The sequence below is a fragment of the Cornus florida genome, unplaced genomic scaffold (genome assembly GCF_030987335.1).
Source record: "Cornus florida cultivar Cherokee Brave unplaced genomic scaffold, ASM3098733v1 CherokeeBrave_3.0.0_Hap2_Chr06, whole genome shotgun sequence".
Taxonomy (NCBI): Eukaryota; Viridiplantae; Streptophyta; class Magnoliopsida; order Cornales; family Cornaceae; genus Cornus; species Cornus florida.
Window position 1 is genome coordinate 20,169,115 of NW_026775576.1, and position 72,089 is coordinate 20,241,203.

General features: G+C 39.0%; 2 protein-coding genes across 3 annotated transcripts; one reads left to right on the top strand and one right to left on the bottom strand.

Annotated features, from left to right (window-relative positions):
- Window positions 1–9,513: 9,513 nt before the first annotated feature.
- Window positions 9,514–40,543, top strand: LOC132311158 (protein NLP1). Of its 2 annotated transcripts, none has more exons than XM_059808921.1 (4): window positions 9,514–9,788; window positions 12,289–12,356; window positions 25,399–25,523; window positions 39,400–40,543. In XM_059808921.1, the coding sequence occupies exons 1-4, from the start codon at window positions 9,674–9,676 to the stop codon at window positions 39,920–39,922; spliced, it is 831 nt and encodes a 276-aa protein (XP_059664904.1). In that variant the 5' UTR covers window positions 9,514–9,673; the 3' UTR covers window positions 39,923–40,543. The 2 variants fall into 2 exon arrangements, with proteins under 2 accessions (XP_059664904.1, XP_059664905.1); XM_059808922.1 differs by having other exon boundaries at window positions 9,645–9,831.
- A 14,628-nt stretch (window positions 40,544–55,171) lies between these two features.
- On the bottom strand, window positions 55,172–55,777 carry LOC132313853 (uncharacterized). The gene has a single exon (XM_059812793.1). The coding sequence runs from the start codon at window positions 55,775–55,777 to the stop codon at window positions 55,172–55,174; it is 606 nt and encodes a 201-aa protein (XP_059668776.1).
- Between the last annotated feature and the right edge of the window lie 16,312 nt (window positions 55,778–72,089).

Genomic DNA, 72,089 nt, shown 5'->3' on the forward strand with positions numbered 1-72,089 from the left:
TTGGCAAAGAAGAAAAGGGAATTAATGTGGATATTAAAAAATATAGAGGTATGATTGGTAGTCTCTTATATTTAATCGCAAGTAGACCGGACATCATGTTTAGTGTATGCTTATGTGCTCGTTTTCAATCTTGCCCTAAAGAATCTCATCTATGTGCTATTAAACGCATCTTTCGCTATTTAGGTTAGACTACATTCTTAGGTCTTTGGTATCCTAGACATACATCATTTGAACTTGTTGGTTACTCGGATGCTAACTTTGAAGGATGCAAAGTTGATAGAAAAAGCACTAGCGGGACTTGCCACTTCATTGGACAATCACTGGTTTCTTGGTCCTGTAAGAAACAACACTCTGTCGCTCTATCCACGGCGGAAGCCGAGTATATTGCAGCCGGTAATTGTTACGCTCAAACGCTTTACATTAAGCAGCAACTTGAGGACTTTGGACTTCATTTTGATCATGTTCCTATAATGTGTGATAATACAAGTGCAATTTGTATTTTAAAAAATCCGATTCAGCATTCTAAGACAAAGTATATAGAAATTAGGTACCACTTTCTTAGGGATCATGTCTCTAAGGGCGACATTGAACTTATGTTTGTCAATACGGAGAAACAATTAGCTGATATTTACAAAACAATTAGCTGGTTTCTTGGTCCTGTAAGAAACAAAACTCTGTCGCTCTATCAACGGCGGAAGCAGAGTATATTGCAGCCGGTAGTTGTTGCACTCAAACGCTTTACATTAAGCAACAACTTGAGGACTTTGGACTTCATTTTGATCATGTTCCTATAATGTGTGATAATACAAGTGCAATTTTTATTTCAAAAAATCCGATTCAACATTCTAGGACAAAGCATATAGAAATTAGGTACCACTTTCTTAGGGATCATGTCTCTAAGGGCGACATTGAACTTATGTTTGTCAATACGGAGAAACAATTAGCTGATATTTTTACAAAACCACTCCAAGAAGATAGGTTTTGCTTGCTTAGAAGAGAAATTGGAATGTGCTCAGAAGAAGAAATACAGCAGTAAAATAAAGCAGCAGCAGAGCCTGCTCCATTCAGAAAAAGAGTCGTCCCTTTGAAAAAAAAGAGCCGTCTCTACACAAGGCAGAGCAGTCTCCAAAGATTTTATAATTTTGCTTGCTCTCGGGATCTCAAAAATTTTAAGAAAGAGCCTGCTCCATAAAAACAAGATCCGGCTCTCAAACCTGCATACAAATTGGAATAGGAAGAGCCGTCTCTAGAAAAAGGCAGAGCCGGCTCCTTCAGTGCTAAATTTTTTCCAACTCTCGGGATCTCCTCTGCAGATGATTGAGCCTGCTCAATAAAAAGGAAGAGCCAGCTCCTAAAATGCCTTAAACATCCATCTCTCGGCATCTCTGAAAAAGCCTAAAAGAGCCGGCTCTACAAATTTATTGAGTCGTCTCCAAAAATTGGGTTGAGCCGTCTCTACATTTCTTCTTGAGCCGGCTGTTCATTTTATTTTTTTTTGCTTGGCAAGGAGCCGGCTCTAAAATTTCTAAGAGCCGGCTCCATCTTTTTTTTTAGAGTCGGCTGCCAATGGCCAAAGAGCCGGCTCAATAATCTAAGAGCCGGCTCCATTAAATTCTAAGAGCCGGCTCCATTAAACTCCAAGAGCTGGCTCCATTTGCTGAATACAGACCTCACGAATTACTTCTGCCTGTTGGTTTTTTATTCTATTTACATCTATTCACTTTTGGGTATTATCTCATCCACTTCTAGAGAGCTTCTCGGCTAGGGCATTGTTCATTCTCCTCCAATTTCTTCACAAGTAAGTGAATTTCCATCTAATTCTTTCCACATTTCATTAATTCATTGGTTGTTAATTTAATTTTCAGTCATTAATTTTTATTTTCATCCTTTGAATCCATCATTCTATGAATCCCTTAACTATATCCATAACTTTTCTCTTCTATATGAAATTTGCTTGTTTATGATCTGTAATTTCAAAATTTATTCCACAAACTTCCATTTGTACTTTAATCAATTTGTTGATCCAACATACTTAGATCAAATCTTAAGTTCTTGCAGAAATTTTGTTATCAAACCCTTTTTTTTATTTTTTATTTATTTTTATTATTATCTGAATTTTTTTTTTTTTTTTTTTTTGAATAAATGTGATATCTTTGGTCCATTTGAGTAGTACATTTCAATATGATGACTTTGGTTCACAAATCTGTCGAATTCCTACTCTTAAGATGAAGTTATATATATCTAAATTCCTAGAGCATGTTATATAAATTTTTTTTTGGGTTTATCAAGCACACACTTTAGGATTGTTCCATGTACTGTCTTGTCAAAATTCCATATGCTTCCATTTAAGTTTAAATTTAAATCCTCCATTATGATTCCATTTTGATTCTTCATGTCTAGATAAATTATTTTTCACTCAAAATTCTAACTAATGTGCAACTTTAATTGGGCCTTTTCATTGGTTCAATATGTTGTATTATTTCTAATGTTAATCTTCTGTCTAAACTTATTTGAGATTTGAATTTTTCATTGTCTTTTAAATTGGATTTTTATTTAGAGAATTCGTCTGTAATTTCAGTTTAATTTCTAGAAATGTCCACGGCTTCATCCTCACGTAGAAAGAATCCTTCTCGTGGACAAAAACGGTCTACTCAACATAATGATGAATCAGGCCCAAGTGAACCAAATCCTCCTCCGCTTCAAATCTCTGCCACCATGCTATATAAAAACCCCACATACAAAAGCATATATGACAAATTCTTTCAGCATAGAAAAGTGGCCACAGCAATGGTGTTGTCAGACACAATTCGCAATAATCTTCATCTCAACACCTATAAATTGTTTGATGCAATTGGCCTTGGATCATTTGTTGGAATGAATGAAGGATACTATCCAAAATTAGTAAAGTTATTCTACACTCATCTTGAAGAAATGCCTGGAGAAGAAAAACTTAACTGCTATGTGGCTGGTATATATTTTCACCTTGATACAAACAGCATTGCTCGAATCCTTCATCTTCCCCCTGTGGATGGAATTCAATTCTATTCTCATTTCAACTGGTTTAAAAGACAAGGTTTTGATAAACTCGCGGCTATTCGACAAATGAGTTATGATTCAAATGTAACCAATACCAAAGAGGTCAACACAAAGCAATTAACTATGGAAGCTCGGTTGATTCACAAGATCATCATGTACTCTATTCTTCCCAAATCCGACAGTCGATCCAAAGTTTCCCACATGGACGTCTTTCTTATCTGGTATGTCTTAAATGGTAAGCACTTTGATCTTGCATACATAATATTTCATCACCTTCTTACATGCAAAAGAAAGAAAAAGGTCTCTCTATATTATCCCATGGTTCTCTCTCACATATTTATGGCTAAGAAGGTTCCGCTTGATAGTCGTGAAGCAGTCAAACCAGGGCCAAGACACATTCTCACTACCTCAAATCTTGCGTCAATGGGGCTAAAAAGGGATTCTAATGGAGTGTGGTTTTATCTTAGGCAACGAAGGTTCGAAGAGGCTCGAGCTAGAGGAGAAGAGATTGAGGATGTTGATGATGGGGATGAAGACGAACATGAAAATGATGACGATGATGAAAATGAGGAAGTTCTAGTTGAAAATCGTACCAATCGTGCTATCTTGTTGGAAATTCTCAAAGGCATTTGTCAAAACCAAGCCACTCTTGAAAAACAACAAACTCAACTTGATGAAATGCACATGGCAATCGCTCATCTTAAAGAGGATTTTGCAGAATTTCGAAACCAATATGGACCTTCTTCTCCTTAGAACAGTTTTTCTCCATTTCAAACCCTCTTTTGTGTGCACTTATTAGCTTTATTTGCTTTAAAGAAGCATTTTTCTGTGTTTTATAAACTATGCCTTTATCTGTCATATGGTACTCGTGTTCACAGTCTCTTTTTGTTATCTATAAAATGCCATATTTGCTCATCTTTTGCCCCTCTAATTCATTCTTCTCTGATATTTCCTGAAATGACAAGTTATTTTTCTTTATCTATTCATTTTGTCTCTCATTTTTTTTTTTAGATGACAATAGGGGAGAAAGAGGTGTTATCATATTGATGTGCTATTCTATTGCTTTTTAAGTATCTTGATAGATGCATATTGATAGGGGGAGTGTTCTAAAAATGTCTGTGAAATTTACATGCTTTCAAATTGTCTAAAATAATTGCTTTAGAATCAAGTTTGATATAATTTTCAAGATATGCTTATTGATAGGGGGAACATTCTTTCTAATACATCTCCATGTTGACTATAAACACATCAATGTTTTATCATCATCAAAAACGGGGAGATTGTTGGCCTAAGGATTTTCTTTAAAGGTCAATCTTATGTTTTGATGATTACAATCCATTAATGAGGTTTATGAACTAATATTTTCATTGAGTGAAGTATAGTTGATCAATCATTCAATCCTCAATGATGAGCTAGAAGTTCCATCTCAAGCATTCCAGACACTTAAGCAATGATTTCAAAGAAGCATCAAAGTGCAAGAAATTAAAGAAGAACTCGGACTTCAAAGATCATTCAAGCTTTTTAGCAAATCTTCATCAAGCCTAGACAATCATGGTCAAAAAATGAAGAAAAGGGTAGATAGGATGGTGAGAGCTTAAGGCTCAATGTCAAAGTTTAGTTGAATATATTTTAAAGCTCAGAATTACAATTCATGCATATCATTCTCATTTCATCTTTCAAAGAACATAAAATTAGCTCATTAGGTTTTTGAACACATTCATATGAGCCTTACATCATACTGGAATTCATTTTAAGTCTCCTACTGAAAGTAGAGAAGGCTCTACAAAATTAGTGAAGGCTCAGGGGAAAGTAGAGAAGGCTCTACGAAAGTAGAAAAGGCTTTAAAAATCTAGAGAAGGCTTAGAAAATTAGAGCAGGCTCCTTTTCAAATAGAGACGGCTCTAAAAGCTATTTTTCAACGAAAAATGAAGTTTCCATCCAAAAAGCAGGCTCCCAAAAAAGGAGAGCTGGCTCTCAAGGCTAGGGAACCGCCTCCTCTTGTTTACAAGAGCCGGCTCCTTCTAGGGTTTTGATTACAATGGAAACTTTTTCATTTATTGTTTTCCGACCACCTGCAACAGCTATATTGACCATTGTTTATATATAAATACAGAGGTTGGTCTGCATAAAAAAATATACTATTACAGAGAACATTTTACCATTCCTGAAAAACATTAAAGAAGCATTCGTTGAGCTTTCATTCCCTCTGCTTTCATTTCCTCTCTTACATTTCATTCTACTGTAGTAATTCTGGGCTTCAAATATATATTTATCTTTACTATAGTCGTGAGCAGAACTGTGTACTTTTATCTGTGAGAGATTTATTGTACAATTCATTTCTATTCCAAGTTATTGTAAAAGGGTTGGTGTGACCCAAAAGAAAGTTTAGGAGAAGGGTGTTCTCTTAGCAAGGAAGAGAAGCAAGGTCTTGCTTCAATTGAAGGTTTGCTCTCCACTATTAAGGAGATGCTCTAGTGATTTTGGGAAGTCTCAAGGGGGACCTTGAACCGAGGAGTAGGAGTTTCCGAACCTCGCTAAATCGCCGAGTCATAATTTGCAATCTCTCATCTCCATCTCTTTTATACTTGTGCCATACACTGCTTGAATATTTTAGTTTCTCTGTGCTTAATAGTTTGTTAGATTTAATATTTTTAAATTGCAAAAATTGGCCCTTGACTCTATTCACCCCCCTCTAGAGTCAATTAGTGACTAACATTTTGGGGGTGTGATGAGTGCTGAAAAATGCGCATTTAAACTCGTTAAGCTTAAGTATTCAAGGACTTTTATCTATCTTATTTTCCCGCTTTAGATTGATTTCATGTTATTTCCGTTTTCAGGCACTTATCCCCAAAATATGTTAATTCAGCCAAATAAAAGCATAATTGAAGCAATCTTGAGATGAATGAAAGAAAGGAGCAAAGTGGAAGCAAAATGAAGCAAGTGGTGGAAGTTCAGCAAAGTTCAATCGATCATAGAATTTCTTCAATCGATCTGATATAGATCGATCTCTGCACTCCAAGATGGATCCAAGCTCTTTTGTACTTATCCAAAAATCCCACAATGTTCGATCGATCCAACATTTATCAGATCGATCGAAAAGATTCCATCTTATCTTGTTGTACCACCCCACCTACCACTTTTGTCTCTTTCCTAAAATATCTCAAAAAATCTCAGATTTGTCTTTATCCAAAAAGGCGCCGCCATGGGAGGATCGATCCAGCCAAAGTTTGATAGATCTCAGCCAAGTTTGATCGATCTCAGCATAGGTTCGATCGATCGAACCTTCTCAAGTGTGAATTAAATCAATTTCCAGCTCATTAAAAGTTGTCTCATGGTGCAATCATTGGAGGAGCCCTTGTGTACGAGCCTAGACCATTGGGTGTGACATTTAAGTTACCTATATAAGGATTATGAGCCATTTTTACACATGTTTTTTAGATACAACATTTGATATCATTCTTAGAGAGGAAGAAAAGAGAAGAGGAGGCTAGAGACACATTCTTGGGAAGTCTTCCATCTACCTCAAGAAGAAGAACATTTCTACCATGGAGATAGCCCTTGAGGGTTGGAGGACACTATCCATGAGTGGCTAGACATCCTCTTTAGGGCTAGAGTTAGCCCTAAGCATGCCTTCTTTACCTTGATTTATGTATTTTTGAGGGGATTTGTGTTATAATACATGTTTTGACATTTTTATATACATAGATTTTTTTTTTATTTAATGATTTGTGTGGTTTAATTCTTCCAATTGATCATTTCATTCTATCCATATGTCTATGTATGCTAGAATAGATGTTCATGTATTTATCTCTAGCTTTTGTGTTGTTGATGCATGTCTATGTGTGTTGATACTACGGATCTAGAGATTGCCAAGATATAGTGCTTAATAGAATGCTCTTGTGGTTTATTTGATGGTTCATACTCATTTCTTGATGGATTGTGCCTCTCCCTTAGTTTAATTAGTTTAATTTTCATGTCATTAGCTTAGATGTAGTATAGTTACCTTAGTTGTTAAATGGGAGGATAATCCATGCTTGTTATTTGATGTTCCATACTTATGAATGCAAGTAGTATATTTCTCTAATCATGTGATGTGTTTGGATTGTGAGCTTAAAGGAAGGATTAATGGCTTAATTTGATATATTGTGCTATTCATTGTGTTGTTTAGACAATATATACTTAATTGGTCATCTATGCTTGTTGAAACAACCACACACACTCACTATTGTTGCAACATATGTTTTTCCCTTCATTAATTATGAATTGAGTGTATAGAAAGGTGATGCTTAGTGGTGACCTCTAAGTCCCGAGACCTCTCTTTCTTATTTTCTCTATCCTTTTATTACTTGTTTTACATTGAGCTTGTTTAGTCTTAATTGTAGTTTAATTAACCAAACCAACCACATTTTGATCACTCGACCTACTAACCCTAATCTTGTTTCCATAGTAACACGACCCACTAATCCCTTGGGACGATCCCTACTCACCCTAGCTATATTTTTAGTTAGAGGTAGTAGTGACATTTATAAATTTAAAACTTGGTCACATTACACACTCACACTCTTAGTTCATCTCTTTGCCAACTTTTGTGCAACGCGACGGCAACCACCAGATAACGTCATATGGGTTTGTTTTCCCAAACCGGTGAGCCGATGGTGGTAACACCAGGTTTTTGCGCCTTGGACAGTGTTGGATGCTCTTTCTTTTTGATCACGGTGTTGGTAATGTTTCCTTTGTATGTCTTTCTCTTCTTGCTCTCTTTGTTTTCATTTTTGTCTCTAATTTTTCTCTGTTTTCCTTACTTTTTTATTTCTTTAGCCATGGCTCTTGTCTTCTCGATGGGTTAAACGGTTATGAGTGAGGCGTTTCTTCCTGTTGGTTGTGCTTATGGCCTGTAGCTAGATGATGCCAAATTCTTTGGTCAGAGTGGTAATAATTTGGTGTGGGAGTTTTCAATTATTCAATGTGATCGGAGCTAGGTTTATGTTAATGATTGCAATTCCACTAGTCGGTTCACCGGTGCAATCTCTTTCCTTTCCGATGCAGAAAAAGTATGGGACATGGATTGTTGCTCCAAATTTGCTAGGGCAAGAGATTAGCCATCTCTTTGGGAATCGTTTTGGAGCTGTTCACTCTCGAAAGTGGATTTTGTTCATGAAGAAAAATCATATCTTGAAAGTTCACTGTCAAATTCGCATTCTTTATCCCCAAAATTACCGGCAATACTTTACCGTCCACGATGATGCCTTAGGATGCTGTAATGTCACGCCGTTAAATCAGCTGTCTTGTTTGCATTTGCGTATTGAGGAAGCTCCGTGGTTGGATCTGATACGGGGGAAAGCTTCTAGTGTGAATTTGTTGGGCCATTTGAAATTGGCCTAATAAGTTAATTTCTTAGCCCACTAATGTTTTATATTCCAATGCACCACGTGGGCTCAATTAAATTCTTGGCCCAAGTTGGAAAGACTAAACTACATGCTAAGTTAGTTAAAATACTAAGCCCAATCTTCTGATGGTTTCTTCAAATCTTGTGTTTGAGATTACCTTATGGGCTCCTCTAATGGTGGATTCGGTCGCATATATATGCCATTGGGAATTTCTATCTCCTCCAGTTCATTGTGAGTATTCTGTTGGAGGATCATGTTTGATCAGTCTCTATTATGGAAAATCCCTTGGGTGGAATTGGTGCAATGTAATGTGGATGCAGGGTTTCATAAGAAAGAGCTGGCTATTAGGGGAGGGGAATCTTTCGGAGCTCATGAAGGCATATATGTTCGTGTCCACAGAATGGCTACATGATGTTTTGTTTTTGTTTATCCGTTGTTAAGGAAATATTGTTGCTATGCTATTGTCATGCTTTCAGTTATTGACATTCTACTTGATCTGTTTGTTGAATATTCTCGTGGTCACATCCTTGGGATAGCCATTGATGCTTTTATGTAATATTATTGGTTAGTAGTGTTTTTGTTTGTCAGAAAAAAACAAAAAAAACTTGGTGGTGGTGGGTAGTGGATGGCAGCGATGGTGGTGGGTGGTTGGTGTCGGAGTTGTGAAGAAGAGATGGTAGTTATGCAGAGAGAAAGTGAATAGAAAGAGAAAGTTGAAATATAGACGAGGATGACAGAGAAGGGCATTTTGGACCAAAAGAGTATATTTATCGTATTGGTAGTTAATTTTATTTATTAACTCTTTCACTTACATACTATTTAAATATGAAAAATAATTCTTGCACTGAATAATCGAATTCATTAGACAATTCAGTAAGTATCACTACTCTTTAATAACTTGTCATTTATTAAATTATTTCTAAAAGTAATTTCCCATTTGGGTGAATTTGGATAAAAATAGCTCAAATACGGAGTCCGACGAAGAAATGTCCAATATATTGAGGGCAATATTGCTGTTCTCTCACGAATTTGATGCAAATGGTAAAAATGTAATTTTATAAGGATTAATTAGGTTATAAAGTCTTTTAAACAGATTTAACGATTGTGCGAGGACGGACACCTGGAGAAGGGGTCTCTGATATCTTCATAACGAAAGTGGCGTCTCTTTAGAATCGACAAATGTTATGGGGGAGGTGTAATTTTACACTTTGACCGATAATCGGAAAATTGTGGGAAGATTGGCGAGCACGATGAGTAGTACGCAGCTTCAGAATCCAAACTCAGTTTCGGACAAAAAATCTTTCTCATTTGATGATGTCTCCAAGTTATTCTATTTGCCACTTTTTGAAGCCGCTGAAAATCTCGGTAATCCTCAATAAATCTCTCCCCCTCTCTATATATATTTCAGGTTAGTTCTTTTCTAACCTATAATTTACTGCTCTGTATCCTTGTATATCGTTATGCTTTTCTTGTTTTGGAATCATAAAGTGTTTTCCTCAAAAGCTACAAAATTCTTTGAAATGTGAATTAAAATTAACCTTATAGCTGTCATTTAGGTTTAAGTTGGTAATTGTTCACGGCTTTCTGAAATATGTCCATTACTTGTTTCCTGAGAGTCTGAGACTATGCTTGTTCTAACTTATATGAACAGCCCTAATGTATCCAAGTCACTAGGTACTTGTTATATAAAAATATTTTTTTCTTTCTTGATACCTTTAATAGTGTGAATCCCATGGTACTTGCTGGTTTATTGATTTGCTGACAGTATTTTAACGTCTCAGTTTGATTTTCCACAATTTTAATGGGTTATAAAATTAAAAATATGGGTTGGAATAGATTGATGGAAAAAAAAAAAAAATGATTCTTTTTTTTTTTATTTTCATGTAATGGAACATAAGTATAGTCCATCACAAGGAAAAAGAAAACCAAGATATGATTTATCCAGTATCAAACACGAAGTACGAGAAACTAGAACACCAGAATGTGGATTTACTGTTGTTGATATGAATGATCGGAGTCGGAGGATAGTTTTTCTATGTAAGGAACATGATCTTTATAAATCTAATGTTACAATTGGCATAATTGTTCATAATAACTACTTATTAAAAATAATTGTTCATAATCCCTAGAATCTACTTATGTTTTAGGTCAATTAATGTGGTTTTGATGTAGAAGAAAAGGGGCTAACCCAATGCACCAGGCTCCTGCCATTGCGGGGTCTGGGGAGGGTTAGATGTACGCAACCTTACCTTCGCATGCAAGGGTGGAGCCAGAAAAATTCATTTGGGGGTGGGGGGCAAATTAGTAATATAAAATTATATTGTAAAAATAAAATAAAATAAAATTTTCAATGCATTTTCAATGTAATTTTTCAAAAGCCTATCTATAAATGATGTAGAAAAAAAAAATGAAGAAAAGAATAGTTGAGAGCCAATAAATGAGGTTGTCAAAGAGTCGAGCAATCCTCATTTTAATTCACAACAAATAATATACACACACGTGCGCGTGCGCGCACACACACACACACACACACATATAAGAAAATGATCTCATGCTCACCGTTGAGCAAGAGAATTTCTACACACTTTATATAATGGCCGTTAGATATAAGCTAATGGTCAGAGTGCAAACCCACTATTATGTGTTTTAAATTTCCAAATATAACAAACTACAAAGAGTCAATCATCACTGGGTCTCCTAACACAGAATATAAAATTAACAAAGATCCCTTCAAAGAAAGAACTACAAGAGAATTGATGATTACATTCTTGTCTCTGATCTAGTCCTAGTATTTTGGAATAAACATTGCTGCAAGAAACTCTTAAATCACTTGCCATGAGAACACCTAGAAGAAATGGCTCACCAAGAAAAAGTTCTTCTCAACTTCCAAGCGGACTAAATCACTGTCATTGAACAAGTGAATTTGGCATACTCCTCCAATTATTGTAGTTTAATTAACATGGTTTAGGAAGTCAACTATATAGCATTGTCTAGTAATCATCAAAACTACATGAAATTGTTGAACAAGTGAAAAACTGTGTTTGAAGAATTAATTATGCAAAAAGGTACAACCCTACAACATTTGAAGGTCATACTTGTAATCTTGTAGTTCTTTGTTTGAGAGAGACGTGAGAACGAAAGGTGAAATGAGCCGAGAGGTTTCTATTTATTTAATTTTGGTACTTACCTTTTATTGTTACAATTGGTGGTATTCATAATATTAAATTTGGAAACTAAAAATAGGGAGAGATTGGTTTGTGTTAACAGGAAAAGATATAGATAGGTTTGGAATGTGACCGTTAGAATCTAACGTTCACTATAGAAAGTGTGGATGAATGCTCTTGCTCCCCATTGAGCAAGAGATCAGGACTCATATATGAATAGATTTCTAATATATACTATGTATGTTGTAGCTAGCAAGAATTACAGTAATAACTAACAAGTTTTTTACTATATTTAAATTTTTAAATGCAAAACTAAAAAAAGTTCATTCAAACTACCTTTAATAACCATATATAGATAATAAAAAAACAACTTTTTAAAATTTTGGAGGGTCAACTTTAATTTTTTTACACAAAATCACCATTAATATCCATAAATATCTAATCTAGCATTAATAGAATTTTGAGAAACATTGGAGGGCTAACTTTAATTTTTCTACACAAAATCACCATTACTAGCTATAAAGAGGCTGCCCCCCTCCCTCCGCCCCTGTCTGCATGAAGATACTGTTTTTGTTTTCGAACCTGTGACCTCCAGCTCACAATGGAGGTCACGTTCTGTTTTTATTTTTTTTAGTCTAGTTTCCTGCTACTTATTTTCCTTTGAAGTAGCCTGCTGATTTTATGTGATTTTCAAATGGCAGGTGTTTGTACAAATGTTCTAAAGAAAATATGCCATGACAATGGTCTTGTTAGGTGGCCACACCGAAAGGTAGGCTTTAAAGTTACCGAATTAGGTTTCCTCTATGGAATTTGTATGTTTGTTGGGAGAGTAATTGCTCTCTCTCTCTCTCTCTCTCTCTCTCTCTCTATTTTTTTTTATTTGATAATTTGGTTTAGGTTCTACTTTATTATCTTTGTTGATATCTCGTTAGTTTTTGAAGTTGGGGACTTGTTCACCATTGCACGGATGCTATTCTCAGTGTCTAATTGGTTCATGTAATGGCTAGAGAGATTGTTGCGAATTTCTTCTGTGTTGATTTTAGGAATGTGCAATGATTTGTCATTTCCTTTTTTTGAATATTTTTTTCGGGTTAAATTTAGGGTTTTAGCCTTATTTGTAGTAGTTTTATGATTTTAAAAGTGATATTCAAGTCCATATACATTGGGTAGGATGATTATAAGAAAGTTATTACTTGTGTTTCAGATTTTGCAGAGCCTATTAATAGGTATTCTAGTTAGGAAACATTTATTGATTATTTAATAATATTTAGAAAGTCATTCTACAAATAGATAACATTGTACTTTCCTTATAACAAATAGATTAGGTATGGACTGAGTCCCGTGGTTTTTTCTATTTGAGTTCTCCATGTAAAAAAATTCTTTATCTCTTAGTATTTGTTTATGTAATTTTTTTACAATTGTTTGGTTGGATGGTTTATATTTCATATTTGTAAGTAATACTAGCAAACAAGTTTAATTTGAGCAAAAATAAAACCTATTCACCCATCTAAGTTTGTTTTGGGCATTCCATTGCACAAATTTTATGAATAGAGCACAAACACACCCCTAATAAGTGCCATATCTCCGTGGATTTACATTTATGAGGTTTCTGCATTTCTATGTTTTCCTTCTCTCCTCTAAATCTGGTTCTTTGTAGGCTTCTTTTGTCATTTCTTTGTCACTTTATTACAATGTGCAGTTTTTGAAATACATCAGTCTCGGAGCGATCTTGGTCTTGCACTACTAAATTTGGCATAGATGTCAGTTCATTGTCACCGTAGTTGGTGCCACCCTCTTTCAGTAGACAAAGGGTACTTGATTTTTGTCTTTGATTTACTCTTTTGAGATGGCCAATCTACCTAGCTCCCCTTTCCTATCTCTATGAAAACATATAAAGAAAGGAAAAATAAATTCAACTATACTAACAAGTAACAACAACTGTAGCTGTAGAAAGCATATGATTAGAATAAAATCAAACAAATACTTGATTTTGAAGTCATTCGCATGCTCCATGTGAAATTCCATTTAACTTTTTTGTTTTTGGCATGGTCATTAGATTTTGGATTCAGTTCTGGTTGCCAGTAAGGCTGCAAACGAGCCGAGCCGAGCCGAGCCGAGCTTTAGGCTACTCAGGCTCAGGCTTGGTTTGTTAGATGCTCAGCCTGGTCTTGGCTCGGGACCATGACGAGCTCAAAAAACTGAGCTCGAGCTCGTTATGGTTTTAGAAAGTTCGGGCTCATTTAAGAAAACAAAGTTAACTCATATTCAAAATTGGTCCAAGCTTGTTTTCAAGCTCACCACGCCCGTTTAGTAAACCATTGCATTTTTATCTTACACTTTCAAAGATTAAAGAATTCCAATAAAAATAGAAACAAATATAAATGAGCCCTATAACGAGCCTACGGTTCATGAACATATATGAACCCTATACGAGCTTATGTTCATGAACATAAATGAGCCTACATGAGCTCATGTTCACTAGCTGAGCCTAACACTAATTGGGATTGGATCTTTTACTATGAGCCTAGAAAATGAGCTCGAGCCGGCTCGTTTGCTCAACGAACAAGCCCGAGCTGTTCATGAACAACTCAGTTCATTTGTAGCCTAGTTGCTAGTGAGTGTGTGGCTAACAAGTACCACCAAATTTAGCTGTAGAAAGTGTATGATTGGAATAAAATCAAACAAATACTTGATTATGAAGTCATTGATATGCTCCATGTGAAATTCCATTTACCTTTTTCTTTTTTGCATGGTCATTAGATTTTGGATTCAGTTCTGATTGCCAGCAAGTGTGGATTCCAGAATCAGCAGTGACGTGTCGGGGTGATGTGTAAGCTTGATGTGGAGAAGATGTACGACCACGCGAGTTTGAATTTCTTGATGTATAAATTGGAGAGGTTGGGTTTTAGTGAGAGGTGGAGGGGATGGATTTGATTCTGCGTCTCCACAGTGAGATTTTCAATATTGGTGAATGGGGTTCCGACAAGCTTTATTGATAGCTCAAGTGGGTTAAGATGGGGCACACGCTCTCCATTCCTTTTCATTATTGTGATGGAGACTTTTTGTAGATTGATGAGAAGGGTTGAGGAGTTGTGTTGGGTTTTATTAGAGGCTCCAGGGTGTCAGGCATCACTCTAATCAGTTGGAAATTTCTCATCTGTTGTTTACTGACGATACTATTGTATATGTGATGTGGATGAGGCCTAAGTGAGATATTTGAGGTGTGTTTCCATGCTGTTTTAGGGTAAAAATTTAATCTTAGGAAGATTGAGATTGTGCTGGTGGATGAGGTTGGTGAGATTGCTTCCTTGGCCAACATATTGGCTTGTGGTGTTGGGGTTTTTCCAGTGGTTTATTTGGGTTTGCTGTTGGGTTTTCCTTTGAGGAGTATCTTTGTGGGATTACTTATAAAAAAGAAGAAGAGAGAGTATCTTCATAGGATCCAGTGGCAGAGTGGTTTGGAGGAGGCTTGCAGGTTAGAAGAAACAATATCTGTTGAAAGGAGGGCAACTGAGGAGAACCCTTTCTAGTCTTCCTACCTATTTTATATCTTTATTCCCAATTCTGTCCTTAGTGAAGAGGATTTGAAAGCTACAAAGGATTTTCTGTTGGGGGTGGTACGGGGGATGAGTTTAGGACTATCTTGTGGGTAGGGAGCAGATCCGCTGAACTCTTCAGACAGGAGGGTTGGGTGTCAGGAGACTGGACTTGTTCAACAAAGCTTTGTTGGACAAGTGGTTGTGGAGGCATAATTTATTGAGGAGGATCATAAGTTACAAGTTTCGGGAACCTGGAGGTGGCTAGTGCTCTTTAGAGGTGAGATCCCCAGCTGGGGTAGGCATATGGAAGTTCTTCCAGAAAGGCTGGGATGAATTCTCTAAGCACATTTGCTTTAGAGTGAAGATTTGGAGTCTTATTAACTTCTTGGTGGACTTGTGGTGAGGCGAAAGGCCATTAGAGGGGACTTTCCCAAGGCTATTTCATATTGCGGTAAATAGACAGGCGCTGGTTGCTTACTTCTATCCATCTTGATAGATGAGGATTGACTTGAAACATTCAGTTCGAGAGGTTTCTGCAGGATTGAGAGGTGGAGGATTTGGTGGAGTTTCTGGCACTGCTATATCGTTTGAGAGTGTTTGGGGAGGGCCTGGATGAGTGGTATTGGGCGGGTTCTAGTCATGGAAGATCCAAGGTGTGATCCTTCTACAAAAATTTGTTGGTAATTCAGGCGCCTTCCTGTCCATGGAAAGCAATCTGTTGTTCTAAAGCCCCTATATAGATTGCCTTTTTGGTTGGTTGGTTGACTATTCACAACTTGAGGAGGTGGCGCCGGATCATTGTCAATTGGTGTTTGATATGTAAGAGGGATGAAGAGTTGGTGAATCATCTCCTTTTCATTGCCCCATGGCTAGGGACAGATGGGCCATTTTTTGTGCTATTTTTTGGGGTTCAGTGGGTCATGTCGGAGTCCATGAAGTGCTTAATCTAAATTTGGAGAGAATGTTCAGTAAGGTCCCAAGCTAGGGATGCGTGGAGGGCTGCCTCCTTTTGCTTGTGGTGGGCTTTGTGGAGGGAGAAAATAGATCTTTTGATGGGGGTTGGAGTCTTCTATAGCGGTGGTCAGTTTTTTTATTATTATTATTTTTGTTTTTTTGTGTAGTTCCTTTATTCTTTGTGTTCATGGGAGGAATTGTGGATCTAGGAGATTCTTTTGTCTTTTTTGGATAGCTTGAGGATACGAGTTCTTGGCTTGTGCAGCTGTTTTGGGGTTGCTCCCCTTTTTGAGTGCTTTTAAATGAAATCTTACTTTGAAAAAAAAAAAAACACTTTTAACTGCTCGAGGTAATTTCGTGTCCCATATTGTCTTAGTTTCTTGGGGTGGAGCAAGGAGATGTTTGTAAAAATATTTACAAGAAAACATGCTAGATGGGTTGAGGCACCAAACCATGATTGGCCAGTGGATTTTGGCTGCTAGAGGAGTTGACATTCCATGATTGGCAAATGGAGAAGGAACTTGAGGAATAACCAGTGGATTCTAAATCCTACAAAGACAGAATAGTCTGGGGAAGACAATAGGAAATAAACTTCATCTAGCAAATGTCCTCCCAGAAATAATCTGGATATGTTAAAGAACAAACCCATTCCTGGGTTTTTGGGATAATGTCCTTAATTTAATCAGCTGATTTTGCATTAATGCTAATTGTTCTTCAGATCACAAACATGACTGTGGTTAAATTATAACTCTTATGTATGCTTAGATCTGGCATACAATACTACAATGCTTGGCTTGGTTATGACCAAACATTTTTTTATGAGCGTGATCTGTAAATCCTGTCTCTTGCTTGAAAGACTTCAGCCACATGGTCTCTCGAGCCATGTGGATTAGGGTCTTAAATCCGCTTTACATTAGACCTATCCATTTCTTTGTGCCTTGTATTTCTCCATATCACTGACTTATCTCCAAGGCACAAGATGACCATCCCCAGACCCACAATGGCTGGAGTCTCGTGCATATAGCTAGCCCTTTTTTATGGGAAACTAGAAATTGCAAGAACATACTGAATGATATATGTTGGCAAATATGATAGCCACGATTTATCGAATGACTTACCGTATTAGTAGAGATTTGATTATGCTATAGATTATGCCATAGAATATTCTGTGAATGAGTGATTTATCTCATTGAAGCCTTTATACAATTCTCTCCTTTTTCTACTTTTTATTTTTCTTCTTGGTATCAGAGCCAACACCTTTCCACACCTTTCAACAGCCTTGCTACTTGTGCGACAGCCAGCTTAGGTTGTTTGTGACATCGTGTGACGTTGCCTACACATGTTTTTCTATGTTGCTGTTTTGTGATCGAAAACAGGTATTTTTAAGTTTTACAATATTTTTTTTTACTCTTCTAGGGTTGGGTAAATTGGGATAGTTGGTCTCCAACACCTAGAAGGGCTTGGGTAAAAATATTTTGAGTGTACAAAGAGGTTCCAGATATTAAGAAGGAGGCTGTTTAGGTATATGTAAGCGGGCAACACTCCTTAAAAGAAGTATGTATTTGGAATTTTTGGGAATGGTCCAAGGAGACATTGTTATTGTTTATGGTCTGAGGAGACCCTTTGATTTATTAATAGAATTTGTGCTGTTTTTGGAGTTTTTTATTGTCGTGTGACAGATTATGGCAGATTCAGGGTCCTCGACTGTTAATTCTCTTGGCTCAAGTTCTGTGGGTGGTGGTGCCATTTTTCCCACCAACTCATCAGAAAATCCAGGACTTCAAATCACCACAGTGAAGTTGGATGGCTCCAACTATTTGATTTGGGCACAGTCTGCCAAGATGTTCATTGGTGGCAAAGGCAAGATTGACTATATTACTGGTTATTAGAAAGAGCCAGCTGAGTTAGAGAAGGCATATGCATTACATATCCACAGTGGTTTGCAGATAACGCTATGGTTCTGTCTTGGCTAGTCAATTCGATGCAACCAAACATAGCCGTTGGCTATATGTTTATGAAGACTGCTAAACAAATTTGGGATTCAGTTCAACGCACTTATTCTTAGAGGCAAAATAATGCACAGATTTTCCAGTTGGGGTGAGATATCACCAGGATTTCTCAGGGTGACTTGACAGTTTCAGGCTACATCGCCAAGCTTCATGCTATTTGGGAGGAGATATCATATTATGATTACTTTCACTCTTGGAAGGATCCAGATGATGCAGTTTTATATCCAGGGATTGTGGAGAAGAATTGAGTGTTTTAGTTTCTTGTCGGGTTGAACGATGAGTTTGTGTATGCTCATGTTCATTTATTGGGCTTATCTTCATTCCCTACTCTTGATGATGCATAATCTTATGTGTTGTCAGATGAGAGCCATCAGACTCATCCATTAGGTGTTGTTTCTGTTGATCGTTCCACTATGGCAGTTCGGTTCCCAATATTTCAGGAACTACACCATCCCAGTCAGTTCAGAGTTCTACCACCGGTCCTCTTTTAGGACGACAACGTGGGCTGTGTGGCCATTGCAGAAAAATTGGTCCCATCAAATCTCGTTGTTATGCTTTACATGGATGCCCACCGCAACAGAAACAACAACTTCGATCCTCTGTAAATTATGTTACACAACTAGTCTAGTTGTCAACTCCTGACAAATCTGCCTCTACATCTTCTGCCACTTTTACCTCGACTCAAGCTGATTTGGACAAGTTCAAACAATTCTTCAACTAAATGGAGGCACCATCTCAGCCAACCTCTACTTATGCCCACTCAGGTACTATTGCATCTGCACATAGCGTGTCTACATCTTCGACATCATGGATCATTAATTCTGGTGCTTCAGACAATATGATTGGTATGCCTTCATTCTTCCAATCTTATAATATCTGCTCTGGCCATCGCAAGGTACACCTTGCGGATGACTCTCCATCTTCCATTGCTGGGAAGGGTTACGTATCAGTTACTCCGTCATTAACTTTGTCAGATACACTTTATGCTCCACAGTAGACTACAAATCTCATTTTTGTTAGTCTCATTACTAAAAAATTAAATTGTAGTATAACGTTCTTTCCCTCTCATTGTATTTTTCAGGATCTGGTGTCAAAACGGACGATTAACAGTGGGCGTGAAGTGGACGGTTTATACCTGTTGGATACTCTTTTGTCACCTCAAGCAAATTCAGTTTCATTTTCTAATTATGTTTCATCTAATAAAGCCCAGCTTATGCATTGGCACATGCATTTAGGAAATATTTTTTTTGGTTATTTAAAACATTTATTTCCTTCCTTCCTTTGCAACGTGGCAGTCTCAGATTTATCCTGTGAGACGTGTTACTTGGCTAAACATGTTCGTTCCAATTATCCTGCTAGTAGTAATAAATTTGCTTTTAACACCTTTTGATTTTGTTCATTCAGATGTGTGGGGTCCTTGCCCAATTACTTCTAGTCTTGGATTTCGATATTTCGTGTTGTTCCTTGATGATCATAGTCGTGTTACATTGGTTTATCTTATGAAAACCAAAAATGAGGTGTACATCATTTTTAAAAATTTTATGACAATGGTTTAGACTCAATATGGTCATACCATTAAAAAATTCAGATTTGACCAGGGTACGGAGTACACTTAGGGGAGGTACAGCGGTTATGTACAAAATTTGGGATTGAACATCAGATGTTTAATGTTAAACCCCTCAACAGAATGGTTGTTCTGAGAGAAAGAATCGCTACATCCTTGACTTAGTCAGAGCAATTTGCATTGGCACGAATGTTCCCCAGTCATTTTGGGGAGATGCAGATACATCATTAATAGGACTCCTCCTAGGGTTCTTAACTTTGCAGCCCCACTCTCAAACTTACATCCCAATTCATCTCTTTTTTTGATTCCTCCACGAGTCTTCCGGTGTGTGTGCTTTGTTCAGCAGTTGGGGCAGACTCGTACAAAGCTTGACCCCAAGGCTTTGAAGTGTGTGTTTTTGGGCTATTCTCAATCTCAAAAAGGTTATAGGTGTTACCATCCTCCCAGCCGTCGGGCGGTTTATATTCATGGATGTTTCTTTCTTTGAGCATACACCATACTATAGTGGTCCAGTTGGTTCTCAAAGTGAATGGTTCCTATTGAATATAATTGATGATTACCTTTTTTCGTCTTCAACTCCTCTACCTTTACTTGTTTCGTCTTCTATGATTCCTCCTCGTGATACCCCTCCAGTAGGGGGAATTATTCCTTTTCTACAGGTTTATAGTCGGAGACAACAGGTACAAGCTTCTCCTCCTACGATCGACTACCTTATTCCTTCGGCACCAACTCCGCCTTCTCAAGCTATTGTTTCGCTTGATGATTGCCCCATTGCTCTTCGAAAGGGTTAACGTTCTTGTACTTACCCTATTTCTAATTTTGTTTCTGATTGTGCTCTCTCACCCTCCTATCGGAGTTTTCGTGTTTCTGTTGCCTCGGTTCCTCTTTCTTCTAGTGTTGTAGATGCACTAGCACAAGCTCAATAGCGTGATGCTATGACAGAAGAACTGTGGGCACTTAAGAAAAATCATGTTTAGGGCATGGTTTCGCTTCTTATTGGACGAAAGGCTGTGGGCTGTCGTTGGGTGTTTACAGTTTAGCATAATCATCTGGGTCTGTTGCTCGTTACAAGGCCCAGTTGGTTGCCAAGGGTTATTCTCAGACTATGGCATAGATTATCAGGAGACTTTTGCCCCTGTTGCCAAGATGAATACCATCCGTGTATTATTTTCCGTTGCGATTTGAACTTGGCCTCTATTTCAGTTAGATGTCAAGAATGCCTTTCTCAATGGTGATTTGCAGAAGGAGGTGTACATGGTTCCCCCTCCGGGCTTTCGTTCTCCTGCTCATTCTGGTATAGTCTGTCATCTTCGTCGTTCCCTGTATGGCCTCAAGCAATCTCCTCGAGCTTGGTCTGATCACTTTGGCACTGCCATGCTCAAGTTTGGTTTCCATTAGAGTGCAGCTGATTATACCTTGTTCTTAAGTCATTCAGGCGGTAAGACAGTTGCTCTCATTGTGTATGTTGATGATATTGTTTTTACCGGATATGATACTACCGGAATTGCTGAGGTTACGAGCTATCTTGGCTGTCAGTTTGAGATTAAGGATTTTGGTCCCCTTCGGTACTTCTAGGGCATTGAGGTGGCTCGCTCCAAGGCTGGCATTTTCATCTCTCAACGCAAGTATGTTCTTGCCTTACTTTCTACTTTTGGTCAGCTTGACGCTCGTCTTGCTGATACTCTGATTGAGCAGAATCATTGGTTGACTGATTATGAGGGAGAGTTGTCAGATGTTGGTCAGTATCAACAACTAGTGGGGAGGCTCATCTATTTATCCATGACTCGACCTGTCATTGCTTATGCCGTGAGCATCGTGAGTCAATTCACGCACTCACCTCGTACCCCTCACCTTGATATAGCTATTCGGATCTTTCGCTACTTAAAAGGGTGTCTGGGCCGTGGTATTTTGTCTGCCAATCATGGTCACTTACGTGTTGAGGCTTGGACAGATGCTGATTATTTCAGATAGGAGGTCAACTTCGGGCTATTGTACCATTATTGGTGGTAACTTGGTGCAGTAAGAAGCAGGAAGTTGTCTCTTGATCTGGTGCAGAGACAGAGTATAGGGCTATGGCTCTTGGGTTATGTGAATTGCTATGGTTGAAAACCTTGATGACAGACTTGTGCCTTCTAGTGTCGTTTCCATTCTCACTCTACTGCGACAACAAGTTTGCCATTAGCATAGCAACAAATCCCGTTCAACATGATAGGACTAAGCATATAGAGATGCTTTCGAGAGAAGATTGTCTCTGCTCAAATTTGCTATCATGGAAGAGATCTTGTGGAGACAAAAGTCTAGAGCCTTGTGGCTCCAGGAGGGCGACAAAAATACGAAGTTCTTTCATAGACTTGCCTATGCCCATAGAAGGGGCAATCATATTGGGAGGATTCGGGTGGAAGGAGAGTTGATGTGTAAGGAGGAGGTGTGAAGGGGAATTGCTGATTTCTATAAGATGTTTACAGAAACCTCAAGTTAGAGGCCATCGTGGCGGCGCCCGGGGGGAAGGGGGGGTGGGGGCGCTTCACTTTGACTCTATTTCTGCTGAGGAGTGCACCAGTTTGGAGGAGCCTTTTTCAAAAGAGGAGGTCTTGACTGCTTTTTCTATAAGATGTGGTTTACAGAAACCTCAAGTTGGAGACCATCACTGGGGGGCTTCACTTTGACTCTATTTTTGCTAAGGAGTGCACTAGTTTGGAGGAGCCTTTTTCAGAAGAGGAGATTTTGACTGCTTTTTCTATAAGATGTTGTTTATAGAAAATTGGAGGCCATCAGGGGGCCCCGGCCCGCCGGGGGGGGAGCTCTATTTCTGCTGAGGAGTGCACTAGTTTGGAGGAGCCTTTTTCGGAAAAGGAGGTATTGACTGCTTTAAAGAGTTGTAATGAGGATAAATCCCCAGGACCTGATGGCTTTTCCATTAGATTCCTTTTGGAAAGCTAGGAGGTGGTTAGGGAGGAGGTGATGGGTACTTTTCATGCTCAGGGTTGTTTTGAGAAAAGTCTGAATGCTACCTTTATTGCTCTTATTCCAAAGAAAAAAGGAGGGGGCCGGGGGGGGGGGGGGGGGGATTCGATGTTTGGGATTTTCGACCCATCAGTCTAGTGGGATGCATCTACAAGTTGATTGCCAAAGTTATTGCTTTTAGATTGAGGAGAGTCTTGGATGGGGTTATTTTCAAATCTTAAAATGCCTTTGTGGGAGGCTGTCAGATTTTGGATTCAGCCCTTATCACTAGCGAATGTGTGGATTCCAGATTGTGTAGTGGGGTTCCTGATGTCCTTTGTAAATTGGACATTGCGAAGGCTTGTGATGTGAGTTGGAGTTTTCTTCTCTATTTGTTGGAAAGGATGGGGTTTGGTGAGAGATGGAGGTGATGGATTCAGTTTTGCATTTCCAATCCTCGCCTCTATGTGCTTGTGAATGGATCTCCGACAGGAACTTTTTCCAGTTCGAGGGGCTTAAGGTAGGGGGATCCGCTCTCTCCTTTTCTTTTCCTTATTGTGATGGAGTTCCTTAGTAGATTGTTGAGGAGGGCTGTGTACTTAGGTTTTCTGGGAGGCTTTACGGTGGGGATGGATGCAGCTAGTTAGTTGGAGATTTCTCACTTGATGTTTGCTGACGACACTTTGGTGTTTTGTGATGCAGATGTGTCCCAGTTAAGATATTTGAGATGTGTTCTAATTTGGTTCCAAATTGTCTCCGGTCTGAAAGTGAACGCGGGAAAGAGTGTTTTGGTGGGGAAGTTCCTGAGATCACGATTTTAGTAGGGGCTCTTGGATGTAGCATTGGTTCGTTTCCTATCTTCTATTTGGGTTTACCCCTTGGTTCGTCCTCAAGGAGGGTGGGAAGCCGGATCCTGTGGTGGAGAGGTTCGAGAAGAGGTTGGCGGGATGGAAAAAACAATATCTTTCTAAGGGAGGAAAGGTCACCTTATTGAAGAGTACACTTTCAAGTCATCCTACTTACTTCCTTTCTTTGTTCCATATTCCTCATTCCGTGGCTAAGAGGATTGAGAGGTTGCAGCTGAATTTTCTTTGGGGGGATTGGGGGAGGAGTTCAAGTTCCATCTGGTTCGCTGGGAAAAGGTTTGTTGTCCGATTTGTGTCGGAGTCTTGGGTATCAGAAGATTGGTGCTTTAGAAATGGCTCTCCTCGGGAAGTGGCTTTGGAGATTTGGGGTGGAGAGACATAGGCTTTGGAGGAGGGTGATTGCAAGTAGATTTGGGGAGGGGAGAGGAGGTTGGAGTTCCCTTGAGGTGCGTACTCCAGGGGGAGTTGGTGTTTGGAAATTCATTCGGAAAGGATAATATGTTTTTTTTGAAACGCATCAAATTTCATCTTAGGGATGGTAAGAGGATTAGTTTCTGGGAGGACGTTTGGTGTGGTAACCGCTCGCTTGCTCTCTTTTTCCCTCGGCTTTTCAGGATTGCCACGGATAGGCAGACCATGGTGGTTGACTGTTATCGACTTGATAGCGGAAGATCATTTCACGAGGCACTTTCAGGATTGGGAGATCAAGGATGTCGTTGGTCTTTTGGAGTTACTTTATCGCCAAGAGATCATGAGTGGAGATTATGATGGATGGTTATGTGTCCCTGCTTCTCAGGGTCACTTTGATGTTCGGTCCTTCTATAGATGTTTCATGGAGGGACTCGGGGTTCCATTCTCGTGGAAGGTTGTTTGGCCCTCCAAAGCCCACTTAAAGGTGGCTTTCTTTGCTTGGACATCTGTTTTGGGGAAGATTTTGACTTAGGATAATTTGAGAAAAAGGAATCAGGTTGTGGTCAATTGTTGCTACATGTGTCGTAGAGATGAGGAGACGGTGGATCACCTTCTCTTGCATTGCACCATGGCTAGGGAGTGCTAGGATTTGATGCTTGGTTTGTTTGGTGTTCAGTGGGTTATGCCAAGGTCCTCTAGAGGGTTGATTGAGGCTTGGAGAGGTCGCATAGTGGGGGCCCAAGTCCATGATGTTTGGAGGGTTACGCCATTGTGTGTCTGTTGGTGTCTTTGGCTCGAAAGAAACAAGAGATCCTTTGAAGGAAAGGAGACTCCTATCTCCATGCTTAAGTTCTCTATTATTACTACTATTTTTTGTTGGGTTATAGGGAGAAATTATAGATATTTAGAGGAGATTGTAGATTTTATGGACTCCTTGAAAGTTTATAGGCCTTTTTGGCCTTGTGTAGTTCCCTTGGGACATGCTCCCCTTTTGAGTGCTTTTTATACATTTTACTTATAAAAATAAATTTGCACTCCATTTATCACAAGCTCTCAGCAACTTGCAAACATTCTTTCAAAGGGCGTCGATTGTGTTTGAGAATGCATTGTCCAAGTTAGGCGTTTCAGATATCCACGCACCAACTTGAGGGGGAGTGCTAGCAGATATGATAGCCACGATTTATGGAATGACTTAACATATTAGCGGCAATTTGATTATGCTATAGAATATGTCATAGAATATTCTATGATTTGATTTAGATTTGATTTAATTTCCTATCTTGTAATATGAGCATGTGTTTTTTTTTTTTTAATTTTTATTTTTTTTATCTATAAATACTAAAGCTGTGAATGAGTGATTTATCTCATTCAAGCCTTTATACAATTCTCTCATTTTTCTTCTTTTTATATTTCTTCTATATAGGATTACTTTTTTATTGTTTTAATATTGTAGGTGACACTTGGAACTGCTTATTTTGTTATTTATATTTATATCATTATTCAATCTCTTTGAAATGTATCCTAGTTTCTCTCTGGAAAGAGTGTTGAAGAAATTAAGAGGGATGCTGCTAGAGAAAGAAACATGGAACTTGCTGAGTTGTCAAAAGCTACTGGTGAAAGGAATGGAAGTTCAGAAGTATCATCATCTTTGTAAGTTGGTTTAATTTTCATATGCTGACTGGAATTTGTTATAAACATGATCTAACATGCCATTCTTTTCCTAGGCAATTGGCTAGGACCTGTTCTAGGTACCATCACGTGTCATGCATAATTTATAATATTATTTACTAATAAAAGATTCAAATCAAGGCATTCAGTTGGCTACTATCAGCGGAAGTTAGTTTACCATATAGAAAATCGATCGAAAAAAAGTACTAGATCTTGTGTGGAGTGGTAAAAATTTGACAATTTATATATTTTTCTTATTATGTAAAGCCTTATATACAGCACATCTATTAACTCTATGCATATGCCCCATCAATAATATGCCATTCCTCTCTTTTTCTGCATCTGATTCATTTTATGTTTGTACGTGAACCAACTAGATGTCACCTTTACTTCCTATGTTGATGATATTGTTATCACTGGGAATGATTCAGAAGAGATTCATCGAATGAAGTCATTCTTGGGGACAAATTTCGAGGTTAAAGACCTCAGATCATTGAAATACTTTCTTGGCATCGAGGTGTGCAGATCCAAGAAAATGGTGTTCATTTCTCAACTGAAGTACGTGTTAGATTTGTTGGCTGAAACTGGTTGGCTTGGAGCTAGACCTATTGATATTCCCATTGAGCATAACCATAGGCTTAATAATGTGGATGGCTACCCATTAGATGATCTGGGAATATTTCAACGATTGCTTGGGAGACTGATTTACTTATCTCTTACGCTCCCAGATATTGCCTACATTGTTTGTGTGATTAGTTAGTTTATGCGTGCTCCACGTACACCTCATCTTAAGGCAGCTTATCATGTTCTCCGCTACGTCAAGGGCCATTTGCGTGTTGAAGCCTATACGGATGTTGATTGGGCTGGGTGACAAATCGAGGATCTACTTTAGATATTGCACATTTGTTGGAGGTAATCTTGTTTCATAGCGAAGCAAGAAACAATCTGTAGTAGCTAGATCTATGTGTGGAGGGTTGAGTTCAGATCCATGGTACATGGAGTTTGTGAGTTATGGCTACGAACTATGCTGGATGAGTTGGGTTATCCTGTTCGCGAGTCAATGAAGTTGTATTGTGACAACAAGGCTGTTATTAGCATTGCCCATACCTGTTCAACATGACAGGATAAAGCACAGGATAACACTTGATCGGGTTGCTGATTTTTTGACCAAGGGTGTGAGCAAGACTTGCTTGCAAAATATGTTAGTCAAGGTGGGCATGATAGATATCTTTGCACCAGTTTGGGGGGAGTGTTGTTATGGGCTTATTTGTTACTACTTATATAAAGTAGGGTGCTTATGTGTAATTTCTGAAACTTCTTAGTATAAATAGAATGTGGTGGAAAGATGAATGGATTATTTCATTCTCCCTCTCTCTCTTTCCCCAACTGTCTCTATTTTTCTTTCATCCTCTTCCTTCTCTTCTTTTTCATCTTCTTCTACTTTAGTCTTGTTTTGATAATCTCTTAAAGTCAACGGGGGGTTGAATTGGGTCTATTACAAACAATAGATTCTTTTTTGAATAACTGTATCCTATGGTTCTTGTTATGTTACATTTGGTTAACTAATTGAGAATGCCTAATATTGGTCTCTAAGTTGATTTAAATGATTAACTTATTTGTAAATGGATTAATGATTAGGATTGCGATGATCAATTGTTGTATAATTACGATGATTAATTGTTGTATGTACGTTTATTACTTTACATGATACATGAACTTTTGGTGCCATGACTCGAAGATCAGTCTCCGTTAAAAGCATAATACCATTAAAATCTAAATAGGGTAGCAGCCACCTAGCAATTCCTTTCTGCATTGGATGTAAACATGTATACATGTCAATGTAAATTGCCATTTTATTATGGTAATTGGGTCTGCTGTTTTAAATTGGTTACTGGTGGCTTGAGTTCTGTGTTTAAAACCAAATGAGGGAAGCTGACTATCGATTGATTCAGTTTTATTTTATTTTATTATTATTATTATTATTATATATATATATATATATATATATATATATATATATATATATATATATATTGATAAGTAAAAAATCATAAAAGGTACACAAAAGGGTGTGCTCCCAAGAGAACAAAAAGCCGCCTACAACGACATTACGACTTTAAGCTATTCACAAAATCCAAAAGACTATCCTTAGATATACAATTTCGCCCATTAAACCCAAAAGAATAAAGAAGATAGTATATTGTATTTGAGAGACCAAATAGGAGACTCCTCCCCATCAAAGGATCTCCTATAACTCTCACGCCACGAGCCCCACCAAAGACAAAGGAGAGTGGTCCTCCAAGCATCTCTCATTCGGCTCTCCAGTGTACACCCTTTCCAAGCATCTCTGACAAATCAACCGTGGACTCAGGGAACACCCAAGCCGCACCAAAGGCAACCAGGAACATATCCCAAAGATCCCTCACCATAGGGTAGTGAAGCAGAAGGTGGTTCACAGATTCCCCCGACTTCTTGCACATGCAACACTAGTTCACCACAATCTGGAGTCTTCTTCTGAGGTTGTCGAGAGTGAGGATACTTCCAAGGGCAGCAAACAATGCAAAGAAAGCCACATTCAAGGGGGCTTTTGTCCTACAAATAGCTCTCCAAGGGAAAGGAGGGCCAGGGATCTCCATAAGACATTGGTGAAAGGAACTACTTCGAATTCCTTCCATCTGAATTCTAGACTGGGAATTAGGCTGTTGGAGAGATCGAGACCCAAAGGAATTTCGAGCAGTGTGGAATGATTCAATAGATGCATTAGAGAGGCGGGAAGAAGTCGAGGGTCTATTATTAGGAGTAAATTGAATTTCGACATTTCCTTCACCATTGTCAATAATGCTTCCAACCTGATTTTTCTGTGGCACATCCACAGGGGTGGCGTTGGATAAAACCCATGAGGCAGGTTGGGTTATATCAATCCATTTGAGTGTTTTGGGAGTGGCTTCAGGAGCTTTGTTAATGTTGGCTTGAAAAAGAACAGTAGCATTTTCAGGTTGGACAAGATTGATGAATTGAGGGTTCATGGTGGTCATGGCCTTAAAATATATTCGGTAACTCGGATTAATATTTTTGGCATTGGTTTTCATGCGATGTCTTTGAGTTTGGATATTAAGTGTGAAGACATCCAGAATATGAGGATCACCCAAGGAAACCAAAAAATTAGGATAACAATTAAAATAAACTTGTCCTTTTGATAGAGGCTTGTCTCGACCATGCCATGTAAGGATTCTTCAAATCCAAGATCACGACAGTCACGGAGATTAACTAAAAGAGATGTATCTAATCCTGTGTCTGTCATAGGTTTAAGCCCTACTTGCACTAATCCTAGATGAATGTATTTATATTTATCTTTCAATTTTTTTTTGATAAGTAATAATTCATTAAAAAAGCGTTCAAAAGGGGAACGCATCCCTGAAAAACAATACAAGGCCAAATAGGGCCTTTAAATCCTAAACAAATCCAAAAACTCTACAAGCTAATCCAATAATTTACAATTTCTTCCTAGAACCCAACAGAAAAGGTGCTAAGAATGGAGAATTTCAAGGACCCAACATGATTTTCCTTTCCCTCAAAAGATCTCCTATTTCTTTCAAGCCATAGACACCACCAAACGCTCAAAGGAGTAACCCTCCAAGGGTCACGAGCTTGGCCCCCCACTATACACCTTCTCCAAGCCTCGATCTAGCCTTTGGTAGACATCGGCATTACCCAATGAATCCCAAACAAACCGAAAAACACAAGCCAACAATTTCGGGCGTCAGGATAGTGAAAAAGAAGATGATCAACTGTTTCCTCGTTGTTTTTGCACATAAAACACTGATTCACCACGATATGTCTTCTCTCTGAAGGTTGTCCCGAGTCAAGATCTTTCCCAAAATGGATGTCCATGCAAAAAATGCTACTTTGAGAGGGGCTTTTGTTCGCCAAACGGCCCTTTATGGAAATGACAGGCCAGGGGCATCCACCAAACAACGATAAAATGACCGAACATCAAAACGCCCAAGTGAAGATAGAACCCAAGCGCATATGTCTGAACTATCCTCCACTAGCTCTCGTCGATATAACAAATCCAAGAAAATCATGGCATCCTCCATCTCCTAATCCTGAAACAGCCACAAGAAACATACATCCCATAACATTCTTCCACTATCAAGGCGATAGCAGGCGACCAACATGGCGTGTTGATCAGAAGCAATCTGAAAGAGAAAAGGGAAAATGCTAGCAAGGGAACGCTCCCCGCACCAGATGTCATCCCAAAGACGTATCCTCCTGCCATCTCTAACATGAAATCTGATGTGCTTAGAGAATTCATCCCACCGCTTCTGAATGTGCTCCAAACCCCAACCCTATATGGCAAGCTCACCTCAGGGGTGTGCCATCCTCCTCTCGCCTCCCCGTTTCTGCTCACAATCACCCCCCTCCAGAATCTATTTCTCTCTATCCCGAATCTCTAAAGCCATTTTCCCAATAAGGCCTTATTAAAAGGCAATAATCGTCTGATTCCCAACCCACCTTGCTGAATTGGAGTGCAGACCCTCTCCCACTCCACCAAATGATACTTGAACTCCTCCCCTTAACCACCCCATAGAAAATTTCTTTGCAGCCTCAATACTTTTAGCCACTAAAGAGGAAGAAAGTACTCTTCAAAGGAGTGACCCTCCCCCCTTTAGAAAGATACTGTTTCTTCCACCCAGCCAGCCGTTTCTCAAACCTCTCCACCACTGGATCCCAACTGCCCTCACTCCTGAATGAAGCCCCAAGCGGTAGGCCCAAGCCGATTTGCTCAATAATTGAAAAGTCTGATTACTATTAGTAACATTCAAATCCTGTTCAACAGTCTTTATAGAATAAGTTTGTCTTAATTTAAATTCACGAATATATAACTCATTAATGAGAATTTTCCAATTAGCTAAAAGTTTTTCAATATAAGCAATATTAATTTCACTAATATTCTTGATATGAGAACTAGAACTGCTAAGACTAAATCCTTTATGAAACATTGATTTCAATAATTTATCCATTTAAAATCTTATGAAAATCGGTCAACAAAACCCCACAATGCCTAATGCCAAAATCCACGGCTAAATGGCAACAAAGGGTATAGATGCGACAAAGTGATACATAAAAGATTATAAACCAGATAAACAAAGGAATCAATGAAGCATATAAACACTAGTAATAGCACTAAACGGCTCTGACACCAAACGGTCCTGAGTAATAATACTAATACTAATACTAATATACCAAAAAAGATTTATCAATATAAAATAACAATTATTAAAAGATGAAGGTGCTGTGAGTGATTTCACCATACTAGGGGCGATTTTTGGGAGATTAGGGTTAGTGTTTGTCCTGGGCTGCTAGGGTTATGTATGTATAAGTGAAGGGATGAAGTCATTTCTTGAGGTTACACGGCTCCCAAGGATTTCATTTTGGGTGGGGGGGGGGGGGGGTGGTTGTTAAGACAGCGATCCCTCATAGAGGGCCATCGCTGTATCTCGATGAGGCATCAGTTGAAGGGAGAAGATTGATGTTGTTGTCTTGCTTGGTCGGACGTTTTGACAAAGAGGTTGGGGGTTGTGATTGAATAGAGGAGTGGGCGGCGCGGGCGTGGAATACGTCGTGTGGGGTGGGTGTGACGCCATTATCTGACTCTCTTCTCTTGTTTAGGTTTCCATCTCCAACGGAGGCTCAAAGGGTGTTGAAGGAAGGACGGCGACAGTGGGGATCTGCTACCTTGAGGATTGATGTATGGTCTTTTAGGGTCGGTTGCTGTGATGTGCTCAAGGACAGAGGGCTTAAGCAAATTCGGCTGTTCAGGTTTCCGCTGCATCTCTGGTGTTAGGCACTATTTGTTGAAGTGGGGGATTTATGTGGCGGTTTTGTCAGTGCGGAGGCGAATGAAACGAGAGATGCTAAAAGTGTTAGGATTATAGTGAAAGTTGGAACTAATTGCCCGAAGATGGTGTTTATACATGATAATAGTTTCTGCTACAGAGGTTCGATTAGGAAAAAGGTATTGCCAGAGCTTGTTCCCACAACGGAAAGCTTAGAAGGGAGCGATGGGGCTCATCTTATGATGGAGGAAAAGTGAATCAGGATTCTCAGTAAAGGAGAGAAAGGGGTTATTGAAATTCAATAGTGGTTGAAGGAAAGGGAAAGGTAGAGAGCAATGCGGTATGTGGGAGGAAGACGATGGGGTTGTCACGCACCGGACAGGAGCGTTCAGAAGGAGTGGAGTAAGGATCCACATGGAAGGCCGAAAAGGAAGTTTAAATGGTATGAGCCAGCTGTATGGCCAAATTTTGGGGGAGTGGGGGTGGAGTCACATGGACTACTTGTGGCTAATGATTGTGGGCCTGGGGGGAAAAGTCCGCAGTGCTGGGCTTGATGGTGTACATGTGGGGACTTAGATGTATGGCCTGGACCAATATGGGAGTAATTTTAGGGTTTCCTTTAAACCATCAAAAGAAATGTTTACAAAGAAGGGCTCCTCGCAACGATTTTCCAAGGTGGGGCGTGAACGACAAGAGGCGAGAGGCGAGGAATTAGGCGACTCTTTCCGACCACGCCGTGCTTTTCAGGTTCGTAGCCGGTTGATAGGCAAAAAATGGTCGCGATTTCAGAAACAGAAATGGGTTGTAGCTGGAGGTGGTGGCCGAGGTATGTCCTCTGTCTTGAACTTGGAGAACTCTTCTCTCTCTACAACTACTTCTTCTTCTTCTTCTACTTCTACTCCTCCTTCTGGGGTGGTGAGGATAGTGGGTGAGAGGGAGGGAAGGGGGAGGCCACCGTTGGTTCAGAGGCTTGCGAAGATACCTGAAGAGGATGGTGAAGGGAGTGGTTCAGTTTCTTCAGTCAGGGAGGATGGGGGGTATAAGCACTCAGTGGAAGAGAGGGGTTTGATCAAGCTGATGTCGAATGCTACAGAACAAGGGAATGCTTTTTTTAGTGTGGGGTGCAAGCGTATATTGATAACTGATGGAGGATCTGAACGTTTGTGACTAGAGTTCAACACAGGCAGTGAAAAGGATGATTTAAATGATAATGATGTTGATGCGGAGCATAATTATCCTTTATGGGACATCGGGGATGAGGGTGGAGAGAGTATGGTGGGCTTCCACACTCCTTTGGCAGTGGTCAGAGATGGTCAGGGACCCTCGGAATTGGATGGTTTCGATGATAACTGGTTTATGAAGGGTATTGAGGAGGAAAGCAAGTGAAGGAGTTGTTTCAAGTAGTGGAGGATGAATGGGTAAGGAAGAAGGAGAAGAGCTTGACTGTTTTGAAAGGGGTGAGAGAGCTGAAAGGCCTGTTTTCTGAAGTTAACTATGAGGGAAGGAGTGGAGCAGGGAGAGTGAAGAGGAATGGGGGAAGGAGGGGGAGTGGAAGACTCAATGGTTGTCAATGAAGCTCAACATTGTGTCTTGGAACGTTCGGGGACTAAATGACTGGAGGAAGAGGAAGGTGGTGAAGGCTTTGATTCGAAAATGGAGAGTGCATGTGGTGTGCTTGTAGGAGACTAAGTTGGGCATGGAGGAGTCCAAGATTATGAAAAGTCTGTTTTGTTTTTGGGGGGAGGTGGGGTGGTGTCGACTTGTGGATTGGGAGGTTATTGATGCAGAGGGGACTGCTGGGGGAATTGTTGTTCTTTGGGATAGGAGATGGGTGTCGAAGGTTGATGTTTGGAAAGGGAGATATTCATTATCATTACTTTTTGAGTTTGAGGAAGATGGTTCGAAGTGGTGTTTTTCAGGTGGTTTATGGGCCTGTAGGTGATGTGGAGCGTAGGGAGATGTGGGAGGAATTGGATACCATTAGAAGTATATGGGGGGTTCCGTGGTGTGTTGGGGGGGGGGGGGGGGGCTTAACAGAGATCCTCTAGGGGTTCGTGGGATGGAGTAATAGTTGATTTCTCTTAGTTTGTGGAAGCTAACAGGTTATTGGATTTTCCCATGGTGGGAGGCGCATTCACATGGTCGAGTGGGAGGGATCCTCCTCCTTTTTCTAGGCTGGACTGATTTCTCATTTCATTGGAGATAGAGGAGAAATTTCCAGATGTGTCACAAGTGGCGTGTGTACAGGCAATATCTGATCATGTTCCTATTTTGCTTGATTGTGAAGGGATTAGGAGAGGAAAATCCCCCTTTAGATTTGAGAACATGTGGCTATGAGTGGGTGATTTCAAAGAAAGGGTCACGAATTGGTGGGGCGCTTATGATGTTAGGGGTAATCCAAGCTTTCAATTGGCAGCTAAGTTGAGATTCTTGAAGGGCGACATTAAGGTCTGGAATAAGGATGTGTTTGGCAAGCTGGAGTGGAGGAAAAAACTACTACTGATGGAAATTTCAGAGTTGGATAGGAAGGAAGGGGCTGAGGGGATTTCCGTGTTGGAGAGGAGTAGAAGGGAGGAGCGCAAGGCTGAGTTTGAAGAGACTGTAGTGATGGAGGAAGTTTCGTGGAGATAGAAGTCGAGAGCCCTATGGCTTAAAGAAGGTGACAGAAATACTAAGTTTTTTCGCCGACTATCTAACGCTCATAGAAGAGGGAACAACATTGGGAGGATTAGTTTTGATGGTGTTATGGCTGAAATTGAAGAGGAGATCTAGACAGGTTTTGTGGCATTTTATTAGGAATTGTTCACAGAGTCGGTCTCTTGGAGGTCGGGTTGGATGATATTGAGTTTGATACAATTTCTGATGAGGATAGAGTGGGTTTGGAGAGGCCATTTGGGGAGGAGGAAGTGCTGGAAGCTCTTAGGAGCTGTGATGGAGATAAAGCTCCTGGTTTGGACGGGTTTACAATTGCGTTTTCCCAAAAGAATTGGGAGGTGGTGAGAGCAGATGTGATGAGAGTAATGCATGCTTTTTTTGAGGAAGGTTGTTTTGAGAAGAGTTTGAATGCCACATTCATTACTCTTATACCTAAGAAGGGTGGAGCGGTTAAAGCTAGAGATTTCAGACCAATTAGCTTGGCGGGCTCTGTTTATAAGATTATTTTGAAGATCTTGGCTATTAGGCTAAGAAAAGTTTTGGATGGGGTCATCTCGGAGTCCTAAAATGCGTTCGTTGGAGGAAGGCAAATTCTCGACCCAGTTCTTATTGCCAGTGAATGTATTGATGCAAGAGTCAAGAGTGGTGAACCGGGGATTGTGTGTAAATTGGATATTGAAAAAGCATATGACCATGTGAATTGGGTGTTCTTATTGTATTTGTTGGAGAGGATGGGGTTTGGAACCAAATGGAGAGGGTGGATTTATCAATGTATTTCGACGGCTCGTTTTTCTATCTTAGTGAATGGGTCACCGGCAGGTTTCTTCGCAAGTTTGAGAGGTTTATGTCAAGGGGACCCATTGTCCCCATTTCTCTTCATTATTGTAATGGAAGCATTTAGTAGTCTCATGAAAAGGGCAGAGGTATTGGGCTTTATTCAAGGTTTTCGGTGGGGCGTGTGCCAAACCAGATTGTTACATCTCACTTGTTGTTTGCTGATGACACTATTGTTTTTTGTGATGCGAGTGTGAATCAATTGAGACACTTGAGGTGTGTGTTGACCTGTTTTCAAGTTGTTTCGGAGCTGAAGATTAATATTGGGAAGAGTGTGATTGTTCTAGTAGGGGAGGTGGATCATATTCATGAGTTGGCAGCTATTTTGGGTTGCGGAGTGGAGGCTTTTCCGTTTTCTTATTTGGGGTTGCCCTTGGGTGCTTCCACGAGGAGAATTGCTGTTTGGGATCCATTGGTGGAACGTTTTCAAAGAGGTTATCTGGGTGGAAGAAGCAATACTTGTCGAAAGGGGGTAAACTCACATTGCTGAAGAGTACCCTCTCTAATCTTCCTACATATTTTATGTCTTTGTTTCCAATTCCTAGAACAGTGATTAGTAGACTTAACAAGATTCAGGGGAACTCTTGTGAAATGGGAGAAAGTGTGCACCCCTATTCAAAGAGGAGGCTTGGGGCTTTACAGGTTGGAAATGATGAAGGTCACAACTAGGGTTGCAATTAGTGTGGTCTAGCCTGAGCCAAAGCAAGACCCACCCATAGTTTGGTCAGTCTTGGCTAGTCCTTTCTAAACCTATGGATGTGCCTAGGCTAAAAAAGATGAGCCCAACCTGAAATTGGAATGGGCTTTGGCTAAGGCCTTGGGCAACCAAATGAGCCTGACCCCGATCCTATACATACATATGTTGTATTTGTTATAAGTATGTTTATTGTTATGCTTATATGTATATTATTTTCCTTCTTCAGTTTGTTTGCCAACGTATGGAAATCGTGATATTTGAATAACTGTCTTTTTCAGCCCAAAGCAATACAACCTAATGGAGCCTGATGTTCTTCCGTCAACTCGAGACCATGCCAAGCTCATAAAGTTGGTCTGGAGCTTAATTGAGCTTGAATTGCTCGTGTTTAAGGTCAGGTCAATGGGCTTCACAAAAATGCTAAAGCTCAGGTTGAGCCTGTGCAGATGTCAAGCATGGCCGAACCTATTTGAATTTATTCCTAGTCATAGCTTAATGTTCTCACAGTGTGGTGCATTGATTACAATGTGATTGATAAGGTCATAATCAGGGCTGCAACTCGAGTAGGCTAACTTGAGTTGACTCTAGTGCAACCCAATGTTTGGTCGGATTTGGATGGTCCATTCTAAACCTCACGATGGGCCTAGGCTAGAAAACACAAACCAACATGAGGTTGGTCTTGGCTTCAGCTGATTTTTCAGGCAATCTAGTACAACCTGACCCCGACCCTGTTCAAAATTGTATTCATTGTAGGTTATTTAGATATCTTTATCAATATGTAGATTGTACAAAATAATAATATGTTCCTCTCTTTTGGTTGCCAAGAAAAACAAGATGTAACAATGTAAATAACCTATGTTCAGCCAAAATTGGTACAACCCAATGGCCCCGCATTCTTCTCAAAGCCTGAACCTAACTTGAACTCGTAAAGTTGATTTGGGTTTGGATTCAGGCATGAGTTACTCAGGCTTAAGGTCAGGCTCGGTAGGATTAGTTAGAATATGCTAAAGCTCGGGCCGGCTAGAAGTTAAACTTAGCCGGACCTGTATGAGTTGCAGCCCTATTCATAACTGACTCTGCTCACAATGTTACTGAAGATCATGATGTAAAAGATCTCACCTTGCTCTCTAGATCAATCCATCACGGCAGGAGAGTTATATGATTGCAGGGATTACAAGAGCTACATGCACAATATTACAACTGCTCACAGTTCTCTAGTAGCTCACTAGGTACTGCTTCTAACTCAGGCAAGTTCCTTCGACACTTGGCTCATCGAGAACCACATATCTACACAGCTATAGATCATGGACCATAACTTGGAACTCCAGAGAAAGCATATTTTGCTCCAGCTTCAAGCTTCAGTTGTTTGACAGCCATGGGAGAGATTCCTTAAGATCACACATTTGGCTTTACCTCTTTTACATCTGCCGTACAGAATGGATTCTTTCATGTATTTTTTCACGGCTAACTTTAAATGAATTATGCTCAATTACCTCGATCCTTTCTCATCATACTAGACTACATTTTAAAGCAATGTCGTTGCTTTAATTTTATGATATATTATACTTACCAATTGAACAATATTTCCAATTTAATTGATTCCTGTGCCCCAATATGCTATAACAATTTTGAACTGCTTCTTGGTTACAAGACCTGTGTGATATCAGATACTTGTCTTAACTTTTAGCTTCCTGCTTTGCATTATGGAATCATCAATCTATAAGCCCCTTTTAAATTTTCTCATGAGGAATCTAAGGACCATTACCCTAGGCACGTCGACAACTGTGTGATATCAGATACTCTTCTCAACTTTTAGCTTTCAGCTTTGCATTATGGAAACATTAATCTATAATCCCCTTTTAAATTTTCTCACGAGGAATCTAAGGACCGTTACCCCAGGCACTCCATAATTCCTGCGAAAATTTGATAAATAGTTTGCTCCAGTGAAGATAGGATCTTAGTCCATAGGGTTATTAGGGTCCCAACCGTTCAGCCCATTCACTTGCAATATTGTTGCAAAATTGAATGAAGCAACATCACCATGACATGTCCTAACTGGCTCGTGCCCATTCAGCATTTCCGACTCAGTGGATGGCGAAATCCGCCTACTCTTGGTCGGTTAAGACAGAATGAAGAGCACTAGCTCTGATACCAATTGTTGCCTAGGCAACAACTTTTCTGTCTAAGAAGACTCTGTAGCGTGCATAGGGGCTTTCTCCTCAAAAGCACAGACTCGGTTAGATAGGGAGAATGATGTTGAAAAATACAAGAGTCAAAATAGGAACAAGCATCACCGCAAGTGGAAATTTTTTTAAAGGGAAGGTATGGAAGATTCTTGCTTGAAGACGAGCCAGATGGTCGACCGTGGTATCATGATATCACATTCGATTAGATCTAGAGGAGGAGAAAAGGGGGTGGGGGTTGTTAGTGAGTTCGTCTTGTGAATATTAATTTGAAACTAACTTTACCTTTATTCTTTATTTAAAATTCTGCTAATTGGTTTGATCTGTGTTCCATTGTTATCACACAAATGCATAAAGTAACAAATAAAGTATAACAGACACCAGAACTTTTACATGGAAAACCCTAAACAGAAAAAAATCATGGGATGTTGTCCAACCATGAACAGCCCACTAGGAGAAAGATTTTACAACCAGGTTATCAATTTCGCACCCTATAGTTACCTCCTAATGCATGCATGTTGACGCTAAACTATCTACTTGAGTCTCAGGCAGTCCGCTCCGTCAACAGATCTGCTCCTCACACAGTCTGCTTCTCCATGGTTTGTTCAATCCTTGATCACTTCGTTCTACTCGGTTGAATTGCTCTTTGTTATTAATTCTGATGAACTCTTACTCAATTACACATTTTAAATAATCAATGGGAAACCCTAGACCGAGAAACAAGGCTCTCTTTCTCTCTCAAAATAGGAATTCTCTCTATAGATTATGGAGAGACATAATTGGGTACTCTAGACTGACTAAAGCTTCATATTTGCAGCCAATATAGGAGACTTGTGTAGTATGGTAAGTAGAATCCCTTTAAAAGTTCAATTTGAGAGAATTTGCAAAAATAAGTTTTCATAGTGTTCTATTGATTGAGAGCTATCAGTCTTCACACTATCCTTGCTTTGATCGATCGATCCATCGGTCAAGCCACTTCATTTTGATTTTTCTAGAAATATGTGGATCATTCCACCCTTTGATCAATTTAATACTGGACTTCCCTCGATAGATCGATTGAGAGAATTTGCAAAACTCAGTTTTCATAGTGTTCGATTGATTGAGAGCTATCAGTCAATACACTATCCATGCTTTGATCGTACGATCCATCGGTCGAGCCACTTCAATATGATTTTTCCTTGGAAACCTGTGGATCGATCCACCCTTTGATTGATTTATGCTTAAGTTCCCTCGATTGATTGGCCAATGATAATCGCTGTTTTGTAAAAATTCAGCAATCACTGTTTTGTAAATATTCAGAATTTTAAAAATGATTAAGAAAATTTGGAATAGAAACCTTAATTTTGAAAAACAAGTGAAAACATAATTTTGAGCCAATTAATGACCAAATCTAGGTCAAACAAGGTCTCATTTACCTTTAATTTAGATATGTGATCGATACTTGAGAGATTTGCAACATATTCTTTGCTGATCTTCTTCTCCGTCATCTTTTGAGGTTGTAGACAACCGACTTATGCCATTAACAATCATTACAACCCAAGTTTTGAGTTGAAATTTGTTCATAATCCTAACATCATGGTTAATGATCTTGTACTTTTTTCTCTTGTATTTTCAATTTTTTTTTTTTTTTTAATAATAATCTTTGAATGCAGAGGCCCTCAACTCCAGAACAAAACTTTAAGTTCTGTACAAGAATTGTCTAACTCACGGGGGATCACAACACAGCAGCAAGGAAACAAGAATGTTCAGAATGGAAGACCCCAGAATTCGCATTGCTCAAGCTTGGCAAAAGGAACTCAGGTCAGCTTGGATGAGTTTAAGTATGGATTTCCATCAGATGGCTTATCAATTGCCTCCTATAGATGGTGGGGAAGCAACGGACCGGACCATACTGAGAATATCCGTGTAAATGGAGTCCAAGTCTTCCAAGAACACAAACACCAATCCAAAGAACTGGGGGATGATGGCGCTTGTTCATTATCAGAAAATGGAATAGATGAAAGCAACACTGGTGCCCTTGGTTCTGGTTTATTGTCAGCTGTGAGAAAAAGGGCTGTAGATGGAGGAGGAGATGCACTAAAACTAGGTGTCTATAGGAGATACGGAATAAACAAGCTTGGAAGACGGGAGAGAACACTGCTTCTTCGAATATTCAAATTCCCATTACAAAGCTAGTGATTACATGTTTTTTTCCCTTACCCTTTCCAGAATTCTGCTGGTGCTATCTTTTGGTCTTTAGATTGAGAGCATTTAAATTCATCCGTGAGTTTTAACTGCTGTACTAGGTGCTCAATCTTCAAATATTTATCAAGAGCTTTTGCAAGAAATTTTCTGCACAAGCATAGATACCGTTGAATATGATCTAAAGCGGAAAAAAAGTAATTATCGAAAAAACATAGCAATCATAGTGAATGGTGGATAAATTTCTTGCTCACTTTTCTGTTTATTATTATTATTATTATTATAATTTCATATTGGACATGATAGGCTAGCAAGGTGGGATTCGAATTATAACTCTCACATTGCTGGAGTTCTCCAGCAACCTCCCATTTAAAGGCAGGAAGAAGCTTTTTTCATTCCCCTTCGAAGAGCCAAGACTAGAAGACATGAAGACCTACCTGGTTTTAGGAAGAGGTGATACTAAAGTTGGTTATTATTTGAATACCAAAGGTGGCTATTTCTCTAGCCCTTCTTTTTCTTTCATTTTCTCATCTCTCCATTATGTTTTTTTAGACATAGCTTATTTTCTCTCTCTTTCTCTTGCATGCTAAATTTAGTATATTATTATTATTAATTTTTGAAGAGTCCCAAAATATGTGAGATAATTAAAGTGAGTTCAAATAGAGTGGGATAGTGAGATGGAGAGACTATATTTTGAGGTGAGAGAGAAAAACATCTGTAACGAGAGAGACGAGCAAAGAACAAGTGAGCAAAAAAGATAAAAATAAAGAAGATAAAAGTTAATAAGAGAAGATGAAAAGTTTTATCGGTTCCCTTAATAAAGAAAGTGTCGTTTTCCCATTTACTTGCCGTATTTCCAAAACACAGAACCATATCTTTGTAAAAGTGTGTTCTTTGTCTATGCATTAACGATGATGATGCTACATTTAAATTTTCATCACTAAATAAGAAAAATTAATGATGAAAAATTAATAGGTATGTAATTCAAGAAAAGGAAAATTACTACTATCAATACTATATAAAATAAAATAAAAAACTACTGATTTAGGAAAAAAATTTGTTATTGTTATTGTTTTGGATAATTTCATCATTATATTTTTTTATTTGGGAGAAGATATTTGCACTCCAATTGCACTCTTCTTCTTTTTTTTCTTTAAAGCAAATGACTCTAAGCTAATTAATGCATCATTCCTTATTTTATAATATCATATCTATCTTTTTCACTGTAAACCTTTTAAGGAAGGGATCATCTCCAAAGAAATTTTATCTTTTCTTACCTTAATTATTTTTTTTTTGGGAAAAGAAAATTTATTCTTAGGATGATGGTCAATGTTAAAAGTAGTCACAATTATTCAAATCAGGAAAAAATTATTCAACTTAAATTATGAAGAGTTACTTGTAAATACTTTAAGATGAATTAATACCACGTTATAGTTGTATATAATACCATCTCTTTTTTATTTTTTATTTTCACAAAATCCATGTTCTTGTAATTTTATTATCAAAAGAGTTAGGACTTTATTTATCAACAAGATAAATGTAAAGATTCAAAGAAATAAATTAATTCTTTAAAAATCACATCCCAGAAAAAAAAAAATCCAAAGTAAACTCAAAGCATAAAATAAAAAATGAAATTTTGTAATTACCATTATGTAGGTGCAAGCATTTGCTTCGCTAGGAAAAGTCAAAATAATTGCAACGCACTCAAGGAATCAATGAAGAACAATGAACAACAATTATGGAATTTTGCTCATCCTTTATTGTGAGGACCTTCCCACTATTTATAATGAATTACAACAGTTGAATTAGGGTAGGACTCAGCATTATTTGTCCGTCAAGTTCTTTCTATATGATATTTGTTTCCTTACATAATTACATATGCTTCACATAAATGAATTATAACCATAATATAATTCCTTCTCCAGATGGGATTTAGGCTGCAGAAGTGGGCCAGATCTCCTTCGCAATGTTGGGCTTTTACGCCATGGTGCATCATTCAATTCCATCCTCCATTGGCCTTCGGTATTGGGCCTCATTCTCTGGATCCATGATTCCTTCCTTTGTTTTGGCCCATGTGGTGTGTTTGAAAGTGGCCCCCATACGATGATGTGTCGCGCTTTTATTGGAGGGAGATTTTTCCCTCCACACTTTGCCCCCAATTCCTTCTTAAATTGGATAATAGGCCATATTTTGAAGGGAATTAAGGTGATTGGGAGTTTGCGTGCAGATGAAGAGGCAATCGCTTTGGATCGTACTTGCAACCTTTGGGATTCGTTACAAGATCAGGGTTCTCATTTGCCTCCAGTATTTTTCCCATTCTTTATGTTATTGATCTTCTAGCGATTCCAGGTCAGTGTCTCTTAACTCTTTCTTTCCATCTTATTCAATTTTGAGTTCTGAAGATATCAACGATACAAAACCTTTAAACCACTATGGCTACGAATTCTGATACCACGATCTTTGCTTCTCCGAAACTGGTTTCGCCCTCCACCACCTAAGATAGGGGCTCAACTAATTGGAGATTCTTAATCAAATGAGATAGGAACACCTTTTAAGGCTGAGGAATCCCACTTCCGGGTTTGATGACCCCTTTTCAGAAGCCGAGAGGGGTGTAATCCTAAATGTGGCAAGACAAGCTGTCAAAATTCCTCCTCTTGTGAAGGGATTCAAGATTCCCAAAAGGATGGAACTTAGGGCTTTTCCCCTTGACGCCAATTTTTGTACCAGTGAGAGTGCAGGGAAGACGAACTACTAATGTTGGTTAGACAATTGATTGCTCTCAGTTTTCTCCTTCACCTCTTCTATCATTTAGTTCTGAATCAGCTTGGGTTGGCCCCTCTTCAAGTGAACCCTACTTCTTTCGGATCATCTCATCTTTTCTGGTTATTTAGGAAAATTAAAAAGCTTGACCTCAAAATCATAGACCTTTTAGTGAGTTATCAGGTTTGTAGACATCAAATTAAGTTAGGTAGATACCACTTCTCTCCTAGGTGTAGAATCTGTTATGACCTTCTTACATCTGGAAAGAATTGGAAGGAAAGGATGATTGTTGTGGGTAGTAAGTGGTTCATATCTCAGTCCAGCAAATTTCCAATCCTCATGAAATTTGGCAAACTAGGTATTGGGGACTATCCCACTCTTCATTTTGCTTACTCTGGCTATGTGATCTATGAAGTTTCTCTCATTCGCTTTATTTATGAGTTTCTTGGTTTCATTTCAGTTTCTTTTCTTGCTTCGGTTGCTCAGGACACTTTCATCTTTGAAATCAAACACGTGGAAGAATCCTTCACGTATCAAGGTCTTCATCTCTTCATAAAATCTTGAAAGGCTTGTTTCGGACACTTCTTTAATCAAAGAAATGGATCTTACCATTCCTGATTTTGATATCATAGAACTTACCAAGGAGGAAATGAAGAGGGCGACATATTTCAAGAAAAGAGCTGCTGAGAAAAATCTATTGAGGTTGTGCAGGGGACTGACTCTGTTGAGACTAAGGGGATTGATAAGGTTGAGCCTCTTTAGAAGAAGGCAAAGAATGCTTCAAACCCTAAGGGATCCTCAAGCGCTAAAGGCACTGGCACAAAAAAGGTGAAAAACAAATATGTAGAGGGTGAAGGAGTTAGAGGTTCTTGCCTTTGCTGCTGTAATTAGTGGTAGACCTTGGACCCCTACTTTTTCAAGATCAGATAAATATGTTCTTAATACGAGTGACTCGGTGATAAAGGACCCTTCTGCATCACTCTCAATTGTTAGAGTGACCTTTGACCAAAACCTGGGGATCCGGATCGCTAACCAGGTCTTTACCCGAACCCAAGGTTACACAAGGGTGTTATGGTTATTTCACGTCATTATAATAGTTCTAGAGTCTATAGGGGTATAATGGTCATTTACCATAGTCAAATAATGGTTTAGGACCTAAAAAGGATAAAGTAGTCATTTAGTACATTTATTATGGCTTCAAAATTAATCAGGGGTAAAACTGACATTTCTATGGACATTCTATGCTTTGGTTGAAGTCTAGGGGTAATTCGGTAATTATACTGAAGATGGGATCAAAGTGCAATTTCTAGCTCATCTAACCGGGTACATGATTTCATCTAACCGGTTAGATAGCTTGGTCCAGTGAGCATGCAAAACTGAGGACCCATCTAACTGGTTATATGGCCATCTAATCGGTTAGATAACCCCATCTAACCGGTTAGATAGGAAAATTCATCTAACCCCCTCTTTGCCCCATATAACTAACCGGGTAGATGGGAGCATCTAATCGGTTAGATGGTGCCCAGAAATAAAGTGATCGATTATCACTTCACAAACCTGTTCAAATGCTACCCAAAGTGCATAAACATGAAATATAAATCCACACACATCATCTAACTCAACAACAACACATTTGATCACCAAAACAAGTCTTTGATTCATCATTCAAAAAAAATCTCTATAATCCATTACATACATATCCCAAAAGAATGAATCATGTTCAAAAGAATAAGTTTACAAAATAATGAGGCCTCCATGACTATGATTACAAAGGTTTCTCATGAAGCTAGCAAAAGAATAAGGTTACATGCATTTGATCATTACCTACACAATTCTATTACAAAAGATACCAAAAGTACATAAATCAACTTCTAAGCTTGCGGGGGTGCATCGTCTACAACCGACTTCCCATGTCCTGAAAATATTAAATAAGGGGTGAGCACAACTCTCAATAGGAAATGCCTAAAGCATTAATTTTGGGCTCCCTTGAGTCAACAACCAAAGAGCGGTTAAGAGAAGTCGGGATCATGCACGGGAATGTCAAGAAACAAATAAGTAACATTATCCATTCAAGGCAACAATTTTCACAACTAGTTCATATACATGGATGTAACAATGGTATGAAATATACCACCATCTCGACCATAGTCCTGACCCAACACAACACACACTGAAAACCGCTAACCGAATCTATCAAGGCGAGATTGATTAGCTATCACTGACTCCAAACCGGCAGCCATTTGGGGCCTAATAATCAATGTTACACATCCAAATCCGGCACGCGATCCCTCTAGGTCGAATTAGTCCCGAATTCGCGAAATTCGGTTCCTTTAATAAAACATTTTTCACACCTTTCCCAAACACATCCCATATGACAATTTCACTCCATTTCCCAACCCTGTCCATGCCATGAATTAAATCATGCAATGTTTAAGATCAACATCAACATGCTTTGCAATATTAACAATACTAACAATCTAATTAACATGTTTGCTTTCAAATAAAAGATATCATTAAATTTAACCATGAATCCCAAGATAGCAACTTAACACATAACATGCTTTTATAACCAAATTAGTATTTCAAATATACAGCCAACAACATTAACAACCATAATTTCACCACTAATCACAAAATATCATTTCAACCTCCAAATTATCAATTTGAACATAGTTAGCATGGAACCAAAGTAAGGAACTCAAAGCAAAATGATTTAAACACCCTACCTCAGATGATGAAACCCAAACTCCTAGATCCAAACTCGAAATTCCACCAAATGTGTGCAAGATCGGTATCAAATGAAAGGCCTTGATGAGTTTTCCAAGTTTGTTAGCTATGGTATAGATCAATTCTTGTTTTATCTAGATCAAACCTCAAGATTTGTATGAAAAGATGAAAAAATGAAAAGAAGAAAAAATGAGGAGAGGGAGAGAGAGTAAGTGGCCGAGAGAGAAAGTGGGAGAAATGAGATTGTGGTCAAAGTTGACCTTATCCTTCTTCAAAATAAGTGGCCTACATTGGGTCAAAAGTCCACCCAACACTCAAATGCCTATAATGCCCTCTAAGGTTCATTTAACCACATGTCATGCCATAAACCATCTCCCTCCACCCACTAACTACATATATACTTATATATGTATATACAAATAACACATTACCTCATAAATAATTAAATGCATGATAATTGAAAAATAATACCGGGGCCCACATGATGTGCAAAATAATGTATGAAAAATAAATAAAATTAAATTAAATTAAAAAAATCCATGACATTACAATTTCCCAGGTGAAGCTTCTCACCATGGCACCTGTTCGCGTTATTAAGGTAAATACACCTCTGTTGGTCATCTTCTAGCTTTCTTCTATATATGTACATGTCCCTAGAATCATATTAGTTATTTCTTCTTACAGAATGCTTTCTATATTGTAATACTAAGCAAGGTTGTTGAGAGTAAACCTCTTGAGACTTTCCTAAATCCACTTTGGCTTTTCCTTTTGAGTGGAGAGCAAACCTTTATGTCCTTAAACTAAAACTCAAGTCATATATAGCTCGTCCAATCATAAGCGGACAAAAGTCCTTAAACTCAGCCTCTATCATTATTACCAAACTTTGTTTTACTTGATTCCCAAACAATGGGATATGTAGGCAACCCTAAGTTCAGTCAAGCCCCCACTCCACTTCCATATTTCATCGATGTCACCTCCTTCATCAACAGTCATCCTATCTTTTCATCACATTTTTTTTTTTAACTACGTTCTACCTGATTCCGTCATGCTACTCATAGCATCAAATACGTATCTAGGTTCGGTCCCATCCTTCATTTTCTTTTACACACTTCACATATAATCATGTAATGCAATGGAATTTAACATGAAAAATAAGTAATTGTACTTGGTACAGGTGTCTTTGGATGCCTAACTCATTTCCCAAGTGTAATCAACCCTTGAATCCATTAATTTGGTTCTCGAAGACCAAACGATAGTTAAATAGGGCCTACACTTTACATTTCTATAACTTAGGTGACCTAGCACACCAGAACTTAATGTTAGGTGGAGACTCCCAAAACGAATCTATTTGGCCCTACCACACATTCAATTTCAAGGCCGTAGTCGCCCTCGTTGCATATAAGTCCATGATTTTTTTTTACGACAGCTGGTGAGCTCCTCCGCCACTGGGGACATTCAAAAGCGGGGCCAGCTTAAGGAAAACTCTTGGGTCGTGACACCCTTTCTCTCATAACCCAAGTCCCTGAACTTTCCCTAATTGATTTGCCAAACTAATCAATTTCTGATTCCACAGTATGGTGTCCATTTCCCAATGAAAATTTCTCCATGAAACACACCTTGCTTTGGCTCTCCTCGCCATCACCACATGTTCATTAGCAGCATTTGATTTGGAATTCCTTTTCAATCTTAAGGTGCAAGTTGACACTCTGGCTCACACTTCATAGTCAACTCTCTACTTTGGACAGAGCATATGTGAACTCCAGGATCCGAACAAATTTATGCCAATTTTGTTTGTCCTCAACTGAATCTCATTATCCTCAACTGAATCTCATTCATATCTTTTCTTCTCATACTCTTTCTCCAGCTTCATTTGGAATTTCTTGAAAGCAAAATGTTATTTTCCACATTTCCCCTGCCTCTTGGGATCAACTTGTTTCATGGACTTCTCATCATTGGAAGCAAAAGATTCCTCCAAATTCACTTAATAAGATGGTGCTTTCGACTATAGTATATTGTACCTGGGTTAAAGGAACTGAAGATGCAAGAAATATCTCTTTCTATTTGGGCAGAATATCCTTACACTTCAAGATTTTCCAACCCCTTTTCCCTCTGTTTTCATCCTATTTATAGATTGTTATTGACCTTCTAGACATTTTCTAACTAACTCCTTACGTTGGGCTCATTCATTGAGCTTCTCTAGTCATGGGCTTGATCACTTCCAACAGGCCTTCAGCTCGATTCTTCAATCTTGGGCCTGACCTGCGAGAACTTGGTTTTGTCCAAGATCACTTACTCGGCCCGTACCGTTTTCGGCATCCTCATCTGCCCCCATAATCTCCCCTTAATTAATTAGGGTGAGATTATCAATGGGAACTAATCATGATTTGGCGGCTCTGGGTGATTACATGGGGGAACGAGCAATTGGCTCAGGAATCAACATTTTCAAAATCCAAAATCTCTTTACCTTTCTGACGTCTCGGTTATTAGGTCCACCTTTCCTTTATAAACCCCCAATCCGTATTCTCAACCTTCTTTACTGTCTCTATCACATCTCACTGTCAATCAACTCACTGTTCATCCTTTCCATCAAATCAAATCTTCCCCGGTGAATCCCTGCGAAAGATTCTTCCTTCTCGGCTACTTTGTAGCATCTTTTGCAACCTTCAATCCTCCTAAGGTTAGTTTTGTTTCCCTTTCTCTTTTAAAACTTTATACTTCCTTGGGGATCGTGTTCGTCTTCAGCATGCCCATCGATTTAGACATTCTTCACATGAAACTCCAACTCCCTAGCAACATCCATATTAGGGAGTGTCCCAAGATTGTAGACACTAGAACTGGTGCCGGCTTTCTTCTTGGTGAAATCTTGTTTTCCATCCTTCATCTAAACATTATTAGATTCCCTTTGCATCCTTTTTTCAGTTACGTCTTTAATAGGTTGAGACTTTCCCCTCTTTAAGTAAACCTCAAATTTCTTAGGGTTCTATCCATTCTGCTGCTTCTGAACCATGACAGGGGTTTAGATCTTGATATTATAGATCTTCTTCTCTGTTACAAAGTCAGCAAGATCAGGTTAGATGACATGTATTACCATTTTTACCCTATTGAAAAAAGATCCATCAGTACGGACAAACTCGACTCTGAGAAAGGGTGAAAGAATAGCATAATTAGGGTTCGGGGGGCTTAGTTTGCTCCGGCTGCTAACGATTACCCTATCCCGAATGCCTTCGGTGAATGCTCTGTTTTTTCTTACAAAAAATTCAAGACCCACAAGGGCGATTGCCCTTGTGAAATTTGCACTCCTTGCTTCTATTATTTTCTTTGCAATTCTTTGGGTATTCCTCATAATGAACTTAGTTACAACATTTGCAGGGATAGGATCAACCATCTGAAGGAATACGTTCTGAGCAACGTTCCTTCTTGCTCGGAACTCCTTGTGTCCGAGAATCTCAACGATATTTCACTCCTCGGCACTACCATAATTCAACTCCGGATCCCTTCTTTCAGCAGAAGGAAAGACCCTCCTAGAAGTGTCACTGCTCCTGCCCCGGTTTCCTCTCCAGCCTCGGCATCCACTTCTGCCACCACTTCCAGCACCTTACTGAACGTTGTGGCTGCCACCAACCCAGTTGTCAACGCTTCGCCTGTCAATTCGAGCACTGCTCCAGGGGCTAGTAACCCTTTAAGAGTTACTGCTCCGGTCCAAAATAAGGAACGAGGGAAGAGACCTCAGCCTGATCGAAAAACCGACCCCGATGACATCTCTCTCTCAAGAAGGATTCGACCCTCTAGGGTGGGTGCATCCTCAACTCCCCAGACTATGGCTATCAGCGCTCCTAGAACTGGTGGAACTTCTACTTCCCCTCCTAAACTAGTTCCCTGGGACCCCCGATTCATCCGAGCAAATGGGTTGGTTGTCAACACAAATGACACCATGTTCAGGGATGGCCCAATCGCCATGGCTTATTACAAGACCTTGTGGTCCCCCAAGGACATCGAGGTGGTAAAGGCGCTGACCCAAAAGGAAATGTTCAGCCATTTTCCCCTAGCCGCTATTGAGGTAATTCTCAATCTCTCATCTGGTAAGATTAAATAAGCCTTCATATACTGACCTCTTTGAATATACACTCGGCTAAATTAGTACTCGTGCATTTATTTGCAGACTTTGTTTGGGATGATGACAATGCAGAAGCATGTCGAGTCATCCAACGCTCGAGCACGTAGGCTTGCCAGTGCGTTTGATGTGGCTAACAAGGAGAATAAAATCATTAGCACCAAGAACGCTGAACTGATGGTGCAACTGAACAATGTTAAGAAAGAAAGGGACGTTCTGAAGAAGGATGTAGGTTCCCTTTAAGATGAGAAAAATGCTCTTTAAACTGAGAAGGACATCATGCTGACCAAGCGAGAAACTCTGAAGGCAGAAAAAGAAAATCTCCAGCGCTTGTTGGATGACGAACGGTCAACGCTGCTGGCTCTTGAGAAGAGAGCTTTAGATGAACGCGAAGCCTTATTCAGTGTTATAGGTAGGGTTGAAGGAGGAATAAGGGCTCTCCATACTCGTTTCTCTTGGATCATAGCCCTCAGGTATGCCGAAGGGTACAGAGACGGCTACACCGACCGTTCTCCTTCTAAAGGTCAGACTAGTTCATATGCCAGCCCTGATGATGTTGACAAGGAGTTGAAGATCAACCCTCCCAGAATCTATGCTGACCCGGACCCCACTCCTGACAAGCACATCTTTAAAGAATGCCAAGAGATTGCTTCCTTCGGGGTCATCCCTATCCCCTCATCTGATCAGCCTCTGGATGTTCCTCCTCTATCCACCATGATTCTCCCTGCACCTGTTGCCGAGGGTGGAACACAACTGAATGACGTGATAATCCAGGTCAACTCTCCTACCCGAGGAGATAGGACAGTTAATGATGGTAAGGTAAATGCCGAGCGTGATCAAGAGACTGAGGGAACTGATACGGCTAGCTAAGAGCTTGCAGATGTGCCAACTTTTTGCAATGTATTAATTTCAATAGGATACTCCACTCTTATAATCCAAAACTTAAATTTTAATGAGATAAACGATTTTTAGCCAACTCTTAATGTCATCTTATTGCTTCTCTTTAGATATGTATCTGGTGCTCATCCATGATAACATTCTAACAATTAATTTCATTTCCAATGCAAGTCTTTGGCATTCGGCTCGTAGTGCCACTTACTTAGCTTAAGTGCCTGGCGTTTGGCTCATAGTGCCACTTGCCATTTCACTTTTCATTTTTGTGCAAGTGTTTGGCGTTCGGCTCAGAGTGCCACATGCCACTTACTTTGCTAAGTGCTTGGCGCTCGGCTAGAATGCCACTTGCCACTTTCACTTTTCATTTTTGTGCAAGTGTTTGGCATTCGGCTCAGAGTGCCACTTGCCACTTACTTTGCTAAGTGCTTGGCGCTCAGCTAGAATGCCACTTTCACTTTTTCATTTTTGTGCAAGTGTTTGGCGTTCGGCTCAGAGTGCCACTTGCCACTTACTTTGCTAAATGCTTGGCACTCGGCTAGAATGCCACTTACCACTTTCACTTTTCATTTTTGTGCAAGTGTTTGGCGTTCGGCTCGGAGTGCCACTTGCCACTTACTTTGCTAAGTATTCTTTGCTCAGTCAGCTTTTGTTTTCTCTTTTTTCTTGAAACAAAATGGCATTTTCTTTTATAGATTTTGGAAATTCCATGCATACATTTGTGAGTACATAACTTAAAGCGTGCATTGCTTAAAATGTATTTCAACTTCCTACTGGTAGTACCTTTTTAGAGATGTAGTATTCCATGGTTTATTGACCAACCTTCCAGCCATGGTCTCCAGAACGTATGCCCCATTTCTTATGACTTCCGCAACTCTGTATGGACCTTCCCATGGTGACATCATCTTCTTGACAATTCCCACCTTCTTCTTCAGAGCTAAATCACCAAGTGCAAAATCTCTATGCCTCACCTTTTTGTTGTGGCTATTCATGAGCGTCTGCTGATAAGCTGTAAGCCTTATTGCTGCTGCGTCTCTCTTTTCTTCTAGTAAGTCAAGGTTGAGTCTCAACATGTTATCGTTCTGCTCTTGATTCCATGCCAAGCTCCAAATAGTCAAAACTAAATGCTCAACCGATATTACTGCCTCAGTGCCATATGCCATAGTGAATGGGCTTTTTCTAGTCGGTCGTTTCGGGGTTGTTTTCTAAGCCCACAGGACGTTTGGGAGCTTATCCAACCATTTCCCTATTTTTTTTCTTAAGCTTCTTCTTTATACAAGAAAAAATTATTCTGTTCGTGATCTCAGCTTGACTATTTGCCTACGGGTGGCTGACTGTTGCTAACTTTTGATTAATTCCATATTCTTCCAACAATTCCCACACTTACTTGCTGTCAAGATTAGTCCCATTGTCCATAACAATTAACCTTGGAACACCAAATTGACAAATGATATTACCCCAAATGAAGCATCTCACTTGAGTCTGAGTCACGCTGGGATATGGTTTTGCCTCCACCCATTTGATAAAGTAATCTGTTGCAAGCAGAACATACTTATTCTGCGATCTGGTGGTCGGTAGCGGGCCAACCACATTCATCCCCCATTGTGCGAAAGGCCATGGTTTAGCCATTATATGCAAGTCTTTAGGTGGTTGGTGAATCAATGGTCCGAACCTTTGGTACTTATCGCATCTTCTAGAGAATTTCTCCGCATCTCGCGACATATTTGGCCAAAAATATCCCTGCGTCATTGCTTTGTGCGCTAGAGACCTTCCCCCTGAATGATTACCACACACACCTTCATGGATAGTTCGCAATATCTGCCTAGCTTCTGTGGGGGTAACACACATCAAGTAGGCCATAAGTAAGACCTCCTATACAACTGGTTGTGGACTATGGCATACTTTGCAGCATTCGATCTGATCTTCCTTGCTTCATCTCTTTGCTCGGGCAGAACACCATCTCGTATATAAGTCATAATTGGATTTATCCAGCTCGGCTCATATGGTATGACATTCACTTGCCAAGGATCCGAGCTTGATGGTTCTTCAAAGATAGATAGCTGGCATAACATACCAACTGAAATCACCCTTGCCAGTGTTTCTCCAGTTGTCGACGCACTGCATGCTAACCGATTGGCGTCTTCATTACGCTCCCTCGGTAATTGGATGAACTTGATTTGATCAAAACTCTTAGCCTTACATATAACGGCAGAACGGTACGCCTCTATTGTTTCATCCTTGGCTCCATACTCCCCAGTCACCTGCCAAACAATCAGCTACGAGTCGCTAAAAGCAACTAAACTTTTGACCTTTAGTTCATTGGCCAGCCTCAATCCAGCCAGCAATGCCTCATATTCTGCTTTATTATTAGTTGCCTTGAACTTAAGCCTGATCGCCTGACTCAATGTGGTGCCTTCTGGCGTTTGCAACTTAATCCCAATTCCTGCCCCCATCTAATTTAAAGAACCATCAACGAAAAGCTTCCATGAAGATTCTCCAAGATTTTCCTCTGGCTCCTCCATATCACACTCCAATAGGAACTCAGTTACCGCTTGTCCTTTGATGGCCGTTCGGGGTTCATACGTTATGTCAAAAGAGCTCAGCTCTATTGCCCACTTTGTCATTCTCCCAAACAAATCTGGCTTATGCAGAATCACCTTTATGGGAAAAGTGGTCGAACGACTATAAGATTGGATTCGAAGTAGTGCCTGAGTTTTCTCTTTGCATTTACCAAAGATAAGATCACTCGTTCGGCCTTTGAGTACCTTTTTTCCGGCTCGGACATTATTTTGCTAACATAGAACACAGGAAACTGCTTACCCTCTTCACATCGTATCAGAGTGGCACTTGTTGCAACATTGGAGACTCCAAGGTACAAAAAAAGCTTTTCTTCTGGTTCTAGGGCAGTTAAGACTGGTGGGTTTTGCATATATTCTTTCAACCGGTCAATGCTTGCCTTTGCTCATCCTCCTAAGATTGTTTTCCCTAACTCCTTATTGTATTGAAGAATGGTTTGTATCGATATGACAACTTCAAAATGAATCGACTTAGTGCCGCTATGCGTCCAGTGAGAGCTTGCACTTCCCTGACTATACTTGGTTCTGCATTTTTCAGTAGAGCCTTCGCTTGGGCTGGGCTAACTTCAATCCCTCTGTTATTAACCACGTGGCCAAGGAATTGCCCGAAACCTATACCGGACGAGCACTTGATCGGGTTCAACTTCATACCGTACCTCCTCAGTACTCCGAACACCTCTTGTAATTGTTGCAAATAATGGTCCTTCTTTCTGCTCTTTACCACCATATCATCGATATAAGCTTTTATGGTCTTACCCATTTGATTCTTAAAAATCTTACTGATCAGCCTTTGGTACGTGGCTCCGGCATTCTTCAGTCCGAACGGCATGACCTTGTAACAGTATATCCCTCGTTTAGTAACAAAAGAGGTCTTTTCTTCATCGTTCGGATCCATAGGGATTTGATTGTATCCTGAATAGGCATCTAGAAAGGTTAGCCGTTTGTACCCAGTTGTAGTATCCACCATCTAATCAATCTTTGGAAGTGAAAAGCTATCATTCGGGCAGGCTTTATTCAGGTTGGTGAAATCAATGCAAACTCTCTATTTCCCATTCTTCTTTTGCACTATAACCATGTTCGATAGCCAGGACGGATATTGAACCTCTCTAATGAACCCAACCTTTAATAACCTATCAATCTCATCGGCAATGATCTGGTTGCGCTCTGGGGCGAACCTCCTCTGCTTATGTCACACAGGTTTGACGTTCAGATCCACGTTAAGGGAATGATAAGACACAGGGGGTCTATCCCTGGCATGTCCGAATGGCTTCAAGCAAACACATCCGCGTTCTAAGAAAGGAAATCAACTAATTGGCGTTTTTCTTCCTCTGTGAGCCCTGAGCCTACTCTTGTGGTTCGGTCTGCCCTCAAATGATCAATTTGTATTTCAACTAGAGGTTCTTCGGTCAATGCCGGGGGCTCCTCCTCCCCGCTTGTGCTGGGGGGATGTTTCTGTAATTGCTATCTCGGGCTAGCAGTATGGACATGAGCTTTCCCTTCCTAGCAGCTTTTAGAGTTACCGAGTAACACTCCTTGGCTGTAACCTGGTCCCCATGGATATCAATCACCTTATTCCTATCTGGGCTCAGACATCTCATTACCTAGTGCAGGGTCGATGGGACTCCCTGGACCCTATGTATCCATCCTCTCCCCATCAATAGATTGTAAGACGAATGGATCTCAACTACCATAAAACTTTCAACTAGTTCCCTCTTAATAGCTCGGACAAGCAATTCTACCGTGCCGATTGGTTCTACTCGCGATTGGTTCTACTCGTATTCCATCAAATCCCAACAATGGATATCTAATAGGTTTAAGGTCCTCAGGCTTGATCTCGAGCTGATCAAACGTGACCCTTGGTATGACGTTCGCACTGCTCCCTGGGTTAATCAGCACCCTTCGCACTAAGCAATCTGCCACCATCAAACTAACGACCAAAGGATCTTCATGAGGAATCTAAACTCACAACAAGTCTGTTCTGTCAAACTTTATCTGTGTTGAGGCATTCTGTCGGTGCAGAGTGTTTACACTGCCTATTCTCCTCTTCATCTGTGCTTGAAGGAGACGCGTTCGGAGTAACTCTTCTGACTATTCAGATTATTCAAGTCAGCTATGAATTGCGTTTATAATCCGAACGGGTTGGGTGCTATAGTGGCTCGACTTTTGAGTTCTTTTAACCTATTCAGCTGGTCGATTCTGCTCTATTGGTGGCCCTTGGACATATCTTGCAAACTCCCCCCTGGATATCAGCATCTCCACTTGCCTCCTTAGGTTCCTGCATTCATTAGTTAGGTGACCGAAATCACTATGAAAAACACAGTGTTTGGACTGATCCCTCTGCTCAAGAGGTTGTCTAATTGGTAGGGGAGAATGAAACTTATCTTTATTTTCTTGGAACAGCCTAGCTAAGGTGAACTTGAGTGGAGTAACCAGTTCTTCTTCCCTCGGCCTCTTCTCTACCTTCCAAGAGGTTTGACGCTGCGAAAAAGCTTGTTTATGCCAGATCTTGGCTTTAGACTTCTCCTCTGTTGATATAATCGATGTCTTTCTTGCATTAGCTGCCTCCTCTTCTTCCAGACGCACGAATTCGTCAGCTCTTTCATTCAGTTCATCCATGGCCTTTGGCATATTCACCACCAGGCTTGTGTGGAACGGCGTCCCTCGGTTCGTGGCCAGTTTGAATGCTTGAACCGCCATGGAGGGATGACATTCCATTACTATGCTTTTGACAAGGTTGAACCTGGTGAGGAAAGCTTGGAGCCTCTTATCTTCATGTTTCTTCATTGTAAAAAGGCTTGAAACATCCTTGGCCAGGCGCTTATTCCCATAATACTGGCTTATGAACTTGTCGCACAAATCTTGGAAGCTAGCGATCGAGCCTTGGGCTAAATTTTGAACTAATTAAGCGCTGGCCTGGCCAAACTTGTAGGGAAATAGTTGCACATCAAAGGATTATTGATCGGTTGAGAATTCGATCTATAATAAATCAACCTTCGCAATAATACGAATCATTGTAAAATAGGGCTATTGGTCGGGTAAGTCGAACCACTGGGACTGCGCTAATCTATGACAACCTAAGTGTCAGGAGTCTTTTTAGAATGATAGGGGTGTTCATAGAGGATTTGTTGGTTGTCACTTAAGCTATGAAATTAAGATGCATAAAATAAAAGTTTGCAAGAGTTTAAAGGAGATGAAATACAAGTAATGAGGACTAGGGAAGTGAATCCGGCTCCATCCCTATACACATGCTAGGTTAGGATTAATTTAGGGGAAAAACAACATATATTATGGTCATGATACATAGCAACACTTGGTTGCTATAATATCCTCAAGAAGTTCATTAAATAAAAAAGCAAGAATAAACCATTAAAGATTCACATGATCAACTACCTAAACCAAAATGTAGCTTAGAACATGCTTACTAAGTCAAGGATTATCAAGCCCTAAATTAAATGATGAATGCACATGAAGCTAAGAATTAAGCATAGACCATCAAAGGGGAACCCTAAGCAATGATCTATCAAAGTACTTATTAACATGCCATTAAACCATTTCATAACCTTGTCTCCATTCTCACCATGAAAACTCAAGCAATATGATTAATATAAGACATCATCTAAAGCAAGATAATCAACTTACAGAAATCATCCATACATATATCAACATTCATTACAACAAATGAAGTGCTCTTGGTTATGAAAAGACCACAGAAAATACATTGTAATCTCCAAAATAGAGCCTAAATTAGAACATGCTTACAAGGGAGGGGCCTCATCACCTCCCTAGATGGAGGTTTAGTTACCCATGGGAGCCTTAGAAGAAGGAAGAAGCTTGGTCTCCATCCCCATTTTCGAGCTCCTTTGTTGTAGCTTCAAGAACTCTATCTTTTCCTCCTCCTTTCTCTCTCCAAAAAATCTTGCAAGATGAGATATGATCTATTTTATGTGTGGTTCCCCCTCCTTTGTAAACATTATCCTCCCAAACCCCTACCAAATAAGGCTCAACTCCCACCAAAAGACATCTCCAACCAACCCATAAAGATGGAAATCAAAAATGAGGGAATCAAGCAGCAAGTGGGCTGAAGTGATGGATCCCGGAGAGCATTCTACTCAAAGTTCGAGCGCTCTAAGGTAGCACTTCGAGCGCTCAAAGTTTGGGTAGAATGCTCCTTTCTCTTGACCTACTTTGCACTACTTTGGTAAAACAGCCATAACTTTCTGCTCCGAGCTCCAAATGATGAACTGTTTGAAGATTTGGAAAGCTAATTCAAAGCTCTAAATAGGTCATGTTTTAATGGAAGTCCAGTTCTGGAGTTTGATAGGTCAAAAATGGCGAGCAAAGTCAGACTCCATTGCTGCCAGAACTTTAGCCTTGAGCACATTGTTATTCAAAGATTGAACAAAACATCATTTTTGTTCCTTTTTGGCCAATGAACCTGAAAATATATAAAAACATGCAAATGAAGATAATCTATATAGAATAATCAAATAATGGACTTAACTAGTGCAACTAAGGGTGCTTGAATATGCAATATTCGGCGCTTATCAATTATTCTCCGTATTCAAAGCCATTTTTAACTGAATGTAGTAAATGTGATCGCTCAGATCAGTCGTTCCATCAAACAGAATGAATACCAGTATGGAAAATTTTCTCGGATTTGGAGCGTTCAAGATCTTGTCAGTGAATGGAGAGGCAACCGTTCGTGCTGACGAATGGAGGGCCTTATTTTCCCTTAAAAACCGTGAGGGAATCCTCTGATCTTTAGATCTCCTCTCTGAACTCCTGTAATCATACGTAGCCATTGAAGACCGGTAGAGTGGAACAAACGATCTTTCCTCCGTGAACTCCCTCAGCCACGGTGACGTAGCTCTATGATGACCAAACTCCATGGCTTCCTCACGCCTTAATCTTCCTGGATTTGGATCAAATGTTGCAGCTTCCTCTCGCATGACCCGCTCGCGATGTGGATCCAAGTGGATAGATCCCTCTCAATCTTCCATTTGACAGACATTTGGAGGTAAATCGCTTGGCACGATCTCCTCATGATGAAGATTCATGTGATTATTTCCTTCCTGATCATTTTGATGAGCAACATTAGACTGTAAAACTTTCCCCCTTACTGGAGGTGGTCGTGGATTGACCGGAGCTTCGCGACGCTCTATTCCAGCTCATAATTCTGCATTCTCTTTCCTCAAGATCTCAATCATGCTCATCAGTTCATCAAGCTTTGACTGCTGGCCATTCTACAATGGATTTGAATTCTCACCTCTTATCATCATTCCTGATCGGAGCAAAGTTATTAACTATAAGTTCCGGATCGGATCTGAGCTTCGCTGATGCGAACGTATCTGATCTCGAACTAGCTGAATTTTGATCTCATTTAGCCGGATCTAAATTTCTCCTACTGTGAACTTGTTAGATCTAGCCTCACTAAACAAATCACAATTGCGTAGATCCAACGCGTATCTCTCACCACTATTCAGAATCGAAACTCTGTAAGAAAAATTCCGATCGCACCGATCTGGATTCAATTTTCAGAGATCAAGCTTTTTGTTCACGAACTAGTCTTCAATCTTCATCGTTTCCCACAAACGGCGCCAGTTGAAGATGCAAGAAATTTCTTTTTCTATTTGGACAGAATATCCTTACACTTCAAGATTTTACAACCCCTTTTCCCTATGATTTCAGCCTATTTATAGACTGTTACAGACCTTCTGGACATTTTCTAACTAACTCATTGCATTGGGCTCATCCATTGGGCTTCTCTAGTCATGTGCTTGATTACTTCCAACAGGCTTTCAGCTCGATTCTTCAATCTTGGGCCTGACCTGCGAGAACTTGGTTTTGTCCAAGATCACTTACCCGGCCTGTTTCTAGCTGCATGGGCAGTACCCGGCCCGTGCCGTTTTTGGCATCCTCATGAACAATTGAATCTTTAAGGCCAAGAGACTAATTCAATCACGGGTACTAAAGAATATCTTGGAATTGGTGTATAATCAATAATCTTCCACTCATACCAGGGATGTGATACCCCTCGATTCCGGAACATGGGTCGATCAAGTCCACGCACAAAACCGAGGGAAATATCAAACAATTAAGGTAATAAACAAGCATAGAATACAAAAGGAAATAAGAATAAATAAATAAGCTGAAAAGAAACTAAATAATAATAAAATCCTCCAATAAACAATCCAATAGAATTAATCTGCAATAATAATCCGAATCTTCTGATACAAGTAACTATCTAGATTTCAACTCGGGAATCTATCCTGTGGACCTATAACAAAATCCCAATACTAATAACTGAAGTAAAGAAATCCAAAGACGGAAAATAAAGGAAATTCTACATAGAAGAGTGATGAAGACTGTCTCTGCTCAGCACGAACAATCTCTAAGTTTGGAATTGACGAACACCTGAAAAATAATAGTGAGTTAGACCCATGAATAAGTTCTACTCTATTACAACCTAAATAAAGACCCGATATACGTATACATCCTAGTCAACTCAATAATAACTAAGTAATCCGTATATATATAGATACACACTAAAGAACTCTCACTGGACTATAAGGCGGTCTCAACCTAAATAGTAGGCAACATGCAAAAAACACACATACAGTGGGCATGAGTACCTAGACCTACCAGGGCACACATCTATCCACTATATCCAGCTTTACATCCCAGTCAATATATGCTCCCTAACTACTGATCCTAAGACTCAAGCTCATATCATGTCACATATCTATACATATATAAATTCATCCTATCCAAAACAGAAAAGTAAACATCCGCCATATTCTTTCAATGACATTTCATCATACTAGTTCCGTGGCCTAACATGAATAGATAGGACTTAAATTAATAGTTAATCCATCCATAATATGCCCCCATATCCTGACAATGGTGCATTCATCTATATCCAACAATTGATGCACACATATATAATTACACATCAAATAATCCAGTTATAACATGATATAAATCATACAGACATTCCTTGCATATAATTAAGCAATAATACCAATTCTAAGTTGCATGCATTTGTCTTACATTACAAGTAATTTACATGCATCTCAAATAAATTACATAAACCTCCATAGTCTGATTAAAATCATTTAAATCCAAATAATTGTTTAAAATAATTTAATCCAACATAATCAACCATTAATTAACCTTTTAAATTAATTGAAGTCCTCACTTAGCATAATAATATATACAATTCATTCAAATCTATTATCGGGTCAATTACAGTTATTTAGAAACATTAAAAATAAACCCGAACACACCCTGGCACGAGACCCCATGCACAACCCTACACTGGACCAAACCAGTACAAAATGCCCCAAACCAGTTGACATGAACCATGGAGACATCGACTGGTTTACCCATGAACTGGTCGACGTGTAACCTGCAGTCATCGACAGATTTGCATAAATCAGTCGATAGGTTCTCCAAATCGGTCGTTGTGTCCCTGTGACACTTCGTCTTCTCCGGCTCCGGCGACTATTTTCTCCTCCGTTAAGGGTCCTATTGCTTCTATTCTAAGTCCCAAAAGATCCCAAACATTAATTAAAGCCTTTATGTATACATTAGACCATTTAAATCAAGAAATCATGCATCAAGATTCAAAACCCAACAAATTTCATAAACTGAAGCATACATACAATTTTTAATCCAATTAGCATGCAAAGTTGTTTATTAATTCTAATTAATCATCCTAGAGTGTCCTAAGCATGTATAGAACACTTGATCTAAGGAGATGAGATAGAAGAAGAACTTGCCTTAAGGTTTTGGAATGAAAACCTTCTCTTCTTTTTCCTCTACTTTTCCGGTGACCCTTGGGTTGCTTTCAAAACTCACTGCTACTCGGTCCTAACCCACAAACAACCTCCTTCCTCCTTTCCTTGGTTCGGCCTTCAACTTTGGCCAATCCCTCTATTTCTTCCCTCACGTTTTCTCTCTAAAACCTTCTATTCTTTGCCTCCTCTACAATATATATATATATATATATATATATATATATATATAACCCTTGAACAGACTGTTCTTAAATATATTAAAAATGAGAAGAAAAAATATTGGGAGAGAAATATTTTCTTTGTATATTTCTCGTATATCAAAGAATATACAAAACCTATAATAATAGGCGATACATAGCGTAAGAAAAGGAAACAAAAATAACTACTGATTCTAATCTAAAGTCAACTATCTTATTTTGTACATAATTAACTATTTACAGCTAGAAAATCCCTAAGGATCTGGCAATATCTCAGAGCCAAATAACTACTTTTTCCAACACTCCCCCTCAAGCTGGATTAAAGATGTCTTCCATTGCTAGCTTGCCAACCAAGTAGTCGAATTGTCTTTTGTGTAGACCATTTGTGAGTATATCTGTAATTTGCTCCGTAGTTGGGACATATGGCATGTAGATCAAACCATTCTCAATCTTTTCTTTAATAAAGTGTTTATCAACTTCCACATGTTTCGTTCTATCATGAAGAACAGGATTGTAGGTAATCGAGATTGCTGTCTTGTTGTCGCATTATACTCTCATAGGTGAGGTGCTCAATATTCTTAAGTCATTTAGCAGTCTCCTGGTCCATAGAACTTCACAAATCCCATGGACAACTGATCTAAACTCAGCTTCAGCACTACTTCTAGCCACTACGTTTTGTTTTTTACTGTGCCAAGTAACCAAGTTTCCTCCAACAAAGGTGAAGTAGCTAAAAGTTGATTTTCAATCAATAACGCTCCCAGCCCAGTCCGCATTAGTGTAGACTTTAATTTGTAAGTGTCCCTATCTCCTGAATAGGAGGCCTTTACTAAGAGTTCCTTTTAGCTACCTCAGGACTCTATATACTGCCTCGAAGTGTTCTTGTCTTGGTGAGTGCATGAATTGGTTCACTCTGCTTACTGCAAAAGCTATGTCAGGACGAGTATGGGATAAATATATAAGTCTTCCAACAAGTACTTGAAACTGTTCAATATTCACCATATCCTCCTTTCTTGCAGGATGTAGTTTTTGGTTGGGCTTGGCTGGAGTCTCAGTTGCTTTACATCCAAGTAAGCCTATTTCATTTAACAAATCAAGTACGTATTTGCGTTGAGTGACAAAAATACTTTCCTTAGATCTAGTAAATTCTATGCCGAGGAAATATTTCAATTCTCCCAAATCCTTGACTTCAAAATCTTTAGCTAAACCCTCCTTTAATCTTTCCAGTTCAATACTATCATCACCTGTGAGGATTATGTCATCTACATAAACAATCAATATAGTAATTTTACCTTTTCTTAAGTGTTTATAGAATATGTTATGATCTCCTTGACTATGACAGTAGCCATATTTCTTTACAGCCTTCCCAAATCGTTCGAACCATGCTCTTGGAGACTGTTTGAGGCCGTACAATGATTTCTTCAGCTTGCAAACTTCGTCTTCTCCAAATCTCTGTTCAAATCCTGGAGGTGAGTTCATGTAGACTTCTTCTTCTAAATCTCTATTTAAGAAGGCATTTTTAATGTCTAACTGGTGTCGGGGCCAATTGAAATTTGCAGCCAAGGATAACAAAACTCGTATTGAGTTTATTTTGGCTACTGGAGCAAATGTTTCTTGGTAGTCAATTCCAAAGGTTTGTGTAAACCTTTTTGCTACAAGCCTTGCCTTATACCTCTCTACGCTAGCATCAGCCTTGCATTTTATTGTAAACACTCATTTTGCACCCTACAATCTTCTTATCCCTTGGTATTGAAACTACTTCCCAAGTACCATTTTTCCTCAAAGTATTCATCTCTTCCATAACTGCTAACTTCCAATTTGGATCATCTAGAGCTTCCTTGATGGTTCTTGGCACAAAGGTTAGATATTTTAGAAGTAAATGTTTTATGGCTATTAGAGAGTCTGTGATAGGATAGATAGTTGGTAATGGGGTGTTTGGTGCATTCTAAGGTTTTTTTCCTAATGGCTATGGGAATGTCAAGATTTATGGGAATCAGTTTTGGTAAGGCAGTAGGAGGGAAAGAATCGGAAGTAGGATCAGATGAAAATGATGAAGGAGTTGTGATAGGAATAGAAATTGGAAGGAGAATGGGATTAAAATTACTTGAACTATCCGGAGGACCTTCACTTGGAGATTCTGATTGACCTTGTGGTTGGATGATCTGTTTGTCTTTATTTCCTTGCTTTTTTTTTTTTTTTTTTTTTTTTTTTTTTTTTTTTTTTTTAGTATAAACCAATAGCTTAGGTTTAGTTTAATTTTCTTATAATATTTATCTCCCTGTTTGTGATTTTTCTGCATTTGGCAAACCTTGACTTGGAACTTCATTTTCAATATCTTTAACAAGTTGTTTTTGTAAGTCAAGAAAAACAGTTTCAGAGGAATAGGATTTGGTATAAGGCCTATAGTCTCTCAAAAATTGTCTTCTTCCATTTCTCTCTCCCCCTGAAGATAATTTTTACTAAAAAAGGATTGATTTTCAAGAAATTGAACATCCATACTGACATGAATTTTTTTCGTTTGTGGATTATAGCACTTATATCCTCTTTTATTTGGAGCATAACCTATAAAGACACATTTTTCAGCTCTTGGGTCAAGTTTAGAGTGAAATGTGCTAGGTATATGAACAAAAATAATGCAGCCAAAAATTTTCAATGGTAAATCTGAGTTAATTCTACATTCAGGAAAGGTTTGTTTGAAATAATCTAAGGGTGTGACATATTTAAGAACACGGCTAGGCATCCTATTAATTAAATAGGATGCTGTTAAAATAGCCTCTCCCCATAAATATTTTGGCACATGCATAGAAAACATCATGGCACGAGCTACCTCAAGTAAATGTTTGTTTTTTCTTTCTGCAATTTCATTTTGTTGAGGAGCATCCCGACAAGTAGATGGATGTAAAATACCCTTTTTTCCTTTAAACAAACTTCCCAAATGTTCATTGAAATACTCAGTTCCATTATCAGAGCGTAGTATACTAATTTTTGACTAAAATTGGTTTTCGACCATTTTGTAAAAATCTTTAAACAATTTTTCAACTTTAGATTTCACATTCATTGAGTGTGATCATCTATGAAAGTAACAAACCATTTTTTTCCAAACCCCGTGGTAACTTTAGAGGGTCCCCACACATCACTGTGAATCAAGTAGAAAGGTTTTGAAGCACGATATGGTTTTGAAAAATAAGTAGTTCGATGACTTTTAGATAAATGACAATTCTCACATTGCAAGGAAGAAAAATCCAAATTTTTAAACAAACTAGGAAACAAATGTTTTAGATAAGGAAAACTAGGATGTCCTAGTCTCAGATGCCAAAGCATTATTCGTTCATGAGCAGAAATTGAACTAATACTACTATTAAAGCCATGAGCTATTTTATTACTGGAAAAATTGTCATTGAAGTAGTAAAGACCATTGATCATCTTAGCACTGCCAATCGTCTTCCCCAAGTTCTGGTCCTGAAATTCATAATAAGAATCAAAGAAGATAATACGACAGTTAGAGTCTTTAGATAATTTGCTGAAAGATAAAAAATTGCAGGCCAATTTTGGAACATGAAGGACAAAATTCAAAATTATATTTTCTGAGATTTTTATTTGGCCTTTTTCTTGCAATAGGGGAAAAACTACCATCGACAATCCTAATTTTTTCATTCCCAGAACAAGGTGAATAAGTATAAAAAAGGTGAGAAAAAGACGTCATATAATCAGACGCCCCGGAGTCAATAATCCATGGTGCAAAGTCTAGGCTACAGGATAAAGCATTAGGATTTCTACCTGTTTGAGCAAGGGAACCACTAGGAGTACCTAGTGAAGAATTGGACTTTAGCAATTTGAGAAGATGATCTATCTGCTCCTTGGAGAAGGGACCTGTTTTAGCTTTGTTTTTCGAAGGGAATGAATGATTAGATCTGTCGCGCAGCTTGCTGCTTTTCTAGTTTGCTAGCTTTCCATGGATTTCCAGCAGGTTTCTCGGGTATGACGTGGCCTATTACAGAAATCACACCACATCAGAGGCCTTTCATCCTGCCTTCTCTGATTAGTGGCAAATACCTTGTTCGCACTTGCATCAAATGCAACCAAGGCTGAGTTCTCGACAGGTGCAACAGCTCCCTTTTCTCCGAGCATCACATTTCTGCGGCTTTCTTCACGTCTAACTTCAGCGAAGACTTCACCAATTGAGGGTAAAGGCTGTCGGCCAATTATTCTCCCCCTAACTTTATCGAATTCAACGTTTAGACCTGTAAAAAACTTGTAAATTCGATTATTCTCCAACATCCTTTTGTTATTGTAATGACCCGGTAATTCTTTCCTTTTCTTTTTCCTCAGAATTTCACGGATGAATTTTTTTTCGTTGAAATTTCTTGTCTGAGTTTAGTTTCTTGTCGCTTAGTGTCGTTTTGAGTGCTCAGAAATGGTTTCTGAGTCTCTTTCCTTTGGATTGACAACTTCCTTTAAGGACCGAGTCATTTCCACATTTTTTATTTTTCGACACTATTCACTTTTTGTCTTTTTCCCGTTTGTCACTTTGTTGGCACAACCTTGCTTTTCATGTTCGGTTTTGCTTCCATTTTTGCATGCATTCATGATATATGATTTCTTATAAATGTGTATTTCTATTTTCTTAGAAAAGCATGCTAAGTGTTTACTTTTCTTGTAAAGGGTATGGATGCATAACTTTTTTGTAATATTCTTAACTTGTGGGGTTTTAGTGTAATTACATAAAGTAATTATTTTTCATTTTAGGGCCCATTTTGTAATTTAATTTGGAAAATATTTTGGAAAAGGACCTTTTTGTAATTTTTGAAAAGTGTGACAAATGTCATACTCCTATGGAACCACTTGTTGACATTTTGATGGAACCACTTGGAAGCTTAATCTCTTGACACATGAAGGGTGGAGATTCACCCATTTGTTGGCCTAGGATTGGACCACTTGTTGGCTTAGATAAGTGACAAGTGTATGCTCTAAATTAAGTCTTGCAATTATTTTTGGGCTACTTTGGGATTATAGTTTTAAAGAAGGGTTTTTGTGCAATTGACCAAACTTATGTGTGTTGAACATGGTGTAAGATCACATAGTGAGTGGAGGATTTCTATTTCCTCCACTCACACTTCATTTCATTGTCTCATTATCTTCCTCACCCTAGCCACCATTAGAGGAGCTTGATGTTTAAGCTTTGACCTTGATTTTTGAGGCCCTTCCACTCACCTTTGACCATGAAGCTTCGAACACTTTTTGTTCCCCTTATCCTCCTCTACATAACCCTTGAAGGGTTTGCCATTTCGTGTTGATTTGCCTTGGATTCAAGGGGAACAATCCACTTGTGAGGTTGGGGGTGTTATAGTTTAATTTCCAAGTCATTTTGATTACTTTTGTAATGGAATACAAGTGATATGCATGTTTTAATATTAATTTAAAAAATTAATGATTGTTGTAACTTGCATATAATTCACTTTTGACTTGATATGTGGCATGGCCTTCACTTGATCCATGTTATATAATTAATTGGAGCCATTTGAATGAGTTTTCAAACCTAGAAATTTAAATGAATTTAATTTGATTTAAATTTTATTTAATTGTACCTTACTTGTTTTCCATTTTTGACTTGATATATGGCATGACTATGACTTAGTCTTTGTTATATATTTATTTAGGATCATTTGAACAACTTTTAAAAAATTAGAGATTTAATTAATTTAAATTAATTAAAATCTACATGATGGGGTCTTGCTCATTTTGCCCTTTTAATTTGATATATGTAATGAGCATGCTATATTGTTTAACATATATTAATTTAAGGTTATTTGGAATTGATTTGAAATCTAGAGACTTTTCATATTAGGTTGAAAATCTCTTGAAATATAGTGAAATTAATTGTCTTGTGAGCATATTACTAATTAGATGCAGAATTAGTATTTGTGGCCTCTTGAAATGGTAATTGGACTTAGCATGATAAGTGATATCGTTGTCTTGAATAGCTTGTTTAAATATATCTTGTGTAAATCTATAGCTTATTAGAATATTACAATTGCTAAATTGAAGCTTATTTAGTACTTGTGGCTTAGGAGGGTAATGTGGTTCAATTGTTGTAAAATATTCTTACTTTGTGTATAAATTGCATATTGAGGACACGACATGTCATATGCTATTTAGACTTGAATTCTAGGACATGGTTTGTATGGACTTAACCTTATTTGTTCAAGGAATATGGTAACTTGCATTTGATTTTGTATAAGTTTTGAACTTATTGGTTTTGGAAAGCTTGTAAGGACATAATTTATTTGATGGCTAGGGTTTGACTCTAGTACGAAGACAAGAGTCTTCTAAGTCATAAGTGCGCACTAGGTGGCACCTTGTGGGTCGTAATTACCCGAAAATACTTGCTTGGTCTAGCGACCGAATGTCCTAGTCTTTCCACTATTTGTTTTCGCATTTAATTTCAAGTTGTTAATCATGGATTACTTGTACCTTGACAATTAATGCTTACTTTAGGTATTTGAATCCTATTTAGTATACTTGAACCTGTATACTTGCTCTGTGAGTTAAGATTGCATTTAGTATACTTGTGTCATGTATACTTGTCTTATGCCTATCTTTTTTGGCTTAGTACACTTGTGTTTGTGTACTTGATTTACGAGTTTTCCATATTAAATGTATACTTGAGTAGATATGCTTGGATGTTGCATAATTTGTTTTAATATGGTTTAGTATACTTGAAATGTATGCTTGAATGTCGTATAACATGTTTTGACATTATTTAGTATACTTGCGTATGTATACTTGTATGCCGTAGTTCATTTCAATTGCAAGAGTAGCTTAGGATGATCTCTCAGTCTCACCTTGACATAGACGTTAGGCGGCATGATCCTTTTGAATTGTTTCAAGTTAATGTAAAAATCTCAAAAGAAATCGAGTCGATGCATGCTCATTCTCGACGAGTAAACTTATTTACTCACCCCGAAGTTACTGGGGGGCTGTATCAGGTACGAAGACTTGGTTCGTGATGTTCATCATTGCTTGGATGATTGTAGACTTGAAGGTTTTTAACTCTTGTAAAGGTTGGCTTGGAATGCCCACTTATAACCTTTTATGTCAAAATGTGTATATTTGATTCCATATATGTAATGTGTACATAAGCACACTCCTTACGATGTATTTGACATGTATGAGATGAGGCCGGAGGCCAATGACATGAAACTTGTATCCTATGTAATTTTTGACTTCATGGAATATTATGAATATATTGAGAAATGTTGAGTTATTGCTTCACCATGTTTGCATCGAGTGTGGGAATTCTATTTTGATTCTTTCATAGGGTCTCATTACTCATGTATGAAGTGTGGCCAAGGGCCAAATGGTATTTTGAAACCATTTCATAATTTTGAATTCCGAGTTTTCATTCCAAGTTCTATTTTTGTCATTTTGGCCGTTGGGGGGTCATATTTTGCATTGGCGATATTTTTAAGCCGTGGATCATTGTAACACATCTTATTAGGTAAGTTACATTTGTGTGCATGATCATTTTTAAGAAAAACTTCTTCCTTGGTGAAATGAGCTTCTTATGGACTCATTTCACATCTTTATTGTACAAACTGATTTAGGGGCATTCTAGACTTTTTACTATAGTTTTATTTTCTTCTTTCAATATGGTTGAATAGAAAACGTGATTTTAGGGGGGGTTTCTTCTTCGTATTTTTCCAGAAAATGTCGTCTTGGTACCGAAAATCATTCACGAAGTTCAGCTTTCAGTTTTGCATTTTGTAGCTTTTTGGACCCTCATGACCTGATTTCATGAAGGGAATTTTGGGCTTCTTACATTGAGTTTTTTTCGATTCCTTTCACAATTTCACATAGAAAACTCAATTTTGAGGAGGGTTTCTTCTTTGTGTTTTTTCAAAAAATGTCATCTTGTCCCTCAAAAATCAAATTTTTGACGAAAAACCCCTGCTGCCAGGTTTCCTTGCTGACCCTTCTGTTTTTTTGCTTCGTAACCAGTTAGAAGGGGTCTCCTAAATGGTTAGATGTGCTTGGTCAGTGTTGTGGTCATGATTTTGGCCTCCTAACCGGTTATGAAGGTGTGGTAACCGGTTAGATGTTCTAGGGTTTGCACCTTTTGACCTTTTTGCCTCTTCTTCTTCCGTTAGCCATATCTTCTTCATCCGGACTCTAAATCAAGTGATTCTTGAGTCTAAGTTCACTAATTTTTCGTTATCTTTCCAATGGTGTTCTCGGTAGCACCCACTTTCATGTTAGAAATGACCATTTTGCCCCTAGGTTCATTCTTGTCCGTTTTCGAAACGCCGCTTCCGCATTTGTTTCTTTTGGGTTCCGTGACCTCGTTGAGAGTCACATTAGTGTCTTAGAGATGTGTTGTATCTCTAGAGAACATTGTTTCATCTCATCACAGGACATACTGGGTTGAAAAATCCAGGGTCGTCACAGGTGGTATCAGAGCTCCTAGGTTCAAAAACCTTAGGAAGACGGGTTTTGGGTGCATATCATGCTTGTGTTGCCATGCTCTATGTTTTTAGTTGCTTCTTGATAACATATTTTGGTTTGATCACATGTTTACATGCTTATGTGGACGTATGTTTAGAAGTTTACTTTAACTGTCTCAGCATGATATATATGGTTGTTGCTTTAGTATATTATATGTGCTAGTCTGTTTGAGTACATTGTATATACTTGTAGGTCTTAGCATATTGTATGTGCTTGCCTGTCTGAGTACATCGTATATGCCTGTTTGCATTAGCATATTGTATGTGCTTGTTTGCCTTAGCATACTGTATATGCTTGTCGGCTTAGTACACTATATATGTTTAACTGTCTGAGCATGTTGATTTACGCTTGTATGCTTAGCATGATGGTAATGCTTGTTTGCTTTAGCGTATTACATGTGCTTGTTATTCTTAGAATGATTGTGTAATGCATATATTGATATGCCTTATGTGATTCCTTCCTACTTGTTTAAGTATGTAGTCCGTTGCTATGTTACTTGTTAATTGTTTACTTTTATGTCTTGTTTAGGCATTGTGGGTTGTCCCAACTGGGTTGGTTGAGATTGATGCTAGGGCATCATCTCTTGGGGTTTCGTGGTGACCTTGATGTGATGATGTCATTGGAGTCTTGTTTCTTGCATCATGGGATGACGAGTCGGATTGACTCGAGTCCATCCTTGGGGATTTGGAGTTTTGTTTTTGTGAGCCTCAATGGTGAGGTCCTCGCGTCTCTTCTTCTTAGAGTGATGGTTAAGGATTTGATAGGTGCGTTGACCTAAGATATTTTCTTGTCTTGCCTTAGATAGCTCATACGAGCTAAGGTTGGGGCGTGAGTGTTTCCGTGCAATTAATTACATTGGTGTAATTAATTACTCTCCCTTGTTATGGAAGACTTGGGGTTGCGTTTAGGGTTCTGAAAGGATCCTGTGGAGTTCTCATTGAACTCATTAGCAACTTAAGTTGAGTTCTCTTGTTGGTGTCTTGTAGTGGTTAGTATTGGGACTATCCATTACATCGTTGTTTATTTTGTGTGGCGTTAGGATCCTACATTGTGTGTGAGCCAGTCTTGGGAAAGAATTGTAGGCTTTTTATTTTGGGATCCTTAGTGTTCATTCTGGGGAGATAATTCCTTTCCTCATGATGAGAGATCGGACTCATCTGGGTTTTTGAGATTTTTTTGTGAGTTTGTCCTTTTGAGAGGCATTTCATCCCTTCTTGCTTGTGTTTTGTAGGATTGTTATTTACATAGTCATTCTTACATGTTTATATGCCTTGTTGTTTTGAGCATGCCTTAGAAACATGTTTAGGGGATGTGACTATTTGATGGTTATGTGCTAGTATAGATGGTATGTTTTTCATTTACTATATCTGCTTATCATGCTAGCGTCATAAGTGATGTGTAACGTGTCTCTGATGCTTGGCCCCTATGTGATAGGTAGTATATTTGATTGCCCTTGTACACTATGTGTTTAGTTGTTTGGTGCGTGGATTTTCGCTTACGTTTAGTATACTTGTACGTAGTGTGCTTGCACATTAAATACTTCATTTTGTTATTGTTTAGTATACTTGAGCCTGTATACTTGTTTACTATGGATTTAGTACTGCTTGGTATACTTGTGGATGTATACTTGTACATATATATATATATATATATATATATATATATATATATATATATATATTGCGTTTCTGTTTCGATTTTGCTTAGTATCCTTGTGTATACTTACATATGTATATATGTTTCATGACTAATTTCTTTATTAGTTCATTCCTTTTATCATTCCTGTATTGTGCTTAGGGTTGTATAACCTTGGTTGTCAGGAGTATGTGTGTGAGCTTGATCTGATGCCTTGATTCCTAGGCGTAGCCTTGTAGTAGGTCAGCTTCAGGATGACGTGGAGGGTTTTGGGTGCATTATCTTGTTGGGAGTCATTGTGACTAGGGCGATGATGATGTTGTTTGATTTATAAAGTTAGATCCATTGGCTTGAGGGCGTAGACTTGTCAGGCTTTGGATTCGGGACTGGTGTGGTTGACAACGATGTTTTGAGACTTGGGGTTGTTAGTTTTTCCAGTATTGGGGATTTAAGGCCTTAAGTGCAGTGGTACCTATGACATTGTTGTCAGAGTTTTGGATTGGCCAAGAAGGTCCAGCCAGACATTTTGGACCATATCGCAACTCTCATAGAATGTTTGGTTTTCGTGGTGCTTTTGGTAATGATTATTTGACATTGATGTCATTTGTATTGATAGGTTTCACGGGTAAGCTCGTTGGGGGAAGGTGACGAATTAGGGCTTTATACTGTCCTACTACTGTACAGGTTGTGTGTGGGCGAGTGCTAGTTGTCGTCGATGCTACCTTGCATTACCTAGCTAATAATGTGAGTATGGGTAGGCACTTGACACTGTGGATACTACTACACCTTGGGTACGTTGTGGGCGGGTTCTAGTCAGTATTCGTGCTGCCATGTTGCTTCTGGTTGTGTTCCTTGTTTCGATGTGTAGTTGCCTTGATCTCCTTGGGATGGTTGACATTGGGTTAGTATGTCAATTTGTTGGAGTGGTGTCTCACGGTTCGTGGTTTCATGTCCTTTCGTTGATCT

Bases quoted from the DNA above. Each gene is read 5' to 3' on its own strand.
- LOC132311158 (XM_059808921.1), top strand. From the start codon at position 9,674: ATGAGTAGTACGCAGCTTCAGAATCCAAACTCAGTTTCGGACAAAAAA. The intron at 9,789-12,288 runs GTAATCCTCAAT...TTCAAATGGCAG, and splicing joins TGAAGCCGCTGAAAATCTCG to GTGTTTGTACAAATGTTCTA. The intron at 12,357-25,398 runs GTAGGCTTTAAA...AATGTATCCTAG, and splicing joins TTAGGTGGCCACACCGAAAG to TTTCTCTCTGGAAAGAGTGT.
- LOC132313853 (XM_059812793.1), bottom strand. From the start codon at position 55,777: ATGAAGAAACATGAAGATAAGAGGCTCCAAGCTTTCCTCACCAGGTTC.